We start from the raw sequence: 72,089 nt of genomic DNA on the forward strand, positions 1-72,089 counted from the left end.
CATCTCTTTTGCATTGCAAAAAAAATTAATGTCTCTTCCCACCCTGAATAATTTATGTACTCTCCTCGGTCTTTGCAGCAACATAATAAATGTACTGAGTTCCTGGCAAGTTGAAGATTCTGTTCACAAAGTGTGGTAGATTTTTTAACACACTTTCCATGTGCCTCTCAGTCATCTGCCTACTAATTATCAACGAGGCCGTCATTCAAGCAATACAATCTAAACCTTTTGCGGATTTCTGACCGAACTACGTGTACTACATTCTCTATCAAAGTTAGTCGGGCAAATATAATGTTTAATTTTTTTTTTTTTTTTTTTTTGCTTTTTTATGTCCCTAAGCAAGAGAACTTATGTTTAATACAGACTTAAAACTGAGTGTCCTGGAGATGGGGTCTTAGAGTTCTCTTCCTTGCTTGACCTTTAATAGTGAGAGGACCTTCGGGGCGCCTGGGTGGCGCAGTCGGTTAAGCGTCCGACTTCAGCCAGGTCACGATCTCGCGGTCCGTGAGTTCGAGTCCCGCGTCGGGCTCTGGGCTGATGGCTCAGAGCCTGGAGCCTGTTTCCGATTCTGTGTCTCCCTCTCTCTCTGCCCCTCCCCCGTTCATGCTCTGTCTCTCTCTGTCCCCCAAAAAATAAATAAACGTTGAAAAAAAAAATTTAAAAAAAAAATTAAAAAAAAAGTGAGAGGACCTTGGGCAGGTAGTTTTTCTCCCGTCTAAGGCACTGTTATTTGTTTTGTTTTGTTTTGTTTTGTTTTGTTTTTTAAAATCTGTATGACGGTGATAGTAAAGACTTTTTAAACTTTTAGGTAAAATACCATGATTATGTGATACAAACATCACAAATTTATTAGAACAGTGCCCCACACAAAGAAATCCCTTTATACATTTAGTTATTACTAATAAATAGAATTTATACTTTCATCAATTCAAAACTAAATATCATTCTCTTATTAATGTCAGAATATGTCCATTAAAGTGTTATTTCATAGAACTGATGATTTTAATAAGAGAAATATCATTACTTTCTTTGATTATAATAGAAAAATGAAGGAATGGAAAAATATATATAATATGGTATGTGTTACCCTTACCCAACACAGATAAAATTGGTCATGCATGTATTTTCACTTCATTTCTTAAAGAACTCAACTTGAAAAAAAAAAACAAATTCATATTCAAAGTAACCAAATTTTAATTAAATGTTAATGGTGAGAACAGCTCATATGGGCATATGCACGGGAATCCTGGATTACTTTCACTAGATGAACTACTGTAAATTTCAAACTGCTGAGATGTCCAGGATTTACTTTGATGGTACCATTTAAGTGAACAAATTGAGAAAACCAAAGAGAAGTGCTATTTGGTTGTATTGGGTGGATGTCTTCCCTGGAAAATAACCAATTTCCCATGTAAGTCACAGGTTTTTTTCATTCGTACTTTAAAAATACCCCAAACTTCAGACAAAAGTACCATAGCAAAGAGCATGGAACAAAAAAGTGTTTTTTGTGTTTTTGTTTTTGTTTTTGTTTTCAGAGGGAGGCCAGAAACTGTGGGGAAAGCTTAAAACAACAGAGCACAAAAAAGAGAAGCACAAAATTAAGAACTGTAGCAGCATAGTTTAGCACATTCAAGGAACGTGCCAAGGACAGGAAAAAGTAAGACTGGTGTAAAGAGCCACAAAAGCATGACTTTAACAGCAATATCATAGAAGGAGAAATTAAGAAGAGAGAAAAGAAAAAATATGAATATTTACAGTATGGTGGAGAAGAGTGAAAAACTCTAGTAATAATAACACTGGTAATCTGGGCCCTGATTTAGTAAAGTGGACAACATTGAAACATAAATATATGAGGAAAACTACTCTGGGAATTCTCCCACTTGAATCTGCAACATCAACAGAGGACTGTGTAGGTAGGTCACTTTAAAAAATGGCAGGTGAGGGGCGCCTGGGTGGCGCAGTCGGTTAAGCATCCGACTTCAGCCAGGTCACGATCTCGCAGTCCGTGAGTTCGAGCCCCGCGTCGGGCTCTGGGCTGATGGCTCAGAGCCTGGAGCCTGTTTCCGATTCTGTGTCTCCCTCTCTCTCTGCCCCTCCCCCGTTCATGCTCTGTCTCTCTCTGTCCCAAAAATAAATAAACGTTGAAAAAAAAAAAATTAAAAAAAAAAAAAAAATGGCAGGTGTTAACATGCACCCCGATATTTATAGCAGCATTATCTACAGTAACCAAATTATGGAAACAACTCAGGTGTCCATCACCTGATGAAGGAATAAAGAAGATGTGATATATATATGGAATATTACTCTGCCATCAAAAAGAATAGAATCTTGCCATTTGCAATGACATAGATGGAGATAGAGAGCGTAATGCTCAGAGCAATAAGTCACTCAGAGAAAGACAAATACCATATGATTTCACTCATATGAAGAATTTAAGAAACAAAACAAATGAGCAAAGTGGGGAGTGGGCAGGTGGAGAGAGAGGCAAATCAAGAAATAGATTCTTAGCCACATATAGAACAAACTGATGTTTAACAGAGGGGCAGTGGGTAGGGGGTTGGGTGAAATAGGTGATAGGGATTAAGGAGTGGACTTGTGATGAACACTGAGTGTTGTATGGAACAGTTGGATCACTATATTGTACACCTGAAACTTAATATTACACTATATGTTAACTAACTGGAATTTAAATAAAAAAATTTAAAAAAATAGCAGGTGTTAACTCAGCATTGGGTAATGAATTAAGACTACTTAATAAAGTGGGAATGATACTCAAAACAATCCCATCATCCTTCTGTGCATGCATCCATACACGCGTCAGTGTACCTTTGTATCCATCGTCAGTTAGTGGATCAGTCAGTCTAACAATTGTTACTTAACTATTTTACATTGCACTGAATATTCAGGGTACACAGGTGACAAGCATTTTATTTCCTTTAATATATAGTAATGCATATTTATTTAAAATATGTGTTTACAGGGGCGCCTGGGTGGCTCAGTTGGTTGGGCGTCCGACTTCAGCTCAGGTCATGATCTCGCAGTCCGTGAGTTCGAGCCCCGCATCGGGCTCTGTGATGACAGCTCAGAACCTGGAGCCTGTTTTGGATTCTGTGTCTCCCCCTCTTTCTGACCCTCCCCCCATTCATGCTCTGTCTCTCTCTGTCTCAAAAATAAAGAAATAAATGTTAAAAAAATTAAAAAAAAATAAAACGTCTTTACATCAAAAAAATTTAAATATGTAAAAGATCTGTATGCTGAAAACTGTAGAAAGCTTATGAAGGATATTGAATAAGATACAAAGAAATGGAAAAAAATTCCATGCTCATGGATTGGAAGAATAAATATTGTCAAAATGTCAATACTACCCAAAGCAATCTACACATTCAATGTAATCCCAATCAAAATTGCACCAGCATTTTTCTCAAAGCCAGAACAAGCAATCCTCAAATTTGTATGGAACCACAAAAGAGCCTGAATAGCCAAAGTAATATTGAAGAAGAAGACCAAAGCAGGAGGCATCACAATCCCAGACTTTAGCCTCTACTACAAAGCTGTAATCATCTAGACAGCATGGTATTGGCACAAAAACAGACACATAGACCAATGGAATAGAATAGAAACCCCAGAACTAGACCCACAAAAGTATGGCCAACTAATCTTTGACAAAGCAGGAAAGAACAGCCAATGGAAAAAGGACAGTCTCTTTAACAAATGGTCGTGGGAGCACTGGGCAGCAACATGCAGAAGGATGAAACTAGACCACTTTCTCACACCATTCACAAAAATAAACTCAAAATGTATAAAGGACCTGAATGTGAGACAGGAAACCATCAAAACCCTAGAGGAGAAAGCAGGGTAAAACCTCTCTGATCTCAGCCGCAGCAATTTCTTGACGCATCCCCAAAGGCAAGGGAATTAAAAGCAAAAATGAACTATTGGGACCTCATGAAGATAAAAAGCTTCTGCACAGCAAAGGAAACAACCAACAAAACTAAAAGGCAACCAACGGAATGGGAAAAGATATTTGCAAATGACGTATCAGACAAAGGGCTAGTATCCAAAATCTATAAAGGACTCACCAAACTCCACACCCGAGAAACAAATAATCCAAGGAAGAAATGGGCAGAAGACATGAATAGACACTTTTCTAAAGAAGACATCCGGATGGCCAACAAGCACATGAAAAGATGCTCAATGTCACTTCTCATCAGGGAAATACAAATCAAAAGCACACTGAGATATCACCTCATGCCAGTCAGAGTGGCTAAAATGAACAAATCAGGAGACTATAGACACTGGAGAGGATATGGAGAAACGGAAACCTTCTTGCACTGTTGGTGGGAATGCAAACTGGTGCAGCCACTCTGGAAAACAGTGTGGAGGTTCCTCAAAAAATTAAAAATAGATCTACCCTCTGACCCAGCAATAGCACTGCTAGGAATTTACCCAAGGGATATAGGAGTACTGATGCATAGGGGCACTTGTACCCCAATGTTTATAGCAGCACTCTCAACAATAGCCAAATTATGGAAAGAACCTAAATGTCCATCAACTGATGGATGGATAAAGACGATGTGATTTATATATACAATGAAGTACTACTTGGCAATGAGAAAGAAAGAAATCTGGCTATTTGTAGCAACATGGATGGAACTGGAGGGTGTAATGCTAAGTGAAATAAGTCATACAGAGAAGCACAGATACCATATGTTTTTACTCATATGTGGATCCTGAGAAGCTTAACAGAAGACCATGGGGGAGCGGAAGGGGGAAAATAAAGTTACACAGAGAGAAGGAAGCAAACCATAAGAGACTCTTAAAATACTGAGAACAAACTGAGGGTTGATGGGGGGTGAGGGAGAGGGGAAAGTGGGTGATGGGCATTGAGGAGGGCACCTGTTGGGATGAGCACTGGGTGTTGTATGGAAACCAATTTGACAATAAACTATATTTAATTAAAAAAATAAAAATAAAAATAAACTATAATGTATCTGTAAAAAATAAAAATAAAAATAAAATATGTGTTTAGGTTGTATACATGTATTCATAAAGTTAAAGTCAGACTTTACATCAGTCATCTGTGAACTGAAGTTCAATTATGAACCTGCTTTTAGCAAAATACTTCACATGTGTAGATCGACTCATGTGGAGGTCAACCTATCAGTGCCTATTCAGCATTAGTAAACTTTTCATTATTGAGTTGTGTTGTGGAGAGGCTGGTTTGAATAGGAACATTCCATTGAGAATGCTTGTTTACAAAACCCACATTTCCAGCTGATGTGCCAGCATTTATCCTACTGCTACTGACTACTTCTTCACTGATGATGGAGTACAAGTAATACTTCATTGCTTTCAGTACTGACATGGAACATTTCTTACATCAAGTACATTTTCAGATAATCATTCTACCAAAATTTTAGGTGCTAATTCATTACTAAAACTCTCTTTCCTTAGTTTAAAGGAACACTTTTTTTTTTAATATTTGTCCTCTGTAAAATAAAACTACTTGTAAGATTATTTATCTTTATAAGTCATTATTATCTTTTTCTGTATATATGTTAATTACATATATGTGTTATATATATGTTAATTACATATATGTGTTATATATATGTTATAGAGAGAGAGAGATTAGATACATATTAACCTAAGTTTTCACCACAACCAAGAAATCTAACATATTATAATTATTGTTCTGAGTCAAGTAATTACGAAGGAATCAAGATCAGAAATACTTTTAATAGTAGTTTATGATAAACTCTCAGATCTTCTATAAATCTTCTAAATATTTTATTTCACATCATGTATTTGCCATAGGAAAAAAAAAAAAAAACAATGGTGCAACCTGAATAACTTGCACTTGGTGTTGACATTTGAAGTGCTATGTGGTGCTCTCCCTCCAAATTGAGTCTACAAATATTCTTGCTGGTTCCCATTGTCTAGATGGATGTTTCTCTTTTCTTCTCTAAGATGAATTTGTTGACATTTGCTCAAAATACCATCACTTTCAGTATCCTTTGGGAACTTGCCCCATCCATCATCCTGTGTTTCATGTGTCTTCATTTGTCTCATTTCTACTGGTTACCTCAGAGTAGTAGCACATATACACCAAACTCCTGCCAAGGCAGTGTTCACTTGGACCTTGTTCTTCGCTCAATTTTATGGTACATGCCTCTTTCTAGGCCATACAAATTTGCTAGAAAGAATGGCTTGTAGCTGCTACTTCTACTTCTTAACCTTCTAATTTACTGTTTCCAAAATTGTATCCTGACTTCTACGTTTTCCATGTCAATGAAGTGCTTTTCTTAAGTCATTAATGCCTCATCATATCTAAATAAACCAGGATTTTTTTTTGTTTTTTTTTCATCCTTTTGGCTCATTAATCTACATGTTAGTTTCTTGTATTAGTTCACTTCCTTAGAATACGTATCCCAGCAACCTTGGTTCCAACTTATAGCATTGCGGCTGAATTCTGATAAATAGAATGTAGGAACATATGATGCGTGTGACTTTCAGGACTACCTCTTTCACACTACTCTGAGCTTTCTGTATTTGTTTACCAGTGTATCAACCATAGAGTTTCCATACGAAGACTCACAAATAGGAACAACAACAACAACAAAATGGTGGATTCGAAGAAAGAAACCCTAGTTTCAGAATACTCCAGCAGAATAAGGGTGACCACAAGGTGTCCCAGTTTGTCTATGACCTTCCCGGTTTTAGAAATGAAACTCTTGAATTCTGGGAATCTTTTCAGTTCTGCACAAATCAGGAAGGTTGGTCATCTTTAGGTAGAATGGTACCCACTAAACACTGTACTGTTATTGAACTAGGAATAACTATTCTACTCTATTGAGACATAAAGATTTCAATTTTTTTATACCAGTCAACTTGAATAAACATTCAACTTGAATAAAAAAGAATCAATTATCTTCCTTCATATTGCTTCAACTTCCTGTTGTACTTATTACATTTGTAATTATTACTACTTAGTCCAGAACCTGATAATTATCTGATGTTCAATTATTTTTCATCATTCATAGATCCAATCAAACCCTAAATATAAGGACCTAATCCGCTACAATCTCTAAATGTTTTCCTTCCCAGACGTGAGCTCATGTTCTCCTATTTCCTCACTTAGAACACTGATAATCATACTTAGGGTCATAATATAATTAATTATTCAGTGATTTGTTAAAGGTTCCCTGAACACACCTGAAAGATTCTGATCATAGGTCTGAGATGGGGGGAGGGGGGGTAGAATCTATTATTTAAATCACCCTTATGATACTGATAATAAATGTGACAGTTTAGAAACACCGATGTGGATTGTTGCTAAAGCCTTATTATGGATGGCTTGTGCATTAATAAAAATCCCCTTCATAGTAGGAGTTTGATAATAATAATTATCTAAAGGAAGAAATAAGTTTGCATGTCTGTGGTAAATAAGTTAAAATAATCCTTCTCCAACTTGTCCCTTGATTAGCGCTTGATTTTAAGTGTGCATGATCTCTACAGGTTATATTTAAAATTTAAATCTAAACAACAAAGACTGGGGAGACTGGGTGGCTCAGTCAGTTAAGCGTCCAATTTCAGCTCAGGTGTGAAGTCAACATTTGTGAGTTCGAGCCTCACATCCAGCTCTGTGCTGACAGCACAGAGCCTGGAGCCCGCCTCAGATTCTGTGTCTCCCTCTCTCAAAAATAAATAAATATTAAAAAAAAAAAATTAAACAACAATAACCAAAAAAAGCAGTACAACAGTAACAGGTAACTCAGCTGAACCTCTTCAAGAAATTGTCAGATTTTGATGATGATCCTAACCCCCCTAAACATGCCAGCTTTCACATAGGAAATTAATCTGGTTTGACTCATGTGAAACTTTTTTGAATATGTTGTCTTAAGTATTTTTAGGGTGATCACAAGGTGTCACTTGAGATAATGTAAGGCAGACAGAAGATGTGCCATTTTGGGTGGGGCTGTTCAAGTGGCTTTTTCATTTCCTTTTCAAACACTGAGTACATTTGTTTCACTGAATGTAAAATACGATATCCTTGCAATCAGGTGCAGAGCCAGACATGGCCCTGTTTTACCTCATTTACTTTATTCTGTAATCTCCTTCCTTCTCTCTCCACCCCCAGATCGCCTGTTTCCCTTGTGTCCCTGCCAGTGCATTCTCAAGAGCAGTGATAATGTTCCTAAGGAGGCATAAGTTGGTTCTTGATGTGGGGTGTGTTGACAAAAATAATACTTTTTAAAAATATAAATCACAGATTTACAGATGGTACATAAACAGACTTATGGTGCGTATGTGGCTTGAAAATTTCCTTGGGGTGTTTATTAGGAAAAAAAAAAAATTAAAAGGGCCCCATAGCAGGGTGGTCATGAAAATAAATAAATAAATAAATAAATAAATAAATAAATAAATAAAAGGCTAAGAAACACTGTTAGACAATCAAGAAACACTTGCCATCACACTTCCAACTGGTTGTTTCCACTGCCTGGAAAATTCTTTCCTGGATATGTGCACAGCCCAGTCTACCCAAAATATTTTAAATTGCATCTCACTCTGATATTTTCCTTTCCTGGTTATTTTTCTCCTTACCCCTTGGCACTAACAGTTGTACTTTAAGTTTGTTTCTCATTCACTAAAGTAAGACTTCCAACAGCAAGGATTTTGCCTTTTTCAGTTTGTTCTCCAGAACCTCGAACATCGTATGCCTCAAAACGAGAATGCTGTCCATGAGGAAGGAAGAGAAGCCCAGGCCTTTACCTTGTTTACGTACTTATAGTATAGAAATGTACTTAGAGTATTATTTGTCACTTGAACTTAGCAAAGCTACGTTCATCTCTGGATCCAGTGCACTGGGGTGTCTGGGATATCCTACCAATCTGAGGAAAGGCCAAGTGAATTGGCTCAAACTGTAGCTGGGATAAAGTGGTGTCCTAGACATAGGCATGAATGGACACATTCGTAGCAGCCCTATCTCTTGGATCTACGAATTGGATACTTTCATGAGCAGCTGATACTCTGCATCACATTTTGCAAAACTACATAGGGCCTAGGGCTTTTTAGGAGCACCCAGGCAACGGATCACGTGCACTGCTTGCCTTATGAAGACACTTCACTCCGCGTGCACACAGAAGGGAAAAACATCTATCTCCTCTCCGTTTCTGATGTTTCCTTAATAGTGTAGGGAATTCTCTTTTTTTCTCTTTTTTCTCGGTATTCACTCAGACTCCTTGCTCCTCCACATCTTGGAAAGATGGAATGATTTATGGGAATCATAAACTGGGAAAACATTACTGTGCTTACCTAAGTCAGCTGCCCTCTCCTCATCTTGGAATCAGGCCTGCTCATGGCTGTGTTACTTCAAGACACAGAATTTACCTTGTCTGTGTCTATGCTGTCTGGGCTGATTGGCTAAATTTGCTGAAATTTACTTGACATAAACCCATCTTAGCTTCTGTCATAAACATGACCTTTTGGCCTGTACATAGCTGTGTTTTTCTTCTAAGTTTGTTCAGAAATCGGACACAGAAAATACATATTTGTAACCTTGTTGGATACCCCAAATTGTATAGCTCATCATTTCCTCTTTTATTCACTCATTTATTCAAATATGCATTTAAACAACAATATTCATTGAGGCTACTGCTTTTTATGGACTGTGCTGGTACTAAGAGAACTTACAATTTAGTCTCTGAAGTACAGGGAAGTCTTTTTTGGTTGAGAAAACAGAAAAAGTTGCTTCTACATTAACATTTCAGCTGTACAAAAGACGGTGTATAGAGAAAACAGAAGTCTCCCAAATGAGTGTTCTGCCCGATAAGCCAAATGCTGAGCCTTCTGTGAACGTATAGATACTACCATGTGGCAAAGATTCATTAGAATCCTCAAATCACTTAGTGAATTGTCAATATTCATAATTAGAAAGAAGACAGGTTGCTGGTGTGCCGTGATTGCAACACATAAATTATAAGGAACAGAAACTAACTCAAGGTGCGGAATTTATTTTGTCCAATTCCAAGATTGGGGATGACGCTGTTCTTCAGGTGGAGACCCTGCATAAGGATTTAAAATGTTGTCAGAGCTCCTACCTTTGGTGGGAGAGGATCATCTTACCCTTCCCACAGCTTCAGTCATATGCGTATACTCTTTCTGCGTCCTATTTCTAAATTCCAGAGACAGAGTATCTGATAAGCCCAGTTTGGAGCAATCATCTTTCTTTTTTAATCAATTACAGCCACAAGGTTGGGTAACATAGTGGAAAGATAGAATGTCTCGTATGTAAGGTAAGCGTTTCTAAGAGAGGTGTTGCTGGTCAGACCTACTGTAATTCTCCTCTACCCAGAGAATGAAATCGATTTTTTTTTTTTAATTTTTTTTTCAACGTTTATTCATTTTTGGGACAGAGAGAGACAGAGCATGAACGGGGGAGGAGCAGAGAGAGAGGGAGACACAGAATCGGAAACAGGCTCCAGGCTCTGAGCCATCAGCCCAGAGCCTGATGCGGGGCTCGAACTCACGGACCGCGAGATCGTGACCTGGCTGAAGTCGGACGCTTAACCGACTGCGCCACCCAGGCGCCCCATGAAATCGATTTTAGTAATCACTCATGTCAGTGTTTATTCATGATCTTTTGAACCAGCTTATAAGTATTTTGAGCTTTATGAAATTTGAAATTTTTGTCTACATTAACTTACCTGTAAGAATAAAAGGAAATCAGCCTGCAAGGAATATTTGGGAGCAATTTGGCTTCAGTATATGTGCCTAGTGGGGTGCCTGACTTCAGCTCAGGTCATGACCTCACGGTTCATGGGTTTGAGCCCCTCATCGGGATGTGTGGAGCCTGCTTCAGATTCTGTATCTTCCTTTCTCTCTCTCTCTCTCTGCCCCTGCCCACTCACACTCTCTCTCTTTTTCAAAAAATGAATAAACATTAAAAAAAAAAGGAATGGTTTAGTATGTGTGCCTATTTATTTTCAACTATTATTTTGTGATTTTTTTATCTGCCATAAAACAGTAACTTTCCAATGCGATTAGACCAGAATTAATGTGTATTGGGAATAATTTATTGTCCATAAACTAAAATGTGACAAATTTACAATGTTAAAATAAAATAGAGAACACTTGTGTTACTGTCACTCTCTTCCTTTCTTTATGGGATCTTAAATTTTTTTTTTTTTTTCAACGTTTATTTATTTTTGGGACAGAGAGAGACAGAGCATGAACGGGGGAGGGGCAGAGAGAGAGGGGGACACAGAATCGGAAACAGGCTCTAGGCTCTGAGCCATCAGCCCAGAGCCTGACGCGGGGCTAGAACTCACGGACCGCGAGATCGTGACCTGGCTGAAGTCGGACGCTTAACCGACTGCGCCACCCAGGCGCCCCTCTTTATGGGATCTTAAAGAAGGAGAGGAAGCGATGGGGTTATTGTCAGCTGGCAATTAGATACATGAGAGAAATTACATGATATATACCAATGAGTTAGTGATCCTAGCCTTTGCTGCAACCTCTAATTTATTAAAAATGATTTCGTATTTGGCCCCTGGCCCCAGGGTATTGCTGGGTTGAGTGATATAAATGATTCATTGGAAAGTTATAAGAATCTGAGCTAAACTAAATTGATTTACTATACAAATGATACAGCACTACTACGGGATAAAAATCAAAACAAAATAAAACAAACAAAAAAAACAATAATGCATTTAGAAGTCTGCACCAGTCAGCCTAGATATAGGCAAGAGGATAGGGTAACAGGAAGCCAGGCCAGAAGAGTCTGCAGGAGAAAAGGCAGATTAGGACAATAGAGCAGTTAACTGCTACTGTGTAGGAGGTGAGGTGATCATTTACCAAAGAGCGCTCAGAAAAATTTTGCTTTCTGTGATAGCTGAGATAATAACATACTAAGACTGCTCCTCTAGAGAGTTTATTTTTATTCATTTTTGACTCACGTCTTGAGAATTCCATAGAATGTGAATGCCATCTATAATGCCGCCGTAGTTCACAGACCAAACGACATAATTATTCTGAATCTAAGCATTCCAAGAGATTATTCATTACCTGCAGTAACTCAAATGGGTCAGCACCAAATATTTTATTTTTGAGGGCCACATGTACAGATTTTGGGCCAAGTTAGAGTTAATACAATTGATTGCTTTCTTGGAGCAGAAAACCATTAAATGTTACCAAAGATAATCAGATATTCCTAAATTTACCAATTTCAAATATGGCTAATATCCCAATTTTCTAATTTCTCCATTTCCCTAAGTTGAATGGATTTCCCTATAATTGGCATTGTTTCACCTGGACCGTCCAAAAGTATAAGAAATAGCTTCCTTATCTATTTTGAAGCAATCCTCTCTAAAAGCTAAAAGGTTTTAGTCTGGTATACAATCAAAGAGGATTGATAGGTAGGCAACTTTGCTGCATATTTCTCAAAAAAAAAAAAAAAATGTGACCACTAAGAGTGATATTTAATTTTAGAAAACTACCTTTAATACATGCAGGATGTTTTGAAGAAGGCTGATAGCGAATAATTCAAAGTAAAAGCTAAGCTTCATTCGGATAAAGTCAGAGCTCCTGTGGCTGCAATTAACATACACTATAATCGATACAGTTTATCCTTAGTCCTCAGAAGCTGAAGCATAAGGAGCTGGACAGAGCCCATAATGTAACCGACTGACTGTTCCTAATATATCCAGTAGTGAACAAAAACAAGCAAACAAAAGCAACAATAACAGCAAACAAATAGTGGAGATTCGTTTTTCAATCTAAAGAATCCAGAGCCACCGATCATATAGCATATGTGAAGAAGATCCACCTTGCCCTAGTAAAGCCCCCGGGGTAAGCAGAATAATGGTCCCTGAAAATGTCCACATCCTAATCCACCAAAGGGCACATTACAGATATAATTATGGTTGGAAGTATCAGCATGTAGAGATTATCCTAGATTCTCTAGGTGGGTCCAATCTAACCACATGAATCCAACAACTGTAAATCCTTTGCCAACTACAGTTAAGAAATAAGTGATATGGAAGGAGGGTCAGAGAAGTCCAATGTTGCTTGCTGGCTCTGAAAAGGGAAGAAAGGGGCCACGAGTTCAGTCATGTGGGTAATCTCTAGATGTTGTCAAAGGCAAAACAAAAAAATAAACACGCAAACTCATTTTTCCCTAAGCCTGCAGAAAGGAACATAGTCCTACTGATACCTTGACTTTAGCCCAGGAAAACCCATGTCTGACTTCCAACCCACACAACTGTAAGATGATATATTTGTGTTGTTTGCAAGTCATTAAGTTTGTGGTAATATTTGAAGGCTGCAAGAGGAAATTAATACATCACCACCTAAAATGTTGTTAGTTAAACTTAACAGGAATATGAATTGCCTGAAGAACTTGAAAATGCACTTCTTGGGCCAGTAGATCTTAGTTTGTACCCAGGATTCTGAACTCCTAATAAGGCCCCAGGTTATGCCAATACTGCTGATCCATGGATCATACTTTTGTTAGCAAGGACTCAAAACGTGCTTAGCTCTCTGGCTTGATGTCAGTCTGAACCATCCAAGGAACTCATGAGAGAAAAACTGCGTGCCAAGCATTCTAATTTTGCTTAAGAAAGTTATCTTGCACTATTTATTGTTGTTTTCTATTTCTATTCTGAGTCACCCTGTGTTCAGTTTGTGACCCTACATCTTTACTGATTCATAAGCAATGCTGATTATAAAAAAATGTTTTTTTTTTCTATTTCAGCCCCCTGACTTGTCACGAAGTTCTCTCTCTCTCTCTCTCTCTCTTTCTTCTTCTTCTTCTTCTTCTTCTTCTTCTTCTTCTTCTTCTTCTCCTCTGTCTCTCTCATAATTCAACTATTCTTAACTGCTTTGCATATTAACACTGTCATGACTGGTCCCGGCATGTTTGACTTCACAACAATCACCTTGATGACCAACCTTTTAAGAAGATATTTGCCACCTGTTCAATGTTCAGGAGATAGAAAACATAGCTTACTATTTAGAGTAAAAAATATGCTATTTAAAAACATGCCCCATTTGAGCAAAGACATGTCACATAAACAAATCTAGACAAGTGAAAATTACAGAGTTTCAGAATGCAAGGATCATTAGATGTGATCTTTTAATTAGTGTAGGCTTTTGTGTGTGTGTGTTATTCTATTGCTTCTGGTTATGAATAGTCCATTGTGACAACATTCTATTTTTGGATACATTAGAATCTAAATAGATCCTTTCTGTTAATCATCCATATCTCAACATTCAACCTTACATTAGAATTCTCTTAGAAGTTCAATATAGATAGATAGATAAATAGATAAACTAGCTCCTTCTCCACTCTCCAGATATCTCTAGAAAAGGGAAGAGATGTTAACTTTAAAATTTGCCTGGATGACTCAAATCAGTGACCAAGTTTGAGTACTACTCACACAAGATAATACTTCTGAGAAGCTTGCATTCTTCTTAAAGTACGTAAAATTTACTTTCTAAGATAATTTGAATTAAATATTATGCCGAAAGTCAATTTTCTACTCCAAAGATAATGACATAGTCAAAACTATTTGCATGGAGAATTAGTTATTTATTGCCATATAAACAACCTTTCCAAAATTTAGTGAATGAAAACATCCATTTATTTTGTTTATGCATCTACAGTTTAGCCTGAGTTCAATTAACGGTTCTGTCAGGCTTACCTGGGAGCCCGCATGTGGCTGCTTCCGGCAGATCAAGTGGGGCTGAGGTGGGGCAAGAGGATGGAGAAGCGGGCCAGGGCTGTTGGCTGGGATACCTTGGTTCTTGTCCCTGTGGCCTCACCAGCTCATCAGTCTAGATATCTTTCTTTCTTTCTTTTTTTCTTTTTTAAATGTTTGTTTATTTTTGAGAGAGAGGGAGAGAGAGAGCAATAGGGGGAAGGGTAGACAGAGAGGGAAACACAGTATACAAAGCAGGCCCTGCTCTGATAGTGGAGAGCGTGACACAAGGCTCGAACTCACAAGCCGTGAAATCATGACCTGAGCCAAAGTCTGACACTCAACCGACTGAGCCAACCAGGGGCCCCTCAGTGGAGATTTTGTATATAGCAGTGTCCGTATTTGAAGAAGTCAAAAGGCCATGTACAAGTGTTTCTCAAGCCTCTTTTTCTGTAACATGTACTGATATACCATTTGTCAAAACACATAACATGGCCAGTTCCAGAATCAATGTAGGAAGTGATTAAACAAAAGCACGAATTCTGAGAAGTATGACCATTTGGGGACCATGAATGTATATCACAATCAATATGTGTCTGCACCAATAAAATTTGGACGGGACTAATTATGCAATATATATTCTGATTTCAGCTTTTTCAAAATTGCTTTTCTTCTGAAATAGAGCTTATTTACAAAAGTATGTGGAACATGACTGTCAAGCTTAATAAATGAGAAATGATTGCAAATACACACTGTGGTGACCAAAATTCAGCACAAGAAGTGGAATTTTTTCAACATTCCCCTGAATACCCCTTTTGAATCACAAACGTTTATTTACCACAAGTTATCTGCTTCCCTGACACTGTGAGAAACACTTGCTTCTCTTGGGAACCACTTTCAACAATTTTTATCCCGTTTTTGAACTTTGTAAGAATATAATATAGTACTTATTATTTTCTATCAGGCTTCTTCTGAGAAGGGTATATATTCCAGTCATACAGGGTGTTGCATGGAGCTACACATCATTGATTTAATGGCTATATGCTATTTAATTTTATAAATACACCATATTTTCTTTGTTCACTCTACTGCTGTTGGACATTTCAGTTTCTAGCTTACATTTATTATATTTATTATATTTGTTATGAATAATATTGTCATAAACTTTGTAATAAATATACACACATCAAAATTATGTATATTTTTCTAGGTTCCATTGCATGCAAAAAAAAAAATATGTGTGTATATATATATATATATATAAACACATTCCCAAAATGTATATATAATCTCAGAATAGAATTATTTCTGGGTCATAGAGCATCTTCTCAAATTTAAAGACAATAAACTATAATAAACACTTTAGCAGTATGTGGATAATTTTAGTGTTTCATATTCACTTGATGAATGGATTTTAACATTGTATAATTCTGTATCTGTCATTTAATAATTCCATTTAACTTATGTATAGATTTGTTTAAAATTGTTTAGGGGTTTCTGGGCATCTCAGTGGGTTAAGCGTCCCACTTTAGCTCAGGTCATGATCTCACCACTCTTGAATTCGAGCCCTGCACTGGGCTCTGTACTGACAGCTCAGAGCCTGGAACCTGCTTGGGATTCTGTGTCTGCCTCCCTCTCTGCTCCTCCCCTGCTCATGCTCTCTCGCTTCCAAAAATAAATAGACATTAAAAAAATAAAATACATACAATAAAATTGTTTACGTTCAAATTTAATTATCTGTGAATAATGAAAACTTTCTTTTTTCTTTTTAATTTTATTTATCTTTTCTTCTTAAATATACAAATATTTTCAGATCAATTATGATGAGAAATGACAGGAACAAGTAAATATTTTTATAGGAGAAAATAAATGTGCAATTCAAGCATTGTAAAAAATGTATTTTTGCCTTCTTGGCATCAAATCATCATCTCAATTCTATCTGCAGGTATTACGCATGTTATTTATGCCTATTAACTTTAATTATTTTCATTGACATTCATTATTATTTCTCTATATTAAGCATTTTAAAATGAATTTTGAAGGGATGTTATGAGAGCTGTTTTTATTGCATGTTAATATTATTATGTTCATTATTTAAGAAGAAAATTAAAAGCTTTTTTTTTTTTTTAATCCAGTGTGTCAGCATTCAATTCATATTTTAGATATTAAACCCCTATGTAAGAAGTGTCAGAGTCGGCTTGGGCTGCCATAACAAAGTATGAGAGACTGGGCACCTATACAACAGAAATCTGTTTTCTCAGTTTGGCTAGGTTCTGGGAGATATCTCTTTTTGGCTTGCAGATGGCTGCATTCTGGTCTTGTCCTCACATGGCAGAGAGGGACAGAGAGACAGAGAGAGAGAGAGAGAGAGAGAGAGAGAGAGAGAGTAAACTGGTGTTCATTTTATAAGGGCATTAATCCCATCAGGAGGAAGCCATAATTGTGATCTCATCTAAACCTCATTATCTTCCAAAGTCTATGTCTCTACAAACCATCACATTGGGATTGGGGCTTCAATACATCCATTTGAGAAACACACAATTCAATCCATAGTGAGATGTACATTTCCCTCCCTCACTTCCCCGCCCCCCCCTTTTTTCTCCTTTCCTCTCTTCTCTTCTTATTTTTCTTTCCCCTTTCTCCCCTCCCTCCCTCCCTTCCTCTCTCTCTCCTTCCTAGTCCTCTTTCCATCTTTATTGTTCTTTGGTTGAAAATTCTTTAAACCAAATTCTTTAGACAATAATTGTTGTAGAGTACTTTCATTTTATGTTAGTATTCATTTCATGACAATCTTTCAACGATTTATTATCTCTTTGGCACTTTCAAATTATCACAACTTCTCTCTAAATCCATTGGGACTACCTTTAGTGAGGATTGAACAAGAAAACATATATGACCCGATTGGCCTACACACTTCACAGCAATAGCATCTTTCTTATGCAGTAAGATTGTCTTTAAAGCCTAGCATTTATATGTAGATAAATTAACTAATCCCCTTTTCATAGCATATCCACATGTCTTTGTTTAACTAAATTGACCTGTAATTATGCATTTAATTTAATACTTTCGTTCTAGATAAAAGAATAGCACCTGTGAGATATTGAACTATGAGTTATACCTTTTAACTCTGCAACATAGTAATTTATTGTGGTCCTTTTTATGTTGGTATATATACACTCTTGTTATAGAGTTTTATTTCTGACTACATTAGGAAATGGTAGTAAAGCATTCTTGTCACTTTGTGTTTAATGTGGTAGATTTGGATCTGAGGTATATTTGCTCTGTACTTTTACTGAAATATTTACTCTGGCAAAGTATAAACAAAGATAATCTAGGGGCACCTGGGTGGCTCAGTCAGTTAAATGTCTGACTCTGGCTCAGGTCATGATGTCAAGTTTCATGGGTTTGAGCCCCACCTCAGGATCTGTGCTGACAGCTCAGAGCCTGGAGCCCGCTTGGGATTCTGTGTCTCCCTCTCTGCCCTTCCCCTGCTCATGCTTTGTCTCTCTCTGTCAAAAATAAATAAACATTAATTTTTTTAAAGATAATCTAAACACTAGTTGTTTATTATCCAAGTGAATTAATTCCATTGGAAACTGTTTACTCCAAGACAGTTTATCAACCTTTTTTTCCTCCATTTCTGTAAAATTATTTTGAACATACAGATGTGCACCTCTCCTCATTTTTTATATTGGACTACAGATTATTTTCAACTGAAGATCAACTAGCTTCAACAGATGCAATTTCTGCCTTATTAAAAAAAATGTAATTTTAAAATCAAACTATATACATTACTATTTTAAATATATGCCACATAATACAAGTTAAAGTTGAATCCATATGCTATTTTTAACTGTCAGAATGTTTACACTCCTTTTTCTCATTTAACTTGTATTTGTATCTTGTTTTCTTCACTATTCACCCCAATACAGTGTACTTTTTTAAGAAGCGTATTTTTAAGGTGGCCAGTTGGTTATTTCGGCTCAGGTGATGATCTCACAGCTGGTGGGATCAAGTCCTGAGTTGGGCTCTGTGCTGACAGCATGGAGTCTGCTTGGGATTCTCTCTCTTCTTCTCTCTCTCTGCCCCTCCCCCACTCACTTCCCCCTCTCCCCTTCTCAAAATAAATAAATAAACTTTAAAAAAAGAAGTATATGTTTAAGAAGTATATTTTTAGAAGTGTATTATTCTCCAAAAAATGAGAACATTAATTTGTTATTTACAAGCAATTTATATTATCTGAATTAGGAAATCTTTTTTCCCTGGAATTACTGATGGTAACAATTAGTAATAAAAAGTAACCACAACCTCTCTCAATTCTGAAAAACACATTGAACTGCAATGTGAAATTTTATGGGGTAGTTTCTTCTTCAACAAGATTGAGTGCTGCCTTGGTAAAGTAAACTTCTTTGGGCACAGATTTTCCAAACTGTCCCTGTTTGGGGCACACACAAATATTTTACCACTGAAAATATTGCCCCTTTTGACATTTTAGGGTAGGTGAAGACTCCGCTTTATTTTTATAAAATGAAAGGGCAGAGGGTGATTATAAAACAAACAAATTAGAATATAAAATCCCAGTGATACCTCGGTCGCAGATATATCATCAAACAAACCAATTTTAGGAAAGAATCAATTAATTTCTTAAAAATTACTGGTGCCCATGCACTCTTTGTAAAGTCTTCATATATCTCCAGGGTTAAAAACACCAAAATGTGAAGATTTGTCATTCCAAGAAAGAAGTCAAAGTACATTTTTTCCTCTGAAACTTTGGTACGGCCTTCCACTATAGACTCTGAACGAGCCATCCCTTCTGAAAGTAATGTTCAGTTAATTAAATAAGGAGGCCAGGAGGCTGAGGTGGCTGTAATGTCGGGGTGCCTTACATAAGCAATCTGAAACTTAAAACAGAAATGCCTCAAGGTTACTGAATCAAACCCTAGGGACAACCAATAACTAGCCGCTAACTACGCTTTAAGCTATAGCCAATCAGATATGTTCTTGCTTGGCTTCTGCTTTTTCCCCATGAGTGTCTCCCAGAACTCCTGTCCCAGGTGGGGCACTCCCAACCACTTCAGATGTTGGACTTCCAGATTGGAATTGATTTTTACTCAAATAAACTCTTAAAATTTTTAGCATGCCTCCGTTTGTGTTTTAAGGCAAATAAATTCGTGAAATCCCTGTGTGAAAAAGTAAGTATCAGCAAATGTTTTTGAGACAAACTTATTAGTAGCAAATATTATCAATAAAAGAGCTTATTTTCCAGAGAGTTCTCCCAAGTGAGGGCAGAGGGGAAGGGAATCACTGAGTTCAAATTGCTAAACAGAACAAAAACTAAGATGCTAATTCATTAAACGCAAATGATTATTACAGCATAAGGAAAAGTGATACATAATCATTAGTAACCCTTAAAACACAGACTGAAATAAAAATGTTATAAATTATGCTTAAAATATTGAAAAATATTGGGGCGCGTGGGTGGCTCAGTCAGTTAAGCATCCGACTATGGCTCAGATCATGAACTCCCAGTTCATGGGTTCGGGCCGCGCGTCAGGCTCTGTGCTGACAGCTCAGAGCCTGGAGCCTGCTTCAGATTCTGTGTTTCCCTCTCCCTCTGCCCCTCCCCTGCTCACACTCTCTCCCTCTCTCAAAAGTAAACATTAAAAAAAATTTAAAAGTATCGGAAAATATTTGCGGAGGTTTGAACTGAATGTATTATTATCTTGTTAAAAAATATCTTTGGGTTTCTGGGTGGCTCTGTTGGTTGAGTGACCAACTCTTGATGTAAGTTCAGGTCAAGATATCAGAGTTGTGAGATTGAGCCCTGTGTTGGGCTCTGCATTTACATGGAGCCTGCTTAAGAGTCTATCCCTCTCTTTCCCCTGCTCTCTCTCTCTTTTGAAAATGAATTTAAAAAAAACAAACAAAAATCTTAAAACAGTTGGGTGAAGAGATCTCTGCTAATTCTTTTTGCTTCAAATGTGTCATTAAAGACAAAAACCTGGGGTGCCTGGGTGGCTCAGTCGGTTAAGCGTCCGACTTCAGCTCAGGTCACGATCTCACGGTCTGTGACTTCGAGCCCCGCGTGGGGCTCTGGGCTGATGGCTCAGAGCCTGGAGCCTGCTTCTGGTTCTGTGTCTCCCTCTCTCTCTGCCCCTCCCCCGTTCATGCTCTGTCTCTCTCTGTCTCAAAAAAAATAAACGTTTAAAAAAAAAATAAAGACAAAAACCTAAGGAAGTCTTCTAGCCCTTCTTTCTAGCACATCACTTAGTTACTTATCTTTGGTCAGTCTGAGTTGTCATCACTTAAGAAGCTGTATTAGGTTACATTTCAACTAGTGATTTTTTTTTTTTTTTTTTTTTGGTAACAAAGTAGCAATTCTATGAGCATCATTTTTCCTTCTTATTTCCATGTGTTGAACTAACTAGGATCTATGTCTTTGGGTAAGGCTAAATAAAAACTCTTTTCTCTTTCATTTTTTTTTCCTTCTAGCTGGGGGAGTAAACTGAGGTTTGAATGAAGCCACCCTTCAGATCTCCAGACCTAAAAAATCAATTCCGCAATCCACCTTTTCCCGGACAATGTAGTCTTAATGGTAATTGGTTCTTGCCAATCTTTTTGTTTGTTTTGCTTTTAGTTCAAGTGGAAATTAATTATTTTTGTGTGATTTAATTTTTGACTAGAGGTAAAGAGCTAGATACCCTTTATTACAGTAATCTTGAGTCCCCTTAAGATATCTTAAAAGACAAATCTGTGAAGTACAATAAAAATAAAATACTCATCATTGTCTTACATATATTTACATAAACATTAAGTGTTTTTTAGGACTATACACAAAAAGTATTATAGGCATAGACAGAGATGTACATGAAAAATTACTTAGAAATATGATTATGCTTTAGAAAATTATGCATGGCAATAAATGTTACGTGTAATTTAAAATTCTGTGTTTTAATCTATTGAGAGAGAGAGACAGAGAGATGACAGGCTGCACATTAAATCTTTTGTGCTAAGCCTACATCACCAAACCAAGACTTAGTACCTAACCTAACAGCAGGTCCAGCCTTTCCCAGAAATGTAATCTTAACCAGTCAGTCTTGAATTTCCCGGTCATTACTAATGAATTAAGCCAAGTGATAGACCTCTGCCATTCCCCCAAAGGAGGGTGACCTTGCCTGAAACAATCCATTCTTGCCTGCTAGCCTCCTTGTCCTGCTCCCTTTCTGCCTATAAAAATATTTGGTTTTGTACGGCTCTTCTGAGCTTTCTGTTTGTTAGATGGGATGTCGCCCCATCCATGAATCATTGAATAAAAGCCAACAAGATCTTTAAAATGTATTTAGCCGAATTTTGCTTTTTAAGAAATGCAAATAAAATGTGGAAAACATCTCCCATACTATGAACAAAATCTGGATAAAGTGTTATAAATACCATAGTATGGAAAAAAGCTTACATTCACAAAAAGAACAGAACTAAAAACCAAATATATCACCATTATTTGTTCTTTTAGTAAATCATAATTTAAAAATTTTTATTTTCTGAATGTATTAATAAGCCTAAATTGCTCTTTTAAGGCAGTTGTACAATGATGTCAATATAAAGAAAGAGGAAATCGTGAAGATAATTTGTACAACTCAGTCTATCTTACAGTGTTGATTTTCAACTGTCTTCTTTCATGCTTTTCTTAGTATTCCTAACCCTTTGAAGATGTTTACACCTTTTCATGAACATATTTTCTTTTGTATCTATACCTCGCAGGAATACAAATGAAGGCATTTAAATATATGTGTGTGTATATGTATATACATATATACATATATAATATGCATGTATACATATATATTATATATACATGTATATATAGTTATACATGTATATACAATATACATGGATTTATAATATATATATTCTTATATTGATAGTTTGATATCATGTCCTTACATTTTAGATTTATTCTGAATGAATTTTTCAGCAGATATTCTATTTGTAGTGACTTTTGAAGAATATTACAATACCTGTTGAAAACACAATGGGTCTAACTCCAATTTGAAGGCATTTCTTTGTATTCTCTGTTGAAACCGCAATTACAATTTGCATTTAGTGACATTATGATAACAATATACACATGTTTGTGCTCTTAAAGTTTTGCCATGCATTTGGCATGCTCAAGTTCTATTAAATGTCCATTTATTCAATTTTGGAGTTCCATGAGAGAATCCAGGGGAAATTTATCAGTATTCATATATTAATGTTCACCTTATTCTGTTGAGCTCTATTGGGTGTGGGTTGAAGAAATTATAACTGATTGTGAGCGGTTTCCGTGCCAACGTTAAAAGCAAAACTTCATCTTATTATTAAGAATATGAATATACCCAATCACGTATGCATAATTAGCTCAATAGTGTTGCCCAAAATAATGATGATAATAATAATAATGTATTTTGGTTCAGATTCTTTGAAACCGACTTTGTTCCCCATTATTATTTCTTGTTAGTTTTTCTTCAAGTTTGACTGTACACACTAAAGAATGTTCCACATTCTCCGACTTTCTGTTTTGGCATCAAATGTAAACAAAATAAATGTAACCCACTAGTGTAAACAGCCTAGGACTTCATATACTGATCTGAAGCAAAGCTCCACTCCAGAAACCAGAGATGGTTTTTCTTTTTCTATTTCCCCTACAGAGCCTTAACTGAACTGAAGAATCAAGTGCACTGATCCAGAGACTGAAACAAAGCAGCGGTGCTAAAGCCCTGCGGGGGTGGGCTTTACCTGCTCAGGTATTGACTATTCCCCATCTTTCCTCCTGGGGGTTGCTTTTGCCTCCGACACCTTCCCCTTGCTTTCACATTTCTCCTCCTTGCAACAGGTTCCTCCTTGCCGGAATCATTGGTCTCAGTAGATTCCCCCTGTTAATCAGGGATGGATTTTGACTGACATATCAGATCTCAGAAGTCAGATTGTAGGAATTCGACCTTTCACAAGACCCCCATTCGTCTATTCCACAGATCCTGAGCTGCAGGTAATGTTTGTTTGGGTGTTTGTTTCCAGTAATTAGCTCTCAGGCTATGTAAACCATCACAAAGTTTTATATGACATTAATCCTCATGTAAAGTACATGAGAGCATATCATATACAGTATATTCTCATATACAGTATATTCTCATAGTGTATATACATAGTGTATATACAAGGAGGAAGAAGATATTTTCCAGCCTCTTATGATGTGTTTAGTTTAGTTACCAAGGAACCAAATGCATCACGTGCTTGGCGAATTGTGTGTTTTTTGTGTCTTATTTCAGTCAAGCTCCCACTCCACCCTCACAGGAACAACTAAGGCTTTGAGAATCACTTCTCCCAGTTTATCTTGCAATGAAAAATATTGACTGAAAATAATGCTTATAATGTCCCATGCATTGTTCTAAGTGTTTTATTGATTTAAAATTATTAATTTCTCAAAAGAACCCAATAAGATTGTTACCACTGTTATTCCTGTTATACAGATGAGGAACCTGAGGAACAGAGAGGTAAAGAAAGTTGCAGAAGGTCACACAGCTTTTCAGTGTGGTAGATAGGCAGTGCAGCGTCTCAGTCCGTGGTCCTAAAGGCACCATTTCATGGCTTCTGACTATCACAAATGCCCAGAAATGTTCTTCAGGCTCTACCTGTCATACTCATTCTCTATTGACTTTGACCAAGGAGCTGGGGACAGAAGTGGGAAAGTATTGAAAGTTGTTTTTTTTTTTTTCCTCTTTATCTCTCTGAAGAGTGTGGTGACCATAATAATTACAGAGCTAGTAGGACAAACTCTTAGTGTCCCGTCCTTGGTGGCAGCAACCACTTTTCCTCGTCAGATCAGTTCTGCATCAGGATCTCGGTGGTTGTCCCTGGAATCTTGCTGCTAAATTAGGTTTCCCAGTTCTCCAAAAGGCGAGCTTCCCAAAATCCTTAACAAATGTAGTAAAATGCTTCATCAGTTGAATTATCAGCCAGAGTTGCATTTATTACTTTCAGCCAGGAGTAGTAACTAAATCTGGCTCATCATTTTCAAGGCAACTAACTGCCTCAGGACGATGTATGAACTTTACGTATAGGAGGATTAGAGGCTTCGCTTCAATTCTTGCTACAGATTTTAACTCTTCATTTATGTCAGGGATATGAAGTCAATCACCACATGCCAATTATATTCAACTCCTTATTGTCAAGAGCTGTGTGGAGCTGAGGAAGAACTGAACTGTCATTGTTAGAGCCGATCGAAACAAGTTAAGGGGTGTCCGGGGGGATCAGTTGGTGAAGGATCCAACTCTTGATTTTGGCTCAGGTCGTAATCTCAAGGTGCTGAGATCGAGCTCTGCATCGGACTCCACACTGGGCTTGGAGCCTGCTTGGAATTCTCTCTCTCTCTCTCTCTGCCTCTCTTCTGCTCTCTTTCGGTCTCTCAAAAGAATAAAAATGAAATAAAATAAAACAACAAGCCAAAATTAAAGTAACAGTCAAGGCTTAAATTGCTTATTGCAATCATATAAGCAAGAGGCTAAATCACAAAGATGTCAGCTGCTGTCATGTTCGATTCTTCAGCACAGATCGGCACCAGATGCATCAGTGCAGACAGGGGGAAACGTCTCAGCGCCAAAGGATCTCTGAACAAAAAGCTGCTGCCATTTTATTGGCCACAGGAGCCAAGAGAAGGGGGGAGGGGACAGGGCCGGGAGTCAGAAAGTACTGAGACAGACTCACATGCCTTTATGGTTTCCCCTCCTCCCCTCTAAGGGGGTCTTATCAGAGGTGCCAGTGGGAAGAAGCCCAAATGGAGGTGTGTGGGCCCAGGATGCAGACACGCTTGGGGCTTGGCTGGCCAAGGTGGGGCCGGATTCTTTTGCTGTCGCTCCCTTCAGAGACCACAAGGCATCGGCTGAGGGCCCTTTTGGGTTTAGGGGAACTTCTCCCATGAGGTTCCACAGGGAAAGCCTTGTGACTGCCTGTGGTTGGGCCTGGAAGACCTGTATCGTGTTTTGTTCAGAAGCTGGACTCCTCGCTTTTTCACTGCACTAGTTCTCCGGGGTTGGGGTTCCATAACATAGTGCTACAGACTGGGTGGTTTCAAGGACAGAAATGCATTTTCTTACAATTCCAGGGGCTAGAAGGCTGAGGTGTGAGGAGGGTTGGTTTCTCCCAAGTCCTTTCTCCTTGGCGCGCAGATGCTGTGGAGTTGCTCGGGACATGCTAACCCCAAACATGGCAGCTTGGCATACTGAGTGTTTCCAGCTGAGGAAGATTGAGTGACAAGCAGAAGCAGGTCCCTCCTCCCCCGAAACAGGTCATAAAGTCCTTGACGAATCTGAACAAGCCGGCCTTGCTAAGTTCCCCACAAAGTATCACACTTACTTCCTTCTCTTTAACCTATCCTATTCCTCGAAGACTGTCCGCTCTTCAATAAGCCTAGCATAAAAATACTCAGACCTAACTGTGTTTTCATTCTGAAGGGAAGGAAAAATTCTTCTCTACCCTCAGGGTCTTCCAGCTAAATTGAGAATTAAATTTAAAGGAGACATTAACAGAAGGGGAAAAAAATTAATACATGCACAGGGAGGCCTTCGAATAAAATTGGGACCCCAAGAAATGACCAACGCAGGCATTTTTTACACTTTTTTAGACACAGAGACAATACGTCTGTGAGGAACTAAGAAAGAAAACTTACTTCGAGATTTTCAGGAAGTAAGGAATTCTGAACAGAATGTGGACTGTGGTAGTGAATTACTAAAAACTAACAAGGGTTCTTGATACAGGCTTCTCGGCTCTGGATTCCCCATTTCTGGTGATAAAGCTGCCCTTTTATCTGATGGTACCTCTCTCTTTCACGTGAGAGATTTATTTCCTGCTTTCGGGGACATAGGGGAGGATCTGAGTGTCCTTCTTATACAGGCTGTCTCTTTAACTAATTTTTATTTTAAATATTCAGTATGCCAAAGTGGCACATTTGGGGGCAGCCTATTCGTGGCCCCTACAGTTTTGTTATGAAGTTTCCTGTGTCATGTAAAACTTCTCTTAAATAGGCTGATATGCTTTTCTGCCGTTAACGTCTTTGCCCGTTTGATTTTCAGACCCACCTAAGGTCTCTACAAACGTTGGGGAAAACTTTTTCCCTCTCATATAGAGTCTTGATCTATTTGGGTTACTAGAGGGAAAGGCCACAGAGTGAGTGGTGTATAAACGATAGAAATTTATTGCTCACCGTTGTGAGCCTCAAACTCTGAGATCAGGGTGCTAATATGGCAAAGGCCCTCTTCCAGGCTGCAGACTTCTCTTTGAATCCTCACATGGCAGAACAGCTGGGGGCGGGGGAGAGGGGCACATGGGTGGCTCAGTCCGTTAAGATGATCTCTGTCTCTATCCCTCCCGCTCTCTCTGTCTCTCTCTCTCAAGGTAAATAAATAAACAAACAACAACAACAACAAAATGAAAGGAAAAAGAAAGGACTAGGGAGCTCTCTGGGGTCTCATTTATAGGAACACTAATTCTGTTTATGAGGCCTCCACTCTCATGACCTGTTTGCCTCCCAAAGGTACCACTAACACCATAGCATTGGACATTAGGGTTTCAAAATGTGAATTTGGGGGACACACACCTTCAGACAGGAGAACTAGTACAGCACAGTCTCAGTTAAATTATCAATGTTTTAGGAGAGCCCTCCTCGCACGGCTGTATGGTATTCCCAAGGTGATAGTTGTCACCTTGTCAATCTTAGTTTGTATTTAAATCTTGCTTGCTCTCCTGCTCTCTATGTGCGCGCGCACACACACACACACACACACACACACACAATGTTGCTAATTAAATAATATAAGTGCAGTGGAAATTGTCAATCAGATCATTTAAAAATACTGCAATTTTTATATATTTTTGTAAATATTTGCTACGGTTTTATTTTGTTTCATTTTTTTTTTTAAATGTATATGTCTCTCTCAAAATCACAGCACTTGTCTGTTGTCTGGAACACAATATTTCTTAAGAGATAGCATCAAACTTTTCCAATGACTTCTTATTTATTGATAGAAACAGGTGCTTTTTAGCTTCAATAGGTATAAGATTACTTTTAAGGCTCATAATTTTGTTCATTATGCTAAAGCTTCTCTTACGATCTGCTGAGCTAAAAGCAATTATGCAAAAATATCACAATACTTAAAATAGTATCTAAGGTTTTTATATATCCAGTATCTTTTTTTGTGAATTAAGTCACAAAACTATGAATAAGAATGTCATATTTAATTAGAGCAAATTTAATCCACTAGGCCAGACAAGAAATGCTGTGGGTTGGGTACAAAGAGTGTGGGGCTGACGAGGTCTGAATCAAAAGCTCTGCCACTTACACCAGCTCTCTGCATCTCATTTTCCTCCTGGATTAAAAGGATGAAATAATACAACTTAAAGCAACCGAAATGAACACAGATACTAGACATTGTGCTGGCCTGTAACCCTGGAGAACCTCTGCTGGGCCAAGCATTGATCCTTTAGTTTCAGGATCGTGGGAATCTGGAGGCGTTTCCCAGTGACATCCCACGGCAGCAGAAAAACACAGGTAATACTTAAGAAGCAGTGGTTCATATGTGAAGCATAGAAGTAGTTTGATATCTTAACGTCTAGTAACATCAGTATTTTAATATCTAGTAATGCCAGCACTAAATACTCTAATATAGGATACCATCAGCATGCTGGCTGCGTATTGGCTGTGATCACACTCCAGTTAATGTGTGAAATTCTTTCCGAGTGAATATGAAACAGAAGAAGGGAGATGAGAGCAAGGCTTTTGTGGAGAAGAGTGAGTGGATTGTAGTTAATAAGCTGAGTAATTACAGGAGGAAAGGAAAAGGAGAGACCTTTCAGCCGAAGAGGGGTTCAAGAAGGAGATGCTGGATGGAAATTTCCAGTGAATAAAGATGGTGGCCTTTTTCAAGTGTTTGGAACTTGTGGTAGCTGTATAAAAAATTTTGCCAGCAGATAATCCAGTCTCCACATTACAGGTAACTTCGTGTATTATTTGTGTCCAGGGACCTGGAAAGGCAAACATTCAGAGTATACTTGAATCAACAATTTCCACTGGTATAATCAAGCCCTCTTCTTGTCATATTTGTAGAAATGCTTTATTTCTGCATCCAGACCCCTCACCAAAGGAAGAGGAAAGCTTAGCCTCTGTTTTTCATCTACCTGAAAGAGTTACCATGTTACCATGGTAACAAAACAAAACAAAAAGCCCTATGAGGTAATCATGTATGAATAAATTCATGGAGTTGAGACAATGTAGATGAAAAAGTTGAGCTAACAAGTAGAGAACCTGGAATTTAAGCCTATGCTTGATATCAATAGCCATTCTTTTAACTACTCTTCTGTAATGACTTTGAGGAATCAATGTACCAGTATATATAAATCTATGGATAAAGATTATCTAAATTTCTCAAATACTTTGTATAACACTTGCAAATTTCTAATAATAATAATAATAATAACTATATTAATTTGATAGTAAAATTAATAACATTTATAGAATATCCATAAGGTAAACATATTACTAGGGGTTTTACGTTATCTTTTTTTAAATCCTAAGAAATACCCGGTATGTAATTTTGTGTCTCATTTCACAGATGAGTTGAATGGGAATCAAAGGCGAAAACCAGGTTGACTGAGAGTAAGTGGGCAATGCCAAGATTTGAATATGTCGTGCTCCAAGTGTCATTAATTTTCCGCTATGTTTAACCAAAGTACCAAGATAGGATAAAAGCTCAACAGAACCTCTTTAATAATTAAATTTTCCAAATGCAGTAAGGCAGGTATTAATCAAGTGGTATATTTTAATGATCTCAGTGTATTCATTCATATTAAAAAAACTTGAAAAAATATATGAAACAATATTAGACACTGAGATCCCATTCATATACTCAATTCTGCTGCTTAGTGAGAAGCAATTCAATGATGCATTTTAAAAGCAAACACTCATCATATAATATTTGCTTTGCAAAGGCATATTTTATTCTTACCAAGACAGGAATTTTTGAGTCATTGTGTAGATTTTTGTGTCATTTACTCTGTAAGAATGCAGTTAGGGTTATAGTTAAATCAATGTTTTTCATCCCTGTATGTTTGAGTATTGTAAACAGCAAAGAAGTTTGAAAGAACAATAAATCGACATCAAGTCAAAGAGTCTGAACACCAGGTGCTTAGCGGTATCTATTTTAAAAGTCTAAATCTACTTCTTTGCCAGCTAATAGCTTCCCCTGAACAGACATGAGGAACAAAGTCTATTGGGTGTTTGCATGCATTTAAGAATTGTTTCATTCATTATACTCTGTAGGTGCTTTCTCTCAAGATACATTCTTGTTAACAAAAAACAGGGTTTGACAAGGTGTTTTCAACATGAGAGCAAGGGTATATCAGTCCCGGAAGGAGCAGAGTAAGTTAACTGTAATGCACCCAACTCTGTAGTTAACCTGATTTTCAAAATGTCAATTTTAATGATATGACACCAGCCTGCAGTAGCTTTGGGGGAAAGAAAACATAATTTTCTGGTTGCAAAATACACTGACATTATAAGATTTAGATGCACAGGGGGTCGCTGTGGGATTTAGTGTGGTACAGGTAGATGAGGCTTTGGGTTTTGAAAGGTATATGCAAGTTTTGCATTTGACCCTATTTTTTCCACTTCGACTTCCTTCACTCGGTGCTTTTCCATCTTTCCAACAGGCATTTCTGTCATCTCCTAAAACAGAAAGAGCATTGAAATTGTGGAAGATGAGTGATCACCTTAAATGATTGACTGTCCCCATCAACTGTAATCGTTACTATTCTCTATTATCAGAGTCTTTGAATCCCTTTAATTCATTATCTGTATTTTACAAGAGAGCCTGAAAATTATCTGTGCTATTAGGAAAAGAGCCAAAATGTAAAAGCACAGTGTGAACCTAACTACAGCAAATCATATTACATAGACAGCTCAGAGCAAAAATAACGTTAGATAATTTAGCTAATTGAAAATGAGTCTTTGTAGCCTAAATTTTGAGAGGAATAAACTCCATTTATGATCATCTCTGTAATTCCATTTCTATTTCTGTCTCCATTTTTCTTTTTTATTTAGTAAACATTTATGTTGTCCTGCTTTATTCCAGATGCTTTGCTAAATTTGGGGAATATAACAATTCAAACATACATGGTCAAGGAGCTACCTAAACTACAATGCAAGATGATAAAAACAATGTACAGTATTCTATGCAAACACAAATGTGGCAAGATATTGTGATTTATAATAAGAAATATATATTTGGCTTTCGTCTCGTTTCTGGCACAGACCTCTTAAAACCCGTGGAAATTTCTAAGTGATAAAGTCCCATAAAGGGGTCTTTCGTTATGTTAGTGAGGTGACATTTTGGACTGCATGTAAGGTTGGGGATTGGTTGCCAGGGGAAGCATGTGATTAGAGGGTTGGAACTTTTGGTCCCACTCCCTGACTTCCAGTGAGGGAAGAGGGCCTGGAGGCTCAACCAATCTCCACTGACCGATGGTTTAATTGTGACTTTGTAATGAGGCTTCCATAAAAACCCAAATGAATAAGGTTTAAGAGCTGTGTTACTGAACACATGGAGGTGCTCAGGGAATGGCCTGGAGAGTAAATGGAAGCTTCCTGCCCTTTTCCCATACCTTACCCTGTACAACTCTTCCCTCTTGCTATTCCTAAGTTATGTCCTTTTATAATAAACTGGTGATCTAGTAAGTAATATGTTTCTCTAAGTTCTGTGACCCTTGCTAGCAAATTAATCAAACCAAAGAAAGGAGCTGTGGAAATCTCTGGTCTATGGCCAGTTGGTCAGAAGTTCAGGTAACAACCCGGGCTTGTAATGGCATCTGAAGTGGGACAGGGCAGTTTTGTGGAACTAAAACCCTCAACCTGTGGAATCTGATGTTAGGTCAGGGTAGAGCGTGCCAGAATTGAGTTGAGTTCTTGGACACTGAGAGGGTGTCCAAGAACTGCTTAGTGGTGTGTGGGCAACCCCCCCCATTCATGTTAAAATTGGGTTCAGACACCCTTTCATGTGGGTATAACTAATTGCCTGGATGGAATGACTAGGAAATCCCAAGTTTGCTAAGAGGGGGAGTCCTATGACAGAGAGATGAACAGTAGATGTAAAAACAAGGAGACCTAAAAGCCTACAGGAAATATAGGAGACATAAAGGAGGGGGAGGGGGCTGCGCAAAAGAAAATGTGGTTAGGAGGCCGCTCATGAGAGTCTGACTAGAATTTCCGGGACCAAAATATTCAGGAACGTGTGTGTGGTATTGAGCTGCGTAGATCTGGCAATTTAAAGCCTCGAGACCCCAAATATAGCCCGTGGTCCAGAAGCATTGTCATCACTTGGAAGTTTGTTAAAATTACAGGACACTAGGATGCACTTAAAATTTCAAAATTAAAATTACATCTTATAAAGATCCTGATATAATGCAAATCATTTGTACATTAAAGTTTGAGATAAATTGCAAATGACATATTTGGCCGTGTCTATCTGAAGAGCTTGAACACAATTGGCCAAAACCAGAAATCATCACTGAAGTCCTTTATGGATAGAAAAAGCTCGGGGCGCCTGGGTGGCGCAGTCGGTTAAGCGTCCGACTTCAGCCAGGTCACGATCTCGCGGTCCGTGAGTTCGAGCCCCGCGTCAGGCTCTGGGCTGATGGCTCGGAGCCTGGACCCTGTTTCCGATTCTGTGTCTCCCTCTCTCTCTGTCCCTTCCCCGTTCATGCTCTGTCTCTCTCTGTCCCAAAAAAATAAATAAACGTTGAAAAAAAAAATTAAAAAAAAAAAAAAAAAAAAAAGAAAAAGCTCAAAAGAATTCACTCTGGGAAATATAAAAAAGAATTTAAAGCCAATTGCAAAAATTTGCAAAAGATGACCTTGTAGACGAGGAAACCATTTTATAGACACATTGTATGTTTTTTTTCCTTTTGTTTTGTTGTGTTTTTTAAACAAATCAACCCTTTCATTTTGATGTAGCATCCTGTTTCAGAATATCTCAGAAAGATAACTCTTGGGAATTTCTAATCTGAAACTGAAACTCAAATGGTCACAGCATTTTATATCCTGAAATTTTAAATTGTCATTGTCTATTTCAAAATTAGGTTTGTCTCTTAACGAAATGGACACCCAATGCTCATTGCATGTTGTTTCACAGCTTAACTGTTATAGGTTCTCATTTGTAAACCTTTTCTTAAGTTTAGTTATTTATTTGTAAAGAGAGAGCAAGGGGGTGGGGGCAGAGGGAGAGGGCGGCAATCCTAAGCAGGCTCATGATCTGAGCCAAAATCGAGAGTCAGACGCTTGACCAGCTGAGACACCCAGGCTCCCCAACATGATATTTTAGCATAGTTTATAAGTGTTATGCTTATCTAGACATCCCGTATTTATTATTTTAAATTCAAGCTTAGCACAAAATCTATTTTACTAATGCTAAGCTACCTTCAAGTTTCCTTTGTGTTTGGCTCAAAAGAGAAAGAAAATGATATTGAACGCTGCACAAACCTATCAAAGCCAATCATGTAGGAGAACTTGAATTTTTCTGATGGAATACGTTGAATATCTCCATTGTTGCCCCGAGGCTCTTTACTCCCATCCCTGTTCCTTAATCGCAAAATGCCAAGGACTCTGTTCATTGTACTTTGCCTCCCATGTTCAAATTAAAGCAGGTTTGGTCCATTGTTGGTCTCAAAGTCAAAGGCCTAAGCCTAATTCTGGTGTTACAGCTAAATTGTGTCCCCTCGAAATTCAGATATTTAAGCCCTAAGGCCTCAAATTGTGAATGTATTAGAGCTTTTAAAGAGGTGAGTAGGGTAAAATAAGGTAATATGAGTGGGCCCTAATCCAATGTCACTGGTGCCTTTATAAGAAAAGGAGGAGGTTAGGATACAGAAAACATGCAGACCAAGGGCAGATCATGTGAGGACACAGACGTAGGATTATTATTTTATTTTATTTTATTTATTTTATTTTTTTATGGAGAAATAGCTCTAGAGTCAAGTCACAGGGAAAAGTTGGAAAGAGTATTTCATTATATGGTTTACTGTTATTGCTGGTGGTAAGTGTTTTGTGTTTTTGTTGTTGTTGTTGTTGTTGCTGTTAATCCAAGGAAATAGACAGGCTGCCTTCATTTTGCCCTCTTTTAATTTAGCACCTACTGTGGGCATGTAGGTCTAGTGCCTCCACTGCTCTCAAGAATGAGAAGAAGCCTTACAAGTGTTTGTGGCTGGTGATTAATTATCAGTGTTCTCAGTGTGAATAGTTATTTCCATCAACAACAACAAAAAAGATAATTTTAGAGACAATCACTGAATATGAAAATTAATCTATTAGCAAACTCATCCAGGAAACCAAGGGCAACTATCAGACTAAACTCTTAACACATGATACTTAGATTTCCAAAAGAAAAGTTAAACATTTGCTTTGTTTGCAGAAAATATACAGAGAAAAATATACATTGAACATTTTACTTTAAATGAATAATAAATGATTTGACAAAAGCATTTGCCAGCTCCTACATTACATTTCTACTTTGTGATTAGAAATATCAGTAAAGAAATTTAACATTTTGGTCAACATCTGATAATTCCTACTTTAGCATTCTTCTTTGTGATCCAAAAGATAAAAAAAAAAAAAAAAAATCAAAATCTTAATAGTTCATTGGCCAAAGGCTTTCAAATGGACATCTCTTAGACTTTAATATCTATAAATGTTCTGAAACATGCTTTTATCAATCTATATAAAATATAATTTCCCCCAAATAAATTAATGATATTACAACATTTGATAATACATTATATTCATGACAGTGCTGAATAACGAATACATTGCAAATAGTAGTTTAGGAATTTAAATTGGCACAGACCTCTTTGGGAATCATTTGGTAATATCTCACTTTAATGCATATATATTCTTGGTCTTAGTGTTTTTACTTTTAGAAATTCATCTTAAAAGTGCATATGTACACATATGTAAAAATATACTTTAGTAATGACTATCGCTTCATTGCTATTAATAGCAAAATTTAAAACAACCGAAATGCCCATCTACGGAAAACCTGTTGAAACAAATAACATGGGTCCTTACATCAGGATCTTTTATGCCATTAAAATAGATGCAGTAGATACAGTGTGTACTAAAAGAGGAAGATATGCATCATATAACGTAAAGAAGCAAAGAAAGTTTGCAAGCAATATTAAGCCACTCATTTCACCTTCTGGAAAAATGAAAATAAAGACCTCGCTGCCTTGCATTTTCATCAGTGGCTACCTATTCTATTGTGTCCCTCCCAACCAGACTCCTTGGAAGAATTGCCTCTATTCATTCTCTACATCCTCTTTGCCTGTTCTCTCTTAAACTGTTTACTCAGCCCTTTGACCCCATTACCCCTAAGAAATCTCCCCTTGGCAAAATCACCAATAACCTCAAGTTAGCTAAATCCGATGATCGCTTGTCAGTTTGTATCTTATTTGACCTGTATGACTGATCAGTGATAGATAACTGACGTGAATATTTTATTTTTCTAGAAATCTGTGTCTCATATTTCACCTACCACGTTCTTCTTTTCTTGCTAGCAGGTACGCAGTGCTTTTTAAACCTTCTTAATTGATTTATCCTTACCCGTTAATATTGGAGTGACCAGGGATCATTCCTTCCACCTCCTTATCACTTATTTTCTTTCTCCTTCCATCTGGTTATATGGTTTTAAATTGTATGTATGTTCTGAGACTTCTCTGAATCTCACACTCTATAAAACGAGCAAACAACAAACAAACAAACAAACAAACAAACAAACAGAAACAAAAACCAAAACCTTCTAATTCAGCATCACCACTTTCATATCTATTAGGTCACTTAAATGTAATTATCTAAAACAGAACTCCTGTTTTCTTCCAAATCTATTCTTTACACAATCTTATCAGTTACTGGCAACTACATTGTTTCTATTTGGAGTCATCCTTGACCTGTTTTCTTCTTATACCACATTCACTCCATCCAGAAATCTTATTGGGTCTACCTTTAGAAAATATACAGGATCCGATTTCACACCATCTCCACTGCTTTCACTCTGTTCCAGGCCACCATTACTGTTCTCCAAAGAGACAGGAAAAGAACTAGTAAGAGTTCTAATATAAACTCTCTAAGAAATGGGAAGGGGAAAGCTTTTTCCTTTATTTTCAATAGGGAAATTTAAGTCTCTTATTTTTATTGATTGATTTAACCTTAGCATTTTTTTTAATTCAAGTCAGTTATCATACAGTGTAGTATTGGTTTCAAGAATAAATTCAGTGATTCATCATTTATATATCACAGCCACTGCTCATCCCAACAAGTGCCTTCATGAATGCCCAGCACTCATTTAACCCAGCCCCCCATCAACCTCCCTCCAGCAACCCTCCATTTGTTATCTGCATTCAAGAATCTCTTATGGGTTCCTTCCCTCTCTGTTTTTATCTTATTTTTCCTTCCCTTTGCCTGTGTTCATCTATTTTGTTTCTTAAATTGAACATATGAGTGAAATCATATGATATTTGTCTTTCTCTTAATGATTTATTTTGCTTAGCATAATACACTCTAGTTCCATCCACCTTGTTGCAAATGGCAGGATTTCATTCTTTTTGATCGCCAAATAATATTCCATATTGTGTGTGTGTGTGTGTGTGTGTGTGTGTGTGTGTATACCACATCTTCTTCATCCATTCATCAGTCAGTGAACATTTGGGCTCTAAGTGTCTTATTTTTATATCGTAAGGGCAAAAGTAAATTAAAATTAAGAGACTTATTTTTAATTTACTTTGCCCTTACAATATATATGTATCTATTTATACATTTTAAAAATATTCTGGATGCATCCACTAAAACTCTAAAGAGCTTTCTTTGTTTTTTTTAAATTTTTTTTTCAACATTTATTTATTTTTGGGACAGAGAGAGACAGAGCATGAATGGGGGAGGGGCAGAGAGAGAGGGAGACACAGAATCGGAAACAGGCTCCAGGCTCTGAGCCATCAGCCCAGAGCCTGACGCGGGGCTCGAACTCACGGACCGCGAGATCGTGACCTGGCTGAAGTCGGACACTTAACCGACTGCACCACCCAGGCGCCCCTAAAGAGCTTTCTTTGTATGTATGCATGTATATATTTTATTCTTGGGAGCATGGCTTGGTGTTTTTGGGCAAAAGGGAAATTTTTCATTTACTTGAATTGTAGAATTACATCTGAACTTTTTTCCTTACTGTAAGTATGAATTTTTATTCATAATTATATTAACTTAAAATTTTTATTACAAATGAAATCAAATTCTGGCATCTGACTTCGTGCTAACTACTTTACTTTAAAAGTATTTACATATTTTTATGTACAAAGTACATAGTACAAAGTACTTTAAAAGTACAAAGTACTTTTTTTATGTACAAAGTACATAGTGCAAAGTACAAAGTACTTTAAAAGTACTTTCCATATTTTAAAGTGGTCCTAGACCCAGCTTTCATTTCTTTCTGCATTCATCTGCTTGCTTGAATATTTCTACTCATCATCAAGCATAATAAAATGGTTATGTTTACTCCTTAGGAATTAATTACATCTGTTAAGCCAGATTAGGGTCAGTTTAAAGAATTAGTTCTAAGTCACTGGCCACGATATTGGTGCTGTCTTCATTGTGTTGGAGTCAACACATATGAGCACGTCCTACCAGGGTCTTAGTCCAGGGCCGAACCAACTCTATGTAGGGATGGAGACTGGCTCTTGACTTTGTAGTGAGATGATAAGTAAAGTCATACATCTTTTCAACTTTTCCAGAGGTCAGTCACAAAAGGTGGCAAATAAAATAGGCAAGTTGAGGATGTATTTTGCTGTAAATGGAGATAAATTCACCCCTTATTACATATAACAATTTTGTTTATTGGTTCATTATTATTATCATAATCATCATCATTACATTTATACTGATCTATTAGCAAATAATATAAAGGATTATTTTCTCTTTTCAGAGAAGCATATGGCCTAAAAACAAGTTATACAATATTGAAGAAAGACTTTTTTCAGTCCTACTTTAAGCATAGACGACATTTTGAACCATAAGAATATCCAAAAAAAGTTGCAAAAGAAAGAGCAACGTTGTAAATTAGAACAAAGAGAAGTCTGTGATGCTATAGAGAGTGAGACCTAGTTTTGCCAGGGAACCATCATCCATTTCTTCTCATCTTGTTATAAGAATAATAGAAATCATAAGCTATAGAACTCACATACACAGAAAATAATTGTATTTTCAAGTTTTAATTGTGAGCAACATTAAGCATAAACAATGGAAACACTGTTTTTAATATCTAAACTCTAAAGCAAAAATTAACCAGACTGATGGGAATCAGAATGAATACAGACAAATATTTAAGATGACTTCGAACAGGAAAAATGATTTAAAAAATCAAGTTAGAATATTTTTTTGCACATGCACCCTGTAAGGATTCTAACAATGGAATGCTAATAATGAGATAAGGGAAGGAACATGTTAGTATGGCCTAGATAATGAATTAGATGCCTTGCATAGAGCGGACTAAATGTTGGCACAACACTGTTTTGCCTCCAGTGTTTTAATATATGCTATTAGAATGTTAACATTTCAGACACAGACGTTTGGTCAGAAAACATACTTACATTCATGAGTAAAAAAATGAAACAAAAGGCAAAAACATTATCAATGCTATTGATTAATTCCTATTGAAAAATTAGTTTCCATTATGAAATTTTATAACCACTTTATATTAGCATTAATTTTCTATATGGACGATAAACATTCTTATCACATGTCTTCACCTAATGTAGCTTAAATTAGTATTATTTTAATTAATTTCCACATAAATATTATAGTCATTTTTCCAAAAATATTACAAGAAACACTAAAATAACATTTTTCTGAGTTGTGTCTCAAGTTCAATTTTCCTGGTCAATTTAGCTGATCTAAATTTTAAAATGACGGGGCGCCTGGGTGGCGCAGTCGGTTAAGCGTCCGACTTCAGCCAGGTCACGATCTCGCGGTCCGTGAGTTCGAGCCCCGCGTCGGGCTCTGGGCTGATGGCTCAGAGCCTGGAGCCTGCTTCCGATTCTGTGTCTCCTTCTCTCTCTCTACCCCTCCCCCGTTCATGCTCTGTCTCTCTCTGTCCCAAAAATAAATAAACGTCAAATAAATAAATAAATAAATAAATAAATAAATAAATAAATTTTAAAATGAATATTTAATTATTTCCTTTATTTTAATAAAGAACATATTTTATTGAATGTATTGTAGTCACTAAAATTTGTGGAATTTATACTAGCAATATAGATTATTAATGTGCTATTGAAAAAAATGTGAGAAATATTTTTGAAACAGAACCAGATTATTATCAATTTTTATTATTCAAGAAGTATAATCCCCATTACAGTATTTTTTTTCCAGTGAGAAAAACTGAAATAGCAGGGCCAAATATTTTGGGGGCAAATTTTTCAGGCTCTAAATGAAGGATTCAAAATAGAGTGACAAAATCCTTGTTTTAAAAACAGAATCCCATTTCAATGCAATAAGTACATTGCAGAAGTATAAGTAATGGGATTAAATCACGGTGCGAAGATTTCTTCTACTGTTGCTCTAACTTTATTCAGCGGGTTGATTTTAACTGGTCACAGATAATTTTTCTGATTACTCAGTTTCCTAGATATATTAAATTTGCCAAACTATCTTATTTCAGTAAAATCAAACGTCTAGTTCTTGAAACAATCTGAATTTTTAGTTTGCTTGTCTTCTTCATGAGCAAGGGCTCACAAGGAGTGGTAGTCCTAAAACATGGGAAAGGGGTATGAGAACCTTTTCTCCCATTTTCAACTTCCTGTTTTTTTTTTTTTCCTAGACTAGTCAGCGCCTATTTCTAACCCCTAAGAGAGGTGGGAGAAGGGAGAGAGAAAGAAGGAGGAATAGTAGTAAAGTCTTTAAACTTACTAAAGCAGTTTCGAACTGGCTTCCTGGGGCTCCTGGGTGGCTCAGTCAGTTAAGCGCCCAACTTTGGTTAAGGTCATGATCTTGTGGTTTGTGAGTTCGAGCCCTGCATCCGGCTCTGTGCGGACAGGTCGGAGCCAGGAGCTTGCTTTGGATTCTGTGTCTCCTTCTCTCTCCGCCCCTCCCCTCCTTGTGCTCTGTCTCTCTCTCTCTTCAAAAATGAATAAACATTAAAAAAAAATTTAAAAATTTAAAAAAATCCCACTTCTGTGTATGCATACAAAGGTCATGAAAACAGGACATCAAAAACACATCGACACTCTCACGTTTCTTGTGGCCCTCCCTATTCACAATAGCCAAGATATGGAAACAATCCAAGTGTTTGTCGAGGGATGAATTGATAAAGAGGTGTGGTGTGTGTGTATATGAGTATATATATATATACATACACATATGGCATTAGGTTAAGTGAAATAAATCAGAAGGAAAAGGATGGATACTGTATAATATCACTTACTTATTGACTCTAAAAAAGCCAAACTTGTAAAAACAGAAAGTAGAATAGTGGTTACCAACAGGTGGGGTGGGGGTAATGGGAAAATGCAATTTAAGGATACAGATTTGTCACCAGTAGATAAAAAAATTCTGGAGATCTAATGCAAAACATAGTGATTAAAATCAACAATACTGTGTTATAAACTTCAAAGCTGCTAAGAGATTAGATCTTAATTGTTCTTTCCATAACAAAGAAATGATAATTATGTGACATGATACAGGTGTTAGTTACCAGTAAGTTTGTAAACATGTTGCAATATATAAATGTATGAAATCAACATGATTCATACCTTAAATTTATTCAATGTTACAGATCAATTATATCTCAATAAAACATTAAAACATAGGGATGCCTGGGTGGTTCAGTCAGTTAAGCTTCTGACTTCAGTTCAGGTCATGATCTCACAGCTCGTGGGTTTGAGCCCTACATTGGGCTCCGTGCTGAACAGAACCTAGAGCCTGTTTCGAATTCTGTGTCTCATTCTCTCTCTGCCCCTCCCGACTGAGGCTCTCTCTCTCTCTCTCTCTCTCTCTCTCTCAAAAAGAAAAAAAAATTAAAACATGAATAAAAATTTTGCTATACATATTTCTAAAAATCTTTGTGGTTGGACTTAGGTTTCCTTCTCTTACATTTTTGTAAAAAGTAATTCAGAGAAATTAACTAATTCCGTTAAACTCTATACTTAACAGGAGCGATAGCAGCTATTTGAAGCCAGATTTTTCTCCCTATTTTTATTGTGTCTATACCATGTGTGTAGCAAAACAAAGCACTATGGTGCAGTGAAGTTAATCTTATCTTGATATAGTATGTATACGTATATGTATATGTATATGTTCAAACAAACACATTTATGCTGCATTGTTTTATATATTTTATTTCCAACTACTCCCTTTGCTATTTTCATCCTAACATGTGTTAATATACTGCCTTCAATAGTTAAAGACAGAATTAGCAAATCACTCATTTGCGGTGATTATCAGCATGCTACTAATTCTCTAACCAGATAAGCAATGTGTTTATACACCACAGCCTTGGGGGTATGTGCCATTAATTACACATGCCCAGCAGCTGACATATGATTAATTAGAAGTGGGAAAACTATTCTTCAGGTGACCAGAAAACTCCTTCCAGTTGTCAATGTTTATCTCTTTTTCAAAGTTGCATTATCCCAGAAGATATAGGAAATAGTATTAAAGAGAATAAAGCTGATTCAGAAATTTTGACAATCAAGCTCCCAAATATATTTAGAGGATCAATGCCAAAGCTATTTGGGAAACCAGATCAAGAGTATACCAACAAAAACCCAAAACCCCAAACCAAACAAACCACAGGCCAAGATCACTGATAAATATTAACAAAAAAATAGGGCTAGAAGGAATTTTTATTGTGTAATTTAATCTGAAATATCATAAATAAAAATGTTCTAGAGTAAGGTCTCTGGATTAAAAATTAAATGTTCATTCTGTAATTATACCCGTTTTCACTCAAGTTCCAAAAATGCAATTTAAAGTTCTCTCTTAACCCTAATGTTACGAAACTTTTTCACTTTTTAATCTATGTTGAGTCTAATGGTTTGTATGGAATGCGAATGAATGGTTTATTCAGTTGAAACTCAACTGCAATTTTTTTAACAAAAATTTTAACGTTTATTTCTTTTTGAGAGAGAGACAGAGACAGAGACAGAGACAGAGACAGAGCATGAATGGGGGAAGGGCAGAGAGAGAGGGAGACACAGAATCCAAAACAGGCTCCAGGTTCTGAGCTGTCAGCACAGAGCCTGACACAGGGCTTGAACTCACAAACTGCGAGATCATGACCCAAGGCGAAGTCAGATGCTTAACCGACTGAGTCACCAGGAGCCCTTCATCTGCAATTTTTGTTTAAACTTGGACTCACAAGCTTTGGATTCTATACAGGATTACTCATTTATTGTATTGGTGTTGAAATTCTCCAAACATCTTATAATCATGAGATTGAAATATTTTTTTAAATAAGGGCTAAAATTGTCAAAGAGAAGCTAGTCATAAATATGTACTTTCATATCTGACAATTTTATAAATGTGAAAATAAATCTGAATTTCTATTTACTAATAGTTAAATGATAAATTGTATATCTAATTATATGAAATCTTAAAAAAAAATAGTGTTAATTTGAAGGAACATAGTGTTAATTAAAAATCACAATCAGGCATGCGTTGGTGGCCCAGTCAGTTAACTGTCCGACTCTTGGCTTCAGTTCAGGTCAAGATCTCATGGTTGGTGAGTTTGAGCCTTGTGTCGGGATCCACACTGACAGCAAGGAGCCTGCTTGAGACTCCCTCTTTCTCTCTCTCTCTGCCCCTTCTCTTCTCACTCTCTCTGTGTCTCTCTCAAAAAGAAATAAACTTAAACAAAAATAACAATGAAGGTTTTGCAAATACACATACATAAATACACACATACACATACACATACTTGTAGATTATTATAGTAATGTTTTTTTACCAATTTTCTGAGTTTTTTACACAGTGTTCTAAATGCCTGTATATGGAAATAGCCTCTTTAAAAAAATCTGACAGTTTTGTCTAAATAGGATCTGCAGACCATTTGTTAAAACACCAATTCAGGTAAGTATCCCTCATCTACAAAATTGGAATCTTTGGAGTTGGGTTCAGGCACAATTTTGACAAAATCTCCAGTATATTTTCACTAAGCTACATTGTTTAAATCATTGCTATAGGAGGTATATGCTATTCTTCCATTGTAGAGGCAAAAATATTGGGCCTCCGAGAGACGATGTGACCTCAAAATGTTACACAGCTGCTAAATTGCTGATCACTGAATCCAACACAGAGTGTTGTCCCTCTAAAGCCCAGGCTCATGAGGATTAGTCAAACTGGCACATGTAGAAAATAAAACATTAGATATACAAATGTCCTGCGAAATATATATGCATATATGTTGTATATATGCATATATGTATATATATATGTATATATATATAAAACCTTGGACTAATATTGTTTTTAAGCCCTTACTATAATAAAAGGATGCCCCAACAAAAATCATATATTGGTTCAGAAGAGTGAGTTTAAAATCAAACTAAAGTATAATTTCAAAACATTAAAGATTTGCAAAGCTATGTTTCATAACCATTATTCCATTAGTATGTTCTGAATTTTTCACTTCTTGTTTTGCCCATAAATAATAAATTCAAGCTAAATTTTATAAAGTGAATAAAAACAAAGCAGAAAAACGTCAATCTGAAATTTATAGGTAAAGACGTGTGTGTGTGTGTGTGTGTGTGTGTGTGTGTGTATACATATATTTTCAAATTATGGGATGTAACAGTGAAATAAAAAATGCTATGAATGAAAAGATTCTCAAGTCCAGTCAAAAAAGACTTTCACCTTCAGAAGCCCCACGTGTCACCTCCCTTTGAATTGCCATTGTTTCAAACAACGGTCAAGTTTTACTTTTAGTTAAAAAAAAAATGAGAAACCGTGACCTTAGGTAGTGGTGGCAACAGTACCAGAGGACAAGCACGGGTTCCAGGCCCGGCAGCAGCCGCTGTGTGTGGTCCAGCCACGAGCAGTATGACAACAGCAGGCTTAAAATTCTAATCGGATTAATTCTGCCCTGTGCTTTGGAGAGGTGTTCCTGGCTCAGTAATGTTCAGTTTACCCAAACAACTCCAAGTCCTTGTGACGAATTAACTTTCTGCCAAAATCCCCAAAACTTAGTTTCTGTTGTTCACATACATGTAGGTATGACAATCTCATTTTCCGTTTGACAGTTAATTTAGGGAGGTTAATTTATTATCCAAGTGATGGAGTTGGTAGGCAGCAGAATCAAGTTCCAAATCCAGGTCTATCTCACCCCAAAGGCCACTCTCATTTATGTCCTAAGAGAAGCCATACAATAGAGCTAAATGGAAACTAACAGATGTTCCCACGGATATACATTTGCTAAGTACCTCAGATAACTACAGCTGTTTTGAAGCTCTATAACTTGAATTTACAGTGTTTTAAATTTAAAATGTATTTTAAACTTAAACCACATTCTCTTTTGTGATTCGGTTATGATTATGCTTGTTCTGCTGCTATTTTCTAGTTTCAAGCATGCATTTTGCATTGTCATAATTTATACGCTGGTAACCCATCAGCGTATCTCTGATCACCATGTTTTTGGCTCCCTGAGCTGCGGTTAATGTTGTGATTCAGTGCAATGCAACCTTATTTAAATTCATCTCTTCATCATAACAAATAAGACTTACTACATGCTCTGTGCATGCCGCATAGATCCATGATACAGTGTTTAGCATGATTCACAATAGGCAAACTACAGAAGAACCTGAACTACCAAGAGACCAGACAATGGAGTCGAGATGAATATCGGCTTCTGAGTTTAGCGACTGACAGAGATCATACAACAGGAGCACTTTGGTAAAGAGGTAGATCTTGACACAGTATTAACAATCCAAGCTGGAACAACTGAAACCTGCCATGAAGTGATTCATTGGTTCATTAAGTGGAAAGAAAAAGAACACTCTTATTGACTGATGATATCTCTGGGACAATGTCTTTGAGCCTAAAGCTAAGAATCGGAAGAAAAGTGAGAGGGAGAAGTATAGTAGAATGTGGAGGTAAAGGAGCAAATGATCAGGGAACGGACAATGGACTGCAGCCTCTGTGCTCTGGTAGCTGAATCAGAGTATAAGGTCATTGTGGATGGGGTGGTTCCGGGAAGCCATGATGGATCTTCACTTTCAAAGAAGGAATGGCTCCACTGAGACCTTATCAATCAGTTGGGCAAAGACACCACGTGAAAGTCCAGAGAGTTTTCCTGGATTGACCCCAACTCCTCCCTTTTTGTCTCTGCCTGAACTTGTCTTTGCAATTTTTCCTGATCCCTCTTTCCATTCATACAATGACTTTGTTTCCATTGTGTTCCAAAGTTGGCATCTCATCGCATTATCCTGTAAACTCAGTTAAAAGTTCAGAAGTAACAGAAGTAAAACCAATGAATCATTAAAGTGGGAATTCGTAAAAGTTTATCGTGCACGCATCAAAAAAAGACAGTTTCTAACTAGCAGTGCTCAAACCTAAACATGGAATGAGGCTCAGGGGTGTATTATTATAAAGCAGCTTATATGGTGGGAAGGCAGTGACTACTTACTCTTCAGAGTGACTGGTTAAATTTTTTTAAATAATAAAGAATTGGTCAGTAGTTACATCATATCATCCCTAGGAAACGTGTGTTGTGCTTACGATTTCCAGAAGTATGGACGAGAAATGACCCAGGGCAAGTTAGTCTTTCAAAAGAAGCTAAACTAAGCTTTGTTTGTGTAACTAAACTGGTTGTGTCGGCTCAGGGAATTTTCAGGCCTGAGCACCATTTTTTTTTTTTTTAATTTTACAATCCACTATTTTAGCCCTACCTCATACTTCTATATCAGGCTTCTATCAGAAATTCTTTATGGTAATGAAACTCCAGCCTTGGAAAATTACTTCTCAAATTTCTTCAGGGATGCCTCTAGAGGACCACTCCCTGCTGGCCTAGGTAGTAAGTAGCTTTACCTAGGCATACTGAAAGATGGGGGAGAAGTGCTTGCTTTCAATTTGTCTGTCTTCTGGAGTTACAAATGCATGCCAACGAATTCCCAGCAGAAGGCAGGGAAAAAAGGACATTAATTTTATATGCATAGGACAGTAGCCACTCTCTGTCATTATTTACCTTGAAGAAAAATTATAAACTTAGAAGAAAAATTGTATACCTTGTAACTCATAAACGTATAAGTCAACAAAGAAGCTCTAAACTTTCACAAACATAGCCTGATCACAAATAAATATTATGAAAGATGAAAATTTCAGTTATCATGTCACTTAAGAGACTGTACTAATGACGTCAGTCTGCCAAAATTTGAAACTACTTCAAAAACATGGGGTTTACCGCATATCAGTATAACTTTGCTCTTCTGCGGAAAATGCTACCTTATATGATGGACTGTGCACAAGAACTGGGGCCCAAGACACTCAGTATAATCCACTCCGCTCCCTGGAGCTTTGCTTGCGTCAAGGCAGTATTTGACTGATACAAATTCAATGCTCACACTTTTGATAATATGGTCAACCATCATACTGCAATGTTTTAACAAAAACATTGTGTACCCAGAGACCTCTCTTCCAACCTTCTCGTTAGCAATTACTTGAGAAGCAACTATCGATTAAAATAATAACTAAGAGTAAAAAGTCCCTTGTAGGACATTATGCTGAAGTTGATGCTGTGTTGCTACCAAGGTAAAATTCAACTCTCTCAAATATTAATTTATGGCAAGAGTAATCAGCTTTTGCTCAGTTAATCCGAATCCTTAGAAAGGCATTGAAATTTTCATGAATATTTCTGAGATAATTAGAGAATTTCTCTATTTGCAGTGTACTGACATCTCATAAATATCACATTGTGCTTTTCTCTTCATACGTGCCTCTTCTCACTAAATATAGAAAAGTGGTAATTAGCCTTAAAAATATCCATTAAGCACAAAGGAAGATAAATATAAGGACTGCAATGCCATTAACTCATTAGATTTTACAAAATAAAAATACCGTTAATTCTTCAGTTTCAGTTATTAACATGGCAAAATATTGCCTATTCACATAAAAACCCGAAACTCACTGTATTCCCTGTGCACTAGAGGTTTACTAGGATAGCATTGACCATGAAAACAAGATATGATCATTAAAATTGGAAGAAAAACTAGTAAGAGCGTGATCTTTTTAAAACATTATTTCTTTTAATAAACCATAAAACAGGGTAAAATATTAAAAATGATTTAAAATGTTTACAAATTTTTATGGCACTATTAAAATATTACAGATATTAAAATTTTTGAGCATGGGCAAAGGGGGTAAAAAATGTAAACTAAATTACATTCCTGGATGAAACAATTAAAAAAATTTTTTTTAAGTTTTATTTTATTTTTTGAAACAGAGAGACAGAGCGTGAGCAGGGGAGGGGCAGAGAGAGAGGGAGACACAGAATCCGAAGCAGGCTCCAGGCTCTGAGGTGTCACCACAGAGCCCAACGCTGGGTCTCGAACTCACAAACCGTGAGATCATGACCTGAGCCGAAGTCGGATGCTTAACCAACTGAGCCTAGGTGCCCCCCTTGATAAAATAATTTAAACATCAAATAGTTTGAACACATTGAAGTAGAGATTGCTGCTATAGGCCTCTAAGATTATAAATATAGTTCTACTTTTATTCCTGCTATAATATTTAATTATAAATATTAGGATAGCTATTTATTTGTATTTATTCTCTCAGACTGTGTCTTATAAAGACAAGGTTAAATCTGTAAAACAAAAATCTAAAGAATAATATACGGCAAACTTGTGTCCCAGTTGTAATAATTATTAGTAAATTACTTCTAAGGGCCAAATTACAATTTTTAAGCGTCACTTTTAAAATGTTGCATGTTTGACACAGCTTCTAAGACCTGTGTAATTTTTTGTCCCTCTTGAATATTTATATTTCTCAGTTAGTGATATGAAAGTATTTCTGAGTAAGAATAAATCTATATTAAAAAAAGATAAAGTTAAATAACACCCCATTTCTCAGTCTGATGAATGAATTACATTAGTCACCATTTGTTTCTAACAGAAACTTACTTTTTAAAATGATTTCTTATTGGAAAAACTGCATATAACATTTATGTATACACATAATTATTAAAGTAGTAATGCACTAATTATTTAAGTGCAAAACAGGAATATGACTAGAACAAAATACAAACCTTAATAGTAAGAAATAAGGGCCATCCATTTTCCCTTATTGAAAACAATAAAAATTATCATTATTAATCTATCAGTGAGGAGGATGCCATCCTATAAGAGAACCAGTTATTTGAATGTGAATATAAAAATCCAATTTAAATCTAGCTAATATAAAATCCAGCTAATATAAAAATCCAGTTTAAAATCATGTAATTGATAAATATAATAAAATTAAATCCAAATGTCAAGACCATCTATACAAATGGAAAAATATAAGCAGTACGTTTATATTTTAGTTTTAAACAGAAAATAAAATGTCTTGATTTCTGTACTTTAATGAAAACTACAAGTAAAATTAAATGTCATATAAAAAATTGGGAAAATATTGACAATTTATGATAAAAATTGAAAACCATACCATATAAAAAACATAGTCTAGGATAAACCTCTGATTGGTAAAGAGTATTTACAAAACACCCACAACTAACATCATACTTAATGGTAAAAGACCAAGTGCTTTCTTCCTAAGGTCAAAAAAAGAAAGGAATATCTATTCACTACTTTTATTCATTGTTTTATAAGAAGTTCTAATTAAGGCGTTTATGCAAGAAAATTAAATAAAATCCATTCAGATTAAAGAAGAAGCAAACTCATCTGTATGTTGAGGGAAAAAAAATTATATATCCAAAGAATACACTAAAAACAACATTAGAACTAATAAGTAAAGGAAGCTTATAGAGTACAAGACTAATGTATAAAAATAAACATTATTTACATAAACTATCAATAAATTATCTTAAAATAAAATTATATAAAGAATTCATGTTCTAATAGTATTACAATAATATAGTTTGGCATACTTTTTTTAAAGTGCAAATGTATACTACGAGAATGGCAAAATTAGTTATAAAGGAAATTAAAGACCTACGTAAATGGTTACCATCCTATGACCATGGATCAGAAGACTTAATATTAAGTCAGAGCTAAAACTATCAAACCCTTAGACAAAAATATAGGAGTAATTCCCATGACCTTGATTTAAGCTAATCTTCCTAGATATGACACCAAAAACATAACAAAAGAAAAAAACAGATGAACAGGACATCATCAAATTTAAAAATTTTGTGACTGAAGACATACCTTTAAGAAAGTGAAACGATAGCACACAACAGGAGAGATGTTTCAGATCATATACTGATAAGGAGTTTTTATCTAGAATATATTAAGAACTATTACAACTCAATTATTTTTTAAAAACTGATCATGTAATTCAAAAGTGGACAATTTGAATATACATGTTACCCAAAAAATTACATAAAAAAACAATAAACACATGCAAAACTGTTCAATATCATTATTCAACAAGAAACGTAAATCAAAAGCACAAGTTGGGGTGCCTGGAGTATCAGTCAGTTAAGCGTCCCAATTCCCCTCAGGTCATGATCTCACGGTTGGTGAGTTCGAGCCCAGCGATGGGCTATGTCCTGACAGCTCAGAGCCTGGACCTGCCTCAGATTCTGTGTCTCCCTCTCTCTGCCCCTCCCCCCACTCACACTCAGTCTCTCTCTCAAAAATAAATAAACATTATTTTTTTTAAATAGCACCAGTCATGCGATCCCATTTCATGCCCAATAAGATAACTATAATCCACAAGAAAGATTATAACAAGTGTTGATGAGGATGTGGAAAAATATGAACATTTATATATTGCTGCTTAGAATATAAAGTGGTGCAGCCACTTAAAAAGCATCTTGACAGTGCCTCAAAATATCAAAAATAGGGTTATGGTATGACCCAGTAGTTACACTCCACGGTATATACACAAAAGAAATGAAAACGCAAAAGTGCATAACAATATATTCATAGTAGTCAAAAAGTGGAAGCAACCCAATGTCCATCTATTGATTAATAGATAAATACATTGTATATCTATTCTATAAAGTGGAGTATTATTTGACAACATAAAGAAATGAAGTATTAATGTGTGATAAAACGTGGATGAACCAGAAACATTATGCTAAGTAAACAAAGCCTGTCACTAAAACCTGAACTCAAAATGTGAAAGAAGCCAGCCACACATTACATGATTTAATTTATATAAAATGCCCAGAATAGACAAATTTATAGAGATAGAAGGTAGATTAGTGGTTTCCGAGGGCTGGGGGGCTGGGGGAGGTTAATGATAAGTGATTGTTAAGTGATTTTAAGATGATAGATTATCTAAAATTGATACTGGTAATGGTTACCCAAGCCTGAATATACTAAAATCCATTGAATTGTACTCTTTAAATGAATAAATTGTATAGTCCGTGACTTTCTCAACAAAGCTGCTATATGTTAAAAAACAACAACAACAACAACAAAGGAAACGGCTTCTTAGTAGATATCACTACATAAAAAGGGAAATATATGGGGAATTTTCTTACATATTTGGCTTTTTTTCTTTAATAGCAAACATTGTTGGTGTCATAAATTGTATAATAAATATGCATTCAATTGTTTTAAATTTTCCATTTTACTTGGTCTTCCGTAGTTCTCTAATTCTGTCATTACAATAGTTTGATCCAATAGTAAAGATTCTGTAATCTGTAAGTAAAGGATTTGGTAATATACTTATATCTATAGATTGTATCACCTGACGCTTTTCAATCTGATCCTGAACACCAGATGATGCTCTTTGAAGGCAACGCAAGATGTGGGAAAATGTGAAGAGAGATAAGGCAGAGGAGATAATAGCCCCCCGTTCCCACTTTGTTCAGAATATTTGATCAAATCAAAGTCTCCACTTGAGAAGTGCCCAGACTTGAGAAGGTGCCCAGCTCCAGGATACGCAAAGACTTTATCGTTAGCCAAAAATGTTCGTAAAGAATTAAAACTAGAAATCAGATTCCCTGATTCTCCATTCAGTGAGTTTTCACTGTAGCCTACTTAACTAAAGGAGATTTAACTATTTCATGCACAACTCTATGGTTCAAATAAAAATCAGATTGATATGACAAGTGTGAGCTGTTTCTGAATTAATTTTTGAATATTTATTTATAATTTGCTATTCTTTCCACCCTTGTTGTATTTATATTCATTGAATAAATTTATTATTTCGACTAATCCTTTTTGGGGGAAACTGGCCACCCCTTCCATTTTAATCATGTTTTTTGGAATGGACAAATTCATTACAACATTTTCTGCCTGCTAGAGCCAAGGCATGGTGATTACACAGAAATAGGTGTGTACCCAGGAAAGACGGTATACACGACAAGACGTGCCTTCTTGGTTGGAAGTTTTAAATATGTGAGGTGTATGATATGTATATAATTGTGTCTGCACTAGGAAATTCAGATGAAAATCAGGAACCGATATGTAGATAGAAGCCAGAAATGAGGCAGCAATGACTTCTAATGGTGCTCAGGTCCCTAAACTCGGTTATATCTGAGTTCCATCTCATAGTTACTTTAGTCCTACATATCTGAAACCACTTTAAAATTACCAACAGTTCTGCTGTTTTCAGTTATTTTACCCTTATTTTATTATTGTAAACTTTCCTGTTCTAGTAAAAAAAGACAGAGGCATGCTTGTATCTAAGAAAACTACTGAATAATGGAAGATATAAAAACATATTTAGTGAAATTGATATTAAGATACGAGCCTATTATCTGTGTGTGACCTTTGCTTAAAGGAGTTCTATGTATTGCTCTGTATGTACACTAATAAAATAAGTTTGACATATGAATATTAATCCCATAAATTTTCTTATCTTTCCCACATTATGTAAGTCACTTGAACATGATTTCATTCACTGTGTTCTTCCTGGCTCTTTATAGACACCATCTTGTTCAATGTTCCTAACAAATTTTCCAAGAGGGAAAATTAGATGTGACTGGCTTTTATTAAATTTCCCATGGTACAAGGAACAAGGGGACTGTCATTCAGAAAGGCCAAGGGAGCGATGTCAGTGACAGAACTGTGAATAGTATACATTGGCTCTTAGCCAGACCCACCGTATTTGGTGTTGTTTTGGCCATAAATTGAGAGGAGTTTGTGAATTCACATAAGTGCTTATACTATGCGACACATCTCGGATTACCTAAATTCTCTCTGCCAAAGCTGGAAAAAGATACATATGAAATATTTATGAGTTGGAAGGAATCCTGGAGCGAGGTAACAATATCAAATGATTGATTAAGATTCAAAGGTACAGACAAATTCAAATGTGCCTAATATATTCAATTCAATCTTTAACACTAAGATTTGCACATAGATGGTTACTATTCCCTAACATGGCCTTTTCCTCGCTTCTAGTCAGCTACAACTGAGTGTGAGAACCCTAGTATAAGTTGTAAATGGTTACAAATAGACTCATCCTTGAAATACAAGGTAGGACTAGGTATATATCAATAATACATATTTTAACAAAAATTATTCAAATTTGATATCCTCTTTTCTTAAATGGTTTGTTAGTATCTATAGTATGTTTCCCTATTTAAAAACAACCAAAATATTATGTTAAATCTGTGTCACAAGGTAATTCTCATCATTTTGTAAAAAATTCCAATAAGTTGCTTATTTTAATAACAAAAAGAACCATGTTCTATAACAAAAACTATATTTTACAAAGAACTCTTCCCAAGCCCTAAACAGTGATGTAAGGATCACAAGTTTATTGTAATTAAAATATAATTAATGTTAGAGATCTTAATTAATATTGGTAAGAATTCAGAAGACATACTGCCTTGCATAAAATTAGTTTGACAACCATATTTTACATATCTTTTATGTATGTGCCAGAAAATAGAATCATCAAGTATATTTTCATTATATTCCTCACAAAGTCACGCAAGGCTTGGCCATTTTTATTTAATTAATGTGTGTCAGCTCATTAGCAATCTTCTGTAAAAATATTCCTTTAGGCTCTGTTTCTTAAAAATTTCCCATCTATAAACATATAATTAAGAAACTGTATTTTTATTCATTTTATCATAATATTTTATCACTCCATCTTGTAGACCCTAGAGGATATAAAGAGATGATTTGATTGGTATAACTTTTGAAGATAATTTGGAGTGAATCAATGTCCCTTACTGCATCTGTTACCTATTGCTGCTCGTAAAATCTACCTCAAAACTAGTTCCTTAAAACACCCTTACTTAACTCGCAATTCTATGACCTGACTGGGATTCTTTATGCATCAGCGGTCAGCTGTGCTAATATTAGCGTGGCTCTTCCATTAGTTTTGGACCTCACGTGGGAAAGCTGGGGAGACCTGGCTCAGATCCCAGTGACCTCCCATCTTCCAGCAGGCCAGCTCGCTGTTCACCCAGAGGGGGCAGATGTCCCGAGAGGGCAAGTGTGCGTAACCTTTTGAGTGCTGGACTCAGTATTGACATTGTATAACACATGTTATCCTACTGGACTGAAAATGTCATAAGGCCAGTCCAGATTCAATGGGTACAAAAATAGACTCCACTGCTTTAAAGTGGAAGCTTGAAGGGTCACGTTGTAAAACACGTGCATACAAGAAGGTTGGAGAAATGGCGCCGTTTTTACACTCTTTCTACCTACTGCTGAAGCCTGACTCTGAGTGAGACTTGAATGAAGTCTCATAAATTTCCAAATTATAACAAATATCAAAATGTCATACCCTTTAGCTTATCTTCTGCTTTCTCAAAATATCCACCATTTAGAGATATCAAAATCCCCAGACTGATGATTTCTATGATGGTAGATCTTTATCTTGACCGATCTCTGTTAATATCTTTTGTTCATGAATTTTGGACATCATGGCCTTTAGATTCTGCCTGTGCATACTGGGACATTAATAATCAAAGCTCAAAGTTGTATACTAACAAAAGAGGAGAAGGCTTTGTTGCCATCCCATCTTACACACTTAGTTCCTTATTTCCAGAAAATGATGTCACACATGCTCACCCTTATACAAATGCACAAAACATGCCCATACGTATAATTATACAGTGATTGCCCTCCTTGTATCCACGCTTCCTTGTGATTTACCTTTGAAATTCCTCTCATCAAGGGAAGATTATTTTCCCTATTCCTTGTATATGCTCTGGTCTTATGACTTACTTTGACCTTTAGATTATGGCCGATATGGCAGTGTGCCAATTCTCAAGTTGGGCATTGAGAAAATTTGAACACTTCTGCTAGACTTCTTGGAACTTTATTGCTTCAGGAATAGTAATCCAAGCTAGCCTGATAGAATCATTGGGTAAGAAATGCAACACCCAGCTACTTGATCCCACCAGCTAACAACAAAGCAACCACTAAGATATGTGAGTGAATCCACTGAAGACAAGACAGTCCTAACTAACCCATCGTGTTACCACACACACAAGAATGCACCCAGCTGAGGTCCTTCAAAATTAAGTCTGATTGCCAATGGTGCCCAGTGACCAACAGATTTGTGGAGAAAAATAAAACAGTTGCTCTTTTGGTAAACCATTGAAATGTATGCATCACTTTTTACAGCTAAAACTAATATATCTCATTGGTATATGTGCCATTAATTAGGGAAAAATGAAAATAATTATTCAGATATATATGTCATAACTCCTATCATTGACTAGAAAGAAGATGATTTTAAGAATCTTGCACTCCTTAAGTACATTTAAATTCTGGTGTATTTTTGGACCTGTATCATTTTAATGTTATTTCTCAAAAATTTATTCTACAAATTGGATCAAATGGATTGACCAGTATGCAAAACAAGTACATACTGATGAACTAATTCCTTCAGGACATTTGCATTTTCAATCATAGCCTAACATATGCATTGCCAAGATATTTAGTTAGTAGTTTGAATTCTTCTTTGCGAGACCTATATTTTGCTTTAGTCAGATACACTATGAATTTGAATTAGACCTCCCTTGGTTTTTTCACCTGTCAAACTCTATCCTATTATAGCAACATCAAAAGCTTAACTGTCTTCCCTGACCTAATTTTTACTCAAGTGGCCAGATAAAAGGGAGTGGAAAATAAATTATAAAACCATCAGTTGCAGCACAAGAAAGTAAATATGAAAAGAGGTTAATGAGAGGACAAAGATCAAACAGCTTCCGCCAAAATAACAAGCAGCCTCTTCTTAATGACTGCACATGTTCACAAGACTTTTACTTTTATCCTGTAAAATAAAACATCCTAAAACACAATGAATTATATTGAGATGTGAGTGAATACCACCTCAAGGCCAGGGTTCATTGTCCTTATGTTTTTATCAGAAGATTGTTTCTCACAAGTCTCTCTACATCAAAGCTTTCTATGAGATCACGGTGGTTATTTTTTAGTTGGGTGTTTATTCAACAGACTCATTCAGCACTGCAATAGGGCAAATAATTACGTTCTTATATACTCCCTTTATCAGGATTGTGTGAACTCACAATTCTTTGCCTACACAAAACTGAAATAGAATCAAGAGATGACCGACCTTATGACTTAAGAGAACACCTTACCTCTGTTGACCAATTACTTACTTGCTATTATACATATTAAATCAAGGGCTTTGCATTGCAATGTCAGAGCTTCTTATAAATTTGTATCCATAAACAATGATAAGAACAGACTTAGCAATTTGCATTTTGCTAAATCCGGCTATTAATTCCCAAAGTAGAGGAGATAAATTTCAGAAACCACTTTTTCAGCAACTTGAATCATTCTGTCACAAGTTACATCCAGTCTCACGGTATATAAAAACACCAAGAACACTCCTGGAATCTTGCCTCTTAAAAGGCCTTTTTTTATATATGTGGAATTATAAAATTCTTGAATTCAAGTAACTTGAAAATATCTTGATCGATGTATAGTAAGCCTTAAATGAGACCTTCTATTTTTAATATAGTGACATTTTCACAAATAAGTCTGATAAACAAGGAAGTAATTTGTTAACCAGGAAGTATTTTGTCAATGATAACTTCTGTTCCATTTTTTTTTTTCTTTTTTCTTGCAAAACCTTGGCAGTATCTAGGTTGTGTATTTCATTTGTCTTCCTGCAACTCTTATGTTCACTTTTTCCTCCTCTTATGTGTAAAGCTTCAGGTGAGTTTATTGCACAGCTAAAGCCAGGAAAGCTTCTTTTCTAACTATATTGAAAGTTTTCTCCATGCACGGATGTGAGTTCTAGTCCAGTGAAGGTGTGATCTGCTGGGCATATCAGAATCACTTGACACATTTATTAAAATTACATTCCTTTGGTTTACAATAGAAAAGTTATTCTTTTTTTTCTTAATGTTTATTTATTTTTGGGAGAGAGTGAGACAGAGTGCTAGTAGGGGAGGGACAGACAGAGAGGGAGACCCAGAATCCGAAACAGGCTCCAGGCTCTGAGCTGCCAGCACAGAGCCCAACGCGGGACTCGAACCCGGAAATGGCGAGATCATGACCCGAGCAGAAGTCAGACGCCCAACCGACTGAGCCACCCAGGCTCCCCAAAAAGTTATTCTTTAGGTCAAAAGTGGGCCAAGAAATCCATGCTTAGTCTTCCAGGTATCTGTAATGTGCACCATTCTTTCGGTGAATTTAAAATCTCTTTAGTTTTTCTTTTTTTTTTTAATAAAAACTCTATGTTGCAGAATTATAATTTTCACTCTGAAGTACTTCTTAGGCTGTAAGCATCAGTACTCTTCCTCTAGGAAGGGTCTGTATGCTTCTGTCACATCCATACAGCCCTCCTGTGTTGCGTAAAGTTAAATGGAAAGGTTGGCTAAACATCCCTAATTTGAGGATGTGTAAATCTTGTAATTAATTACTTTCTTTTCTGTTGGCTTACATTCTACATTTCTAAGTTAGAGAAAGACGATGGGATTGGAAAAACTCCTCCTCTCTTCTACCCAGGCAATAATGATATTCAGTGACGGTCTGTGAAGCACATTTTTCAGTTCATTTCAACTCAAGTGAATGAAGTTGTACCCCAGATTCTGTTGTGTTCTGTTATTCTTGCTTCTAAACAGTATATATTTGTGTGTGGTATTCACAGACAGATGAAGAATGATGTTCTTCTGACTTGTTTTATAATCATGGGGATCCTTATCACCCAGTAAATCTGTAATCATTTATAAAGATATAGATATGAAGACTTTGATTATAATTGTTTCTGGATATTAATTTCTACATATGATTTTAATTTACATTTATGTGCTCTCCATGCTGCTTTTATTGTAGGTCCCACTTATTCCAACTTTTCTCTTGTTTTCAAAATTTAATAAAGAATGTAATCTCGTTATTCCATAATTCCATAATTCTACTGAGATAGAAAATGGTTTGATACAAATTTTTGATGCAACATTGTTTATTCTAGGGAAATTAATAATAAGTAGTAATAATAATAGATCTTACCATATCTCAGGCTACAAACACCAAATTAAACATTTTCTATAACTAATGACCAATGATTAGGCCTTTGTTCATTTTGATCTATATTTCATATATGTAAGCTGTCTTTTAATTTAAACAGTTATAAATCAGAAAACCACTACCATAGAATCATGTTACTTATGTGATCTGCTTTTCCAAAGAGGAATCTAGCAAGCATATGAAATAAAAAATTTAGTACATTTTTTAGATGAAAACGAAAACAAAAACAGAAAGTTTTTATGTATTTCATATGCAATTATATACTACATAACTTATTTGATAAAATAGACATGATTTGAACTTGATGTTCTAATTTTATGGTTGGATACTTCAAAAGTAACAAAGTACAAAGTCTTGGAAATATTTAGAATGAAAATAGTTGTAAAAGATGCTTCACAAATACTGGTTGCATCCAATTAGCAGCCTTGGGAATGTGCTTTGGCAAGACACAAATGAATACACAATCAGAAGTGTAAAACAATGGAGGTTTCTTTCTTTTCTGTGCTCCATGTTCATTTTGGGCAGGCTGAGAGCTCTGCTTCCCATCTTCTGCATTCTGGGGCCCAGGGTGAGAAAGCAGTTACTATCTAGAATATTGCTGGTTATAATGGCAGAGGGAAAGAGGATGGCATATTATGTACTGGCTATTAAAACTTCTATTCAGAACCACATCCCTTCTCAAATTTCATTGACCTAAGCAGATCACGTGAGCAACATCAACCAGCAAGGGCCAACCATCAGTCGTCCAATCCTACAGGTTCCCATCACAGAATCAAAAGGTGTAGTGCATATTGTGACCACCACCATGGTTCTAATCATGACAAAGCATAGATCAATTTCTTAACATATTAATTGCATTGCAAGGAGCTGCATAATTCACAAAAATTTTATTAAAATTAATCTTATGGTGTTATGTTTATTGACTATTCTGAATTTTTAGGTTTGATGTTGTATTTGAGCTGTTTTATATTAAGTCATGTTTTATTCAGGTACTGATAAATTAACTTTTGAGTTGTACTACTGGGCATAATTCTAGATGTCATGATTTCACCTTTTTTAGAAGTCCAAAGGAACTTGTGGCTTTTTAGTCTACCTGTGTTTTGGTCTAACCGCTGCCTAACGAAGTGTCAGATTCCCTTGTGCTTCCACTGCTGCTTTAACTATCCAATGGTAAGAGCTAGAAGAGTCTATGTGGATTTTAATTTAGTCACCATGGTGAGGATTTTAGTGTTGCAAATGTTACAGATTACTTCTTGAAAAACAGCTGCTGGACTAGGAGTTCAAAGGCCAACGCTTTATGTTATGTACCATTGGTTTAATCTTCATTCGATCTCTCTTTTTATCTTATTCCCTGGAAGGTTAATTCAAAAAATGGGCTTTATTTCTTTTTTGCTGTTATCCTATCAAGGGAAATATATTGAAGACAATTTGACAACTTGACTAGAGAGTGCTTGATGGTGTAAGACTTTCAGCCCAGTACCTTTTATTTCAAGTCTAAAGGAAAAACATCCAACTCTAGCTAAGAGAACAGACCACATGTTTTCTCGAATAAGAATCCACAAACTTGTAGGGTCGCTAGAGGACTCTGTAAGTGACATATTTCTTGGCATGTTTTAGTTCATTGAGACTTTAAAAAAAACAGGTTTTTGTTTGGTTTCAATCCTAATCTAACAAAATCACTATACTACGTTCTAAGTCATCCAAATGGCTATTATAATAACAAGGCAAAGTAAATGAATTTAGTGCCCACAGGTGTGTTTGCTTTTGAATTTATGATTACTTTTAAACACGGTAGATATCAATGAGATAAGGAGTGGCTGCACAAAGGACATTTTTACCACAATTTAAGAACAAATATTCTAAAAATTGTGTCACCTTAAGCCATTATATAACAGCATATTTAGGACAAGGTCAAAAGTATGTAAATGGTATAATGAGTGACAAAGTCACATGAAGAGTTTAAGCATTACTCAGATTCTGGTTTTGCATATTTGAACTTGAACTGCATTTTTTTTATTATTATGAAAGTCAGTTACAAATAATTATTGGGAAACATTTAAATACTACTTTGAACTTCAGTATCTCATTTTATGACATTAAATTGACTCATCCAAATGATTTATATATGATGAATGTGACTTCACTCTTCAAAAAATAAGGTAACAAAGACAAAAAGTGATAGTGTAAATATTTTTCACCATATTCAGAAAAAGAGCTAATATAAACAATTGATATAAAAACAATTGATTCTTCCACTAGAAAAATCATTTCACTACACCTCACTGTTCAACATTTAACTTCAGCGAAAAGCATTTTTCACACTGAATTTGTATTGCCAATTGGAATTATATAATTTTCAATATTGCCTGTGTCTTACTTATAAACTTGTTCTGAGTTTATAATTGTATTGCTTATAAATGAAAGTAACTTAATTTTACTACTTCAACTGTTTAAAGATTATTGGAATAAAAAATTGTGAAAAATTGGAATCAGTGAAAATATTTGCTTGCCACACCAAACTATGGGTTTAATTAAAAGTGACATTTCTTTCCCATTAACTTCTCATCTCATGTCCTATTTTTCTGGCAATTATTCATTGTACTCCAGTAAAATTGGTCTACCTCTTTTCATAGGAAAAAATAATTATATTTTTTTACATTTTTTTAACGTTTATTCATTTTTTGAGAGAGCGTGAGCAGGGAGGGGCAGAGAGAGGAGACACAGAATCCGAAGCAGGCTCCATGCTCTGAGCTGTCAGCACAGAGCCTGACGTGGGGCTCAAACTCAAACTGTGAGATCATGACCTGAGCCGAAGTCAGACGTTTAACCGACTGAGCCACCCAGGCGCTCCCCCCCACCCCAAAATATGAGAATTCTAAGGTCACAGTTTCTTTGAATGTGTTCATCCCCCTGGAATAATTTTTCACTAGAAATTTTATGGCTTCATCCAAGGATCACACTCTTGGGGAGGAGTTTCGATACCACTCCTTATAAAATTGCACTGACTTCAAAGTCTCAATTCCTATCTGCCATTTTCGTTTCTTTTCTCCGGAGAATGCATCTCCCGGTTTACCATTTACATATTTATTTTGTTGACTTTCTATTCTCACTAAAATTTAACCCTGAAGAAATATGGATTTTTGCCTCTTTTGCCTATCTCTGGCACACAGGTTATAGATATTTTGATTAGTTTTCTTTCTACCATCCCCACTCAAGTGTTTATAGGCATAATTAAATTAATAACTTTGTAATGGTATCACAAAAGTTATCTTTTCCAAAGTTGTTAAGAGGAGGCGTGCCTTGATTAACTCTTGGCATATAATTCTAATTCATTACTTATTCAGTTAAAGGCAGATGAAACAGATAAATGTACATATCAATGCATAAGTTAGTGTTTAAACACATGAGAAATAATTGGAGATTTTTAGTGTTGAATGAAGTATTATGAAAATGTTCAGCCCGTTCAGAATTCAGACTCAGAGGTAAGTCTGAATTTCTAAACCTCTATCTTTATTCTTTTATCATTACTTTTAGTGCATTTTGTCTATTCTTAAAACATATAATAATATTTGAAATTTCATTCTTTGAGCTCTAAAAAAATAAAAGGAAGGGCACACACCTACATGGGCTTGGAAAAAAAATGCTTTACCCAATATGTGTTGGGGCAAGAAATGAATTGCGGTGGTAAAATCCACTGTTCCTTTCAGACTGACTTGTGAACAGAACCATGAGGCACTGAAAAAAATCCCTCCACAAAGGAACACAGTTGACAAATGAAAGATTCTCCTTGCATGACCTTAAAATAATCTAACATTACTCCATTATTACACTGAGCGATCACTGCAGTTTTATTTTTGGTCCCGACTGAATTAGGGCTCACCTTTCGATGGTTGCCATTTTCTGCTTTTTGTGCGTAATAACTGGCTTGACATTTGTGATGTTCCAATGTGTCTTTCTTAATGTTAAGGAATCATCTGTGCATTAATGAACTGGCTTGATGGATCTGCCAAACCTTTCAAAGAAGCAATTAAGTCTCGGTAAGAACTTGCATGAATGGCACGATTTATTGTAATCGAAGAAGAAGAAGTATAAACAAAAAGTAATTAATTTTTAAAGGTGGCAGTCAAGTGGTACAACACGAGAACTGCGTCTTCCGAACTTCATCTACAGAGAGCATAATAACAACATGCTATTTTTTAAATGTCTTCTCAAATTTCAAATATGACTTTCGGGAAACTGTTCAACTTTATTACTGTTCAAAATGTTTAAATGAAAATGACGCGATACCATTTTTATCTATCAAACGAGAGAGGCTAAATTGGACACAAAGCACATGAATATTCAGGGTTATGACAGAAATGGTAAAGTACATTTCGCTCACCATTGTTAATGGCAGGGTGAGCTGCAATCATGTGGCTTATTGATACATTTTCAGTATGTATGAGAAGCTTAGGAATACCACATACTATACTGCATAAACTACTCATAGTAAATAACCACAAATATAACCGTACAAAGCATTGATGCCTGAAGATCCGTAAATGACATTTATTACACATTTTTCACATCTACCATGAAAGCAAACATCCAAAATGTTTAACAATGAAGGAATGGTAAATTAAACTATGTTAGTGCACCTGTGAAATTGTATACAGCATTTTCAGTGATTTTTTTTATACAAAATGAATTTTCCATCTTGCATATATTGAACACTTTTGTGCTAGGCACTATGCTAATTGATTTACATTTCACTTTTACAAAGCTTATTTCAGTTGTAAGATCTAATATTTTTCCCAACTTACTGACAAAGATCATTTTGATTAAAGTAACTTGTTCGGGGTCACATTGTTCAAATGGGATGCAGCAAAGTCCAGAAATATGTCTGATTAGAAAAATCCAAGTTCTTAACCCATGAACCATACTGACTATTCAGTGATGTAATCTTATTGAGTAAAAAAAAAAAAAAAAAAAAAAAAAGTCTTCAAGGACACTTTGCGTACAGGTTAAGTGCTTAAACTGAATTCTTATACTCCAATAACTTCTTTTTTTTTTCTTTTTGCTATTATTACTACATGTTATATCAGGAATACATTAAATGGTTGACTAGGTGAAGGAATTATTCACACAGTATATTTTTATTCTACAGGTCATAGCAGGCTTTTGCTTTTTCAGTTGGCTTCCTTGATTTAATCTTTGAGTATTCATATTATATTCATTTGGACAGTTTGGAGGCTTCTCAAACAGGAATCTGTATCTTTGGGGAGGTTTCCTCCATGCACTACAGGCATATTTGCCATAGTATATGTTTAGGGAGATCTGGAACATAGGGAAAGGACTCAAGGATTCAACAGGCTTTGTGGAAAACAATAATATAAACCCGTAAATTTTTATATAATCTGATTGGAAAATAAACAGAAAAATGCTATGATCCAGAAAACGGTTTTTAAAAATATATAAAAGTAGTGTATGCTTTTATGTAAATTTCATTATTATTCTTTTTTTCATGATTCATTATCTTCCTTCTTGCTTATGGCACATTTTAGCTGATCTTTGTAGGTCACTCTCAGTGTCAGTTTGTCAGAAATGTCTTTCTTATTCCTTCAGGCATGCCATTTTATCCCTTATCTCATACCCTGGTAAGTGTCATTTAATGCAATTGGGTTGATTTCTTTGGTTAAATACTTATTTAACTAAAGTGACTGTGAATTCTATACAGGCAGGGCAGGTTAGACACTGTCATGATCTCTTTGGTACCACCAGGGTATAGCACAGTGACTAGCCCATAACCAGTTTTTAATAAGTATTTATTGAATAAATAAATGAATAAACAAATGGATATTTCATATATGTTTATAATAAATGTGAAGAATGTATTATTTTTTGATTAAGTACAATATGCATATTATAGAAAATGGGGAGATCATATCATGAGCTCATGAAATTGCACTGATTTTAAGAAGCCTAAACTGAACCCCACGTGGGGGGTGAGATGATATTTTTGTTCGTTCCGTATGAGAGGTAGAAAAAGTTATATTTTCAGGATGGATTTTCAAAAATATACTATTCTTTATAAAAAAAAGATTTTTGTCGACTTCATTATATACTCTTGAGTTTTATTTCATCTTTATAATTCAGGGTGAGAATAGTGTGAGACAAAGGTAAGAATATATGACTTTAAAAATATCAAGTTTATATGTTGACCAATGGGAGCTTTTATTTATTTTAATTTTTTATTTTCAACTTTATTTATTTATTTTGAGAGAGCAGAGTGAGCACAAGCAGGGGAGGGGCAGAGAGAGAGGAAGAGAGAGAGAGAGCCCCATGCAGGGCTTGAACTCATGAATTGTAGATCATGACCTGAGTTGAAACCAAGAGTTGGACACTTAACCGACTGAACCACCGAGGTGTCCCAACCAATGGGAACGTCTAATGACATCCAGAAATCATAGAGGCAGGTATTGATTGTTCTATGGTTTCTGATAATGTAATTAATAAGATAAAAGCTATTACCACCATTTCTTAGGCTTTCTTTCAGGGATGTTGGTAATTTGTCTACAGTCACAAGTAAACGCATGTATTGTGGCTCAATGCACATCTTTTTGCTTAATTTTCATGCTCTTTTAAATCATTATAATTTCAATAATGTTGGGGTAAGTTAGGATGAATGCTATTTTATTCTTCATTGTTTTTCCTACTAGTTTTTGATGGGTGTGAAGAAAGAAAATTGATATTATGGTCTGCCCAATGTTTTAAAAATCTTTTTGATTATGGACCTAATGCTCAATTTAAGAACAAGATTTAGCAGGGCAAAGTAAAACACCCCCAATGTCTCTTTTCAGTAATTACTCAGGCTCATAACACTGTGGGATGAGGATGTGACAGTGAGAAAGAAATAGTGATGTTTGATGACTTTTTGTTTAAGAAATAAAGAAACAATAAAAAATTATATGAAACTAATTGAATGCTATGGTTGAGGCTAGACATTGTCTTCCCATGCTTGCATGTAGCATATTTAAAATGCATACAAAAATTGGTTAGGGTGATTTGGACTTACAGTGCTGTCTCCCGCTCAGGACAGGTAAAAGTGTGTATTTTGTGTCTTCATTTTTACTTATAACACCAACGTCTTTTGTGAATATATAATGATGAAAAATCTAATGTGCTAAAGTAAGTTTATGTATGAATTCACACATTGCTATCAGCTGCTTTGAGGAATGCAAAAATCCCTTTAATCTTTTTCAAAGACTAAACGTGCTTTGAGGTACTTTACAATTTTACTGAGCATAGTTATGTAATCTATTTTATCTATTAGTCCTTAGGATAAAATTGGGCTCCCTAATATATTATCAATAGAGAAGGTATGGTGTGCAAATAGAATACTTCTTTCTTCATTTTCAAAAGTCACTTAAGTGTGAATACATGCTGTGCTGACTATTCTAAAACCAGTGGACTGATTTCCTGACTTGTTTCATAGCATGGTCATAAAATTATAGTTAATTTAATATTCCTTTTTATGTATATATGAAAAATAATTTCAAGGAAACTTCATTACTTTTGAAATTACAAAAATAGCAGTATTACCTAAGTACAAAAGAGGAAGTCTTGTCATATTTACTTTAAAAAGTAGATGTTACTCAATCTATAGATTCAATGCAATCCCAACCAATATCCTGGCAAGTTACTCCCTGACAAAGTGACTTTAAAGTTTATATGGAGAGGCAGAAGACCCAAAATAGCCAACTGTGACATAAAAATACATGAACAAAGATAGAGCACTGACATTATCAGACTTTTAAGACTTACCTTAAAGCTAGAGTAATCAAGACAGTAATGCATTAGTGACAAAATAGACAAACGTATAACTGGGATGGAACCCAGAGCCCAGAAGTAGACTGCATAAATATAGGCAACTAATCTTTGACAAAGAGCAAAGGAAATATAATGGAGGAAAGATAATCTTTTCAAAATATGGCACTGGAACAATGGGACATCCACATGCAAAAAGAAAAAATAAAATCAATCTAGACACAGATGTTACATCCTTCACAGAAATTAGCTCAAAATGGGTCATTGATCTAAATTTTAAGAATCAAAACTATAGGGGTGCCTGAGTGGTTCAGTTGATTAAGGGTCTGACTTTGGCTCAGGTCTTGACCTCACAGTTTGTGAGTTCCAGTCCACATTGGGCTCTTTGTTGACAGCTCAGAGCCTGGAACTTGCTTCGGATTCTGTGTATCCCTCTTTCTCTGCTGCTCCCCCACTCATTCTTTGTCTCTCTCTCTCAAAAATAATAAACATTAAAAAAAAAAAGACTCAAAACTATAAACCTCCTAGAAGATAGTACAAGAGAAATTCTAGATGACCTTGAGTACTGCAATGGATTTTTTAGATAAAACATCAAAAGCATGTTCCATGAAAGAAACAATTGATAAGCCACAATTCATTAAAATTAAAAACTTCTGTTCTGTGAAAGACCCTGTCCAGAGAATAAGACAACAAGCCGGTGACTTGGAGAAAATATTTGCAAAAAAACATGTCTGATAAAGGACTGTTATCCAAAATAGACAAAAAATTTCTTAAAACTCAACAGTAAGAAAGGAATCTATCTGATTTAAAAATAGGCCAAAGAGCTGAACAGATAGGTCACCAAAGAAGATATATAGATGGCAAATGCACATACGAAAGAATGTTCCACATCACACGTCATTAGGGAAATGGAAATTAAAACAACAGTGAGATACTGCTATGTGCATATTAAAAAGGCCATATTTATAACGTGACATTACTCAAGGTTGGCAGGAATGTGCAACAATAGGAGCTCTCATTCATTGCTGGTGGGAATGCAACGTGGTTCACCCACTTTGTAAGACAGTTTGGCTGTTTCTTACAAAACTAAACATCCTCTTACCATATGAGCCAATAATGGTGCTCCCGTGTACTTACCCAAAGGAACGGAAGTTAGGTCTACGCAAAATAACCTGCACACAGATGTTTATAGCTGTATTCATAATTATTTATATGAATATGTAGTGCTTTTTTCATAGTTGCCCAAGCTTGACAGCAACGGAGATGCCCTTCAAATAGTGGAATAGATTAAAAACAAAACAAAACAAAACAAAACAAAACAAAACAAAACAAAACTCTGATACACCTATTCAATGGGATATTATTCAGTACTAAAAAGAAATGTGTTATCAAGCAAATGTGTATTTATACGAAGCAAAAGAATGCTATCTGAGAAGGCTGCATTCTGTATCATTTCAACAGCATGATATTCTGGAGATGGAAAAATTATGGAAAACTTAAAATTATCATATCTGTCAAGGGATCTGGGGAGGAAGGGATGAATTCACAGAGCAGAGAGGATTTGGGGGCAGTGAAACTGTTCTGTATGACTTTGCAATGGGGTACACCCGTTAAACATTTTTTCAAACCCATAAAACATACAATACCATGTGTGAATCTTAATACAAACTTTGGATTTAGGGTGATACTGATGTGTCAAAGTAGATTAATCAATTTTAACAAATGTATCACTGTAGTGAAGGATGTAGATAGTGGGGAAAGACTGAGTGCAGGGTGGAGACAGGGAGTGCATGAGAACTTTGTACTTTCTGCCCAATTTGGTTATCTACTTAAAACTGCTCTGGGGGACAGCTCAGTGGCTCAATCTGTTAAATTAGACTTCGACTCAGGTCATGATCTCACAGTTCGTGAGTTCGAGCTCCATGTTGGGCTCTGTGCTGACAACTCAGAGCCTGGCCTCCTGCTTCGGATTCTGTGTCTCCCTCTCGCTCTGCCCCTCTCCTGCTCATGCTCTGTCTCTTTCTCTCTCTCAAAAATAAATAAACATTAAAAAAAATTATAAAATCAACTGCTCTAAAAAATCAAGTCTATTTCTTCTAAGTCTGTATGGTTTATTTGTAATTGCATCCTAATTGAGCTTATTTGGTCAAGCTAAAATGCTTAGATAATTTAAGTAAGTGTAAAAGTTTATTTTGCAATTTATTTCCAATTTAATCTGACAACATGAAAAACAAATGTTTACATTGTAGAAAACACAGTACATATTCAGTCTGAATTAAATCTAAAATAAGGGAAACATGATTTCTTTTTAATGACGATATAATTGTATTAGAAATTTTACCGGCTTTATTGAGATACAATTGACACGTATAACACTGTGTAAGTTTAAGGTGTAAAATGTGTTGACTTGATCCACTTATATATTACAAAATGATCACCAACATAGCATTAGCTAATACCTCCACCATGTCACATAATGACAATTTTTTGTCACTTAAGATGTACTTAAGTGACACTTAAGATGTACTCTCTTAGCAACTTTCAAATATATGATACAGTATTATTAACTGTAATCACTATGCTGCACATTAGATCATCAGAACTTATTCATCTTATAATTAGATGTTTGTATCCTTTGGCTTAATTTTACTGGAATTTAGAAATAAAATTAGGCTATGATATTAAATTATAGTTTCTTTATTTGGGGCTTAAGTTTGTTTCATGAAGATGTTAAGATAGGTTCTTTGCTTTCAGTCAAAGAACACATCTGCTACATCCTTTCTTAATGTAAAGTCTAAAAATTATATCAAAATTATATGAGGTTCTTGTTAAAAGGGCAGATTCCATGGGGCGCTTGGGTGGCTCAGTCAGTTAAGCGGCCGACTTCGGCTCAGGTCATGATCTCGCGGTCCATGAGTTCGAGTCCCACATCGGGCTCTGTGCTGACCGCTCAGAGCCTGGAGCCTGTTTCAGATTCTGTGTCTCCCTCTCTCTGACCCTCCCCTGTTCATGCTCTGTCTCTCTCTGTCTCAAAAATAAATAAACGTTAAAAAAATTAAAAAAAAAAAAAAGGCAGATTCCAACCACAACTCTGAGTCCTTAGTAATTCTTTATTATCATTTGATATATATATAAAACATATATATGAAGTTTAGGATTCTTTTTAATTTTGTCTTATGTCCCTTCTATTAAAAATAATATTGTTTAAATATATGAGTAGAGTAGTATCCATAGGCTTATTGCACTCTATAATATTTGCAAATGGATTAATCCTGATATATATGCATGTGTCTGTAAATATTCAGACTTATCACATATAAATAAAACATTCATTATAATATATATTTATAAGCATATATGTGGGTATGTAAATCTGAATAATGTTTTTCCATAATTTGTAGTTTCTGCCATTTGATGACATTTAGATATATTTTGTTATTTTACTATTTTTTTCTACCTTGTTAGGTAAGTTTAAATATATCAAGAATCTATTACACATCTTTATTCATTCTAAATGCAGATTCCTGGGCCTGTTGCATTAGTAAATCTGGAGGTAAAGCACCTAAACCTGTCTTTACAAAAATTATCTAGGATTTTTTATTTATATTATCATTTAGAATAATTGCAGTAGTCCATAGGATCTTACCACAAAGGATATGGTAAGCTTATAATTGGAGTTTGAAATAGGGTGGTGATGTTTGCTTGTGAATTCTTTCCCCATCCCTTCAATAAACCTTGTTTCCAGAATCTGATTAGACAAGTTTATTTTATACCTAGTATCTTGGATCTCTAGATTAACACTATATAACATTATTATAACTAATTTAACATTGATATAGACATTTTATTCTGTCTCTTAAAAACTGAAGATTTTCTTCTTGAATATATATATATATATATATATATATATATATATTCAAGAAGAAAAAAATATATATATATTTAGGTCTTAATTATTTTCCATATTAGTATATAGTATTATGTATAACATTAAAACTAATAAATATAATGTTTAGGTTATATATTTTTCATTTTCATGGTTGTATATAATTTTTCTAGTTGTCGGAAAACAAACTATAAACCTAAGAATGAGCTGACAATACTTTTAAAGTCTATTCAAACTATTGCTAAATGTCCTAATTTATAGGAGAGGATTTTACTCCTACTAGTTGTCCTGACTGAAAACTTAGCATAATTTATGTTAATATCTACAAATTCCATTATATATGATGTGAGATGACTGTATAAAATCATTTAATGAGTGAATAAATGAATAATAGACAAACTCATAATAAAGGAGACATGATATATAAAACAAATCTTGGAATGAATACCCAGAAATTAGTAAAAATTATTACTGACATTATTATCCATTATTATTATTGGCCCCTCACTCGAGCAATTACAACATAAAATCTCTAAATATTATAAACATGTGAATCCATATCTGAAGGCCAAAAATTTGAATAAATAGATTCTAGAACATAATTACCTTAGTAAACTTACAGAATGGCCATTCTGTATAGACACATGGAGAACACAATTTTCCCAGCATTCCAACCAAAGTCCAACAGGCACCCTGGCAGTAGCACAGGTTACTTTCTGTTAGGGTCTTAGAATTTCTCCCACACAGGAAGGAATAATGTATTGCTGATCTATTTTAATGGTGTTCTGTGATCTCTTACCATTTGTATACCAGAAGGCCTGGTCTTTCTGGATATATTAGCTTATCAGACTGCATGACACAATCTTTTTCTCTTGACACATCATCGTCTGTTTTATTAATTTAAGATTATTAAGTAATGTTCAATTGTATACTAGTTATCTCTATATAAAGTTCAATTTGAAATTCACATGTTGATAACCTACGAGTCATAGCTGGGACTTTAGCAATACAGTCTGTTATTAAACACATTTAATGTTTTATATCAATGTGTGGAGCAATTTATGTGGTTTTAATATTACACAAATATATGGCCAGGTAATATTGTGAAATAATATGTATTTATCTTTATGAGGGTGACTTTCCTGGCTTTTCCATCAATTTGATATGATATTTTTGAATTTTTTTCTTAGTAGTATTATAGACAGAGTCAAAAAAAATGAAAAGAAAAGAAAAAAGAAGTGGTTAACACTTTCTGGCTATTAACTTCCAAATACTCAAGCCCTTAAGAAAACCTAGAAGAAGAAAGAACATTCTTGACTATAGGCATTATGATTTAAGAAGTAAAAAGGAGAGGAAATCTTTTTTTTTTTTTTTTACACCTAGTAAAAGAACCTCCAGGTAGAATAAGGAGACAGAAGTCACATGGATCCAGTGCCATGGGCCAGGCCTTACCATCCTGGAAGTCACTGAGGCTCAGCTGAGCCCTACAGGTCACCAAATGGGTGATGCGTTGAGATACATATGGACCATTTACTTTTTTTCCCAGCAATATTTAGTGAGTGTATGTACATGCCAAGCACTATTTTAAACTTAAAAGAAGAAATGAACTGGTAACAGAACAACAAACGTGAAATATCCAATTTTATCCTCTCATGGATCCTACATTCTAATTGTATGGGGTAAAGGGTAGCATGTGGGGAAAGAAGTGAAAGATTGTCAGGTGGCAAAGAGCTATGGGAAAGATTTGGAAAGAAAAGGATATAGAGGGTACCCAAAAGGTACTGGAAAACACATTATTTTACACAGAGGTGGGTAAATGAGTCCTCAATGAGAAAGTGATTTTTGGGCAAATTCCAGAAGGATCTAAGAAAAGAGGCAAGTAAATTTCTGGGAAAGAGCTGTCCAGGTGAAAGGAAACAGTTTCTATCAGCAATTCTTCTATGTCTGCCTATTAGTAACCAAAAGCTCAACAGACAATTCGGGTATGTATTCGAGGTTGAGAAAAATTGTCCTAGATTAAGGAGGTAAGAAAAAGGGACACAGAAACACCAAGCTGGTATTGATACTGAGAAGAGAACTGTTTAATCCCATAGTCTCTACAAATCAAATCAGTATGCTTAAGATGGCCGCTCCAAAATTTGGGGCCCAGAAATGAGAAGTAGGTAAGAAACCCAAGGCTCTGATTAGGACATTAGTGTGAGTGGAACCAATTTCCAACACCAAGCAAAACTCAACCCTCACCCAGCTGCTTTAAGTCAAGATAGTTACCTCTGGTGTGTGATGGCCGGGGAGGGGGGTGGGTAGGGGAGATATTTTTTTTTTTTTTTTTTTTTTGCCAGGAGTTAGAAAATATAGGAAAAAAACAAAAAACAAAAACATATATGAGAGAGAAGGAAAGAAAGCTGCACCAGGCTATCAAGATCCTCAGAACTCCTAGGACCATTCAGACCAATAAAAAAAACAAACAAACAAAACTTTTTAGACTGTAGCCAGTATATCTCTGAGGAACCAAAGACCTATTTGTCTCACGGTGTCTCACAGCCAGTAACCATAATCTTAGCTGTGCTTACTGTAAAGCAGTATGGGTCCATTATGAGAATTCTGTTAAGTATGACCTTAGTAGGCTGGAAAATAATGATACGGGTTTCAAGATTGATCATTTGAGAGCAATCCAAGGAACACGACTTGTGCAGAATTCTAGATCCGTTTTGAATTTAAAATAACCCTGAAAGGTCCAAATGGAGATATCCAGTCAGGAAGCAGAACTTTGGGGTTTAAAGCTCATGAGGAAAATTAGGGCAGGGGGTAAACATTTGGGGATCATCATCACATAGAACTTTGGAAATATGAAAATGAATGATATTGTTCATATATGGCATGCATACATAGAAAAGAGAAATGGGCAGAATGAAATCCCAGGACCGCACTAAATTTTAAGAGCTGGGCAAAGGAAGAGGGTTCATGAAAAAGAATAATAGGGAACATAGGTGCCTAGAGGGTTTACAAGAAATATCATA

Source organism: Puma concolor, chromosome A1 (genome assembly GCF_028749965.1).
Source record: "Puma concolor isolate L17-30 chromosome A1, mPumCon1.1.hap2, whole genome shotgun sequence".
Classification (NCBI taxonomy): Eukaryota; Metazoa; Chordata; class Mammalia; order Carnivora; family Felidae; genus Puma; species Puma concolor.